Source organism: Triticum aestivum, chromosome 7D (genome assembly GCF_018294505.1).
Source record: "Triticum aestivum cultivar Chinese Spring chromosome 7D, IWGSC CS RefSeq v2.1, whole genome shotgun sequence".
Classification (NCBI taxonomy): Eukaryota; Viridiplantae; Streptophyta; class Magnoliopsida; order Poales; family Poaceae; genus Triticum; species Triticum aestivum.
In genome coordinates this window covers 639717128-639788868 of record NC_057814.1, presented here as the reverse complement: position 1 = coordinate 639788868, position 71741 = coordinate 639717128, and the positions used below count along the sequence as shown (strand labels likewise).

General features: G+C 45.2%; 2 protein-coding genes, 3 non-coding genes and 1 pseudogene across 5 annotated transcripts; 5 read left to right on the top strand and 1 right to left on the bottom strand.

Moving 5' to 3' along the window:
- The first annotated feature begins 7766 nt into the window (after positions 1-7766).
- Positions 7767-7838, top strand: TRNAP-AGG (transfer RNA proline (anticodon AGG)). The gene has a single exon. It is a non-coding gene; the product is annotated as a tRNA-Pro (tRNA).
- Positions 7839-26088: 18250 nt separating this feature from the next.
- TRNAP-AGG (transfer RNA proline (anticodon AGG)) lies at positions 26089-26160 on the top strand. Its single transcript has one exon. It is a non-coding gene; the product is annotated as a tRNA-Pro (tRNA).
- Positions 26161-38564: 12404 nt separating this feature from the next.
- LOC123167592 (uncharacterized) lies at positions 38565-40233 on the bottom strand (annotated as a pseudogene).
- Positions 40234-45425: 5192 nt separating this feature from the next.
- On the top strand, positions 45426-45497 carry TRNAP-AGG (transfer RNA proline (anticodon AGG)). Its single transcript has one exon. It is a non-coding gene; the product is annotated as a tRNA-Pro (tRNA).
- Positions 45498-55044: 9547 nt separating this feature from the next.
- LOC123169123 (cyanohydrin beta-glucosyltransferase-like) lies at positions 55045-56430 on the top strand. The gene has a single exon (XM_044586968.1). It carries the CDS (start codon positions 55056-55058, stop codon positions 56382-56384), a length of 1329 nt encoding a protein of 442 aa, XP_044442903.1. The 5' UTR covers positions 55045-55055; the 3' UTR covers positions 56385-56430.
- Positions 56431-56432: 2 nt separating this feature from the next.
- Positions 56433-58072, top strand: LOC123169124 (uncharacterized). The gene is made up of 3 exons (XM_044586969.1): positions 56433-56723; positions 56850-56999; positions 57299-58072. The coding sequence occupies exons 1-3, from the start codon at positions 56634-56636 to the stop codon at positions 57839-57841; spliced, it is 783 nt and encodes a 260-aa protein (XP_044442904.1). The 5' UTR covers positions 56433-56633; the 3' UTR covers positions 57842-58072.
- The last annotated feature ends 13669 nt before the right edge of the window (positions 58073-71741 follow it).

Here is a 71741-nt window from a genome sequence, read left to right as displayed (position 1 = left end):
TTATCTAGACAGTCCGAGCTCCCCCAAATCCAGCCCATATGTGCGGGAAAATTATGGTTGTTCGGACTATCCTTATCTCCAACACACAATCCCAGCACAAAATCCCTACCGCCAAGCACATATGGTTGCACCTTGAAACATCCATAGTGAAAACGAGCACAAAAACATTTTTTTACTCACTTATGAAGCCTCGAACACCATATTAAAAAAGAAGTGCAGTAAACAAGCGCCTCAGTTGCTCTTAAGTCACCAAAGCAGCGGACCTTGACGCCAATTGAGAAATGGGCCCGCCACCGGAGGGCCTAATGCTGATCAACATGGACGCTGCGATCTTCTCCGGTACTGGAAAGGCTGGATATGGTGCTGTCATGCGTAATCATCTAGGGGTAATGCGTGCTGCTTGTCGAGGCGTTGTTGATCATGTGCAATGTCGTGAAATTGCTGAAGCAGAGGCCATCCGCCAGGCGCTTATGCTTGCTGAAAGCATAGGAGTTCAGTTTTTCCAAGTTGCTTCTGAGTGCCTCTCACTTGTTAACAAGTTGCAACAGCAAGGATTCGATAGGACTTCGACATGTGCCATTGTTCATTATATTAAGATGAGAGCCAAAAAGTCTTTCACCAACCGGTTAACCAAAAAAAGAGACCAGAAAATACATGAAAAGGAAAGAATCCATTCATCTATCAAAAGGTTGCTATGTTTGATTAGTTGTGGTTGACTAAGATGAGATACACAAAACAAGATAAGTTGCCATGCTTTGTGCGCCAAAAAGAACATAGAAAACATATACAAAAGGTTGAATGGCTTTGATAGTAAAACTGCGAGGTATCCGACAACACACACATACACTCACCTTTTTGAAAACACACGCATCTCACTACTGTAGATTCGGAAGCACTAACCCCTCATCATTGATGAGCCACTAACCACGTGTCAATGACGAGTTTTATCACCGACCGGCCTACTCAGGCGCAGGCGCATCAATGATAAAAATTTTGGGGCTCGGTAGAATTCTTGTCACAGGCTGGTCTAAAAATGACCAACGTGTGATATTGTGGTCCAAAGACAAAAATGGACCAACATTTGTCACTGAACGACTGCTTTATTTGACCCGTTTGAGTTCATCTAATAAATTTGAACCTTTGTGTTTCCCGTCCGTGTTGTTGTGTACTTCAATTGTTATATCCATCGTCCACTGTATGTCTCTATTAGAAACCCTCACAGCCGCCAGCTCTAGCACCGCACCCTATAGTTTTCAGTCTTCGTCCAACACATCTTCATCCTATAAGCCTCCATCAAACGTCGACGAGTCCCTCACCAATGACTCCATGACCCTCTTCAACCACAGTGCCCTCGCCCTCGCCCACTTGGCAAGCCAGTGATGGCTCGAAAATTTATGATTATTTAGTTTTCATTTGGTTTTCACCAGATTATATCGCTTTCTGCTTATTTCTAACGCTAATTCTTGGAAAGAGAAGAAAGTGCGTTTTTCATTACTTGACAGGAAATATCATACACGGAAGGAAACCAAGTAAAATTATTGCAAATCAAGCCAAATGAAGCAACTTCCATATTGGAGGATGCTACTTGTGATAGGGGTTGGCACTACAAAATTTGCAATATTTTGTGATGTTTCACTTGTGTCACGTAAAACAGTTTTTCGTCATAGAAAATGTACTGACAACGATTTCCAGCCGTCACCCCCACCGTCACTGAAGCGTCGTCATAAAAAATTAAAATCTTGGCGGTACCACTTCCTCCGTCATGCAAGATGGTATCTTAAGTGACGAACCAAGTGATGGCCCAGAATGTCACCTATGATAGGCTAATTTGTCGCTCTTCCTTTGACGTCGAAGAATGGGCTTGGTTCCCCAACACCGCCGCTCAATTGTGTTCCTTGTTCCGGTGCCAAAGGCAAGCTTGCGCCCAAGTACTATTGGCCATACAAGGTCATTTATAAGATTGACTCTGTCACTTACCGTTTGGAATTGCCACCCCGTGCTCGCATTCATAATGTCTTTCATGTGGGTCTCCTAAAGAAGTACCATGGTCCTCCTCCGGAGACGCCTCCGGGGCTTCCAGCCATTTCCCAAGGACATGCACATCCGACTCCTCACAAGGCGTTGCGAGCCCACCTTGCCAAGGGAATGCATCCGATCCTAATTTGGTGGGAAGGCCAACAGGCCAATCAACATCTTAGGCCTCATGCAAAGATGTCACACCTTTCAAAAGCCAAGTCCTAACTAGATGGCTAGGGATGTATTCAAGTTTAGTTAGTCTAAATAAGTTGGTAAGTTTTAAGATAAGAAGGTTTTTGTCCCGTAGGTCTTTTACATGTAGGCCTGCGACACTACATGTAGCATAATTTCTTTCATATAGCTAGCTTAGATGTCATGAAAATCCGGCCGACAATCCAGAATGCTTGAAAGAAAAGTCTTGAGAGAGGGGAGGGTTGATGATGACATGTGGGCCCCGCTTCCAACTAAATGGTCAACCAAACAGAGTTGACCTTGGGATGTCGTATGGTCGTATGGACCTGACGGGAGGGCCAGGCCTGTCATAATCAGGGTCAATTCCAGGCTAACCGGTAACTAGTGCGAAGTGATAGTTTTCTTTTTGGCAAAAAATTAGACTCTATGGTGCGTTCGTTTGCAAAGTATTTTTGCAGTTTTTCGAAAATACCATGGTTTCTGAAAAAACTTTGGTCTTATATACTTTGAGTTGTTTGGATGAAACAAAAACAGAAGTTTCGTAAACTGTAGTATACCAGAAATTAGGTTTTTTTAAGGTATCTGAAAGAGAGGTGATCTTTAGGACCATGGTTCACCCGAACCTATGGTCCACGCCAAAGGATGTACCCCCCCCCCCCCCCCCCCCCCGCCCACACACACACACGTGGATCTGTGTTTTCGTGTTAAGCCCTAACTCGTCAAAGCCCACGGTTAATCCTGGTGCTCATAAGGACCCCCTAGGCCTGTGTGGGAAGTAGTTTTTTTTCATGGGCTGGCACATGTCTCTAGGTATTGTAGCACTTTTGCACACGTCTCTATGAGCATAATTTGTATATATAAGAAAATAATAATTCACTTGGACTATTGAAAAATATCAGGCCAGAAGAACCTTCACAAACTCGTTTCGCAGACTGTAAAATTTCTGTACAAATTATACAACATATTCATTGATGTTTGTGAGAATCTGTACTGATGTCATGTCGCAAACAATAATTTTCTAACAGTTTTTTTGTTTTGTGTTGCCTGCATGATTAGTAGGACATCAACCTATACAGGAAAAAGACAAAAAAAAGGTTAAACCTGACATATCATGTAGCACAGTATTCAAGAGATAGGAGTTATAGATATACCAGCGACCACAAACAATTATCTTCAAAGCTTGTGACAAGCAGATATGTTTTAAAAATGTCCAGATTGAAATGAGATGCCCTTGATGTGAATCTGTTGTGCGTGATTCCTTGAGCCTACTCAATGCATGTCTTGGGGAGGGAGCTGATGCACAAAACGATGCAATAAACAATGATGAACAGTGTTTGTATACATGCAACAATACTTTTTTACTACCTATGATGTAAGCATCAAGTAGGCTTATTTTAGCAATGTAGGGCTTCTAACCTCGAAAATCCACAGGAGCGCTCGTCCTCGCATGGTCTCGGTATCGCTGGGCGTTGATCAACGTAGGTACAAGTCGCGCATGTGGTATTGTGGTACAGTAGACAGGGGATAATTTAATGATATACGGAATGAGGAGGCGACGGCGTTTGTGCGTGGCATGGTGACGGCCGTCTAAGCAGAAGCGGCGACGTTATGCACTGTTGTAACGTGTACCGGAGGGCCAGACGGGGTTGTACCGTGGGCCGGACGGACTGGAAACTGCTTGAGCCATGCGATGATTTTTGTTTTGCTAGATGACGTGCATCTTTTTTTTCACGGTAAACAAATGAGATAGGGCGATGTACCGAAATCACTAGTTGAGGAGTACTCGTTGTAAAGATCACTCCAACCTTCTTAGGTTGCGACAAGTGGCGCACACTTGTCGCAACCTATGAGTTTTCTCTTTTTTCGTAGATCCGTTTATTCAAAACGTTTTATCTTTTAAACCGTGAGCACAAATCTCGAACTGCTTTCACTGTTGGATTTCTCGCGTCAAGATCTTCAACACTAGATGACAAAAAAAAACCGATAAAAAAACAGGACCGTGAGCATGGGTTTTTTCCCTTACCGAAAGAGGCACGCCCGTGCCTCTCACGAAATCACAACCATGCCTCTATCGGAAGCAAAATCGTGACTCTCGCGGAAAAAAAAAGAGAAACCGCGTTTTTTTTCGTTTCCGAGGAGGAACGGCCGTGACTCTCGCGAAAGCATAACCTGCCTCTCGCGGAAGCAAAACCGTTACTTTCGCGAAAGAAAAAAGAACAAAAAACGCGTTTTTTCGTTTCCGAGAGGCACGGCAGTGACTCTCATGAAAGCACAACCGTGCCTCTCGCGGAAGCAAAACCGTGACTTTCGCGAAAGAAAAAAGAACATAAACGCGTTTTTTTTCCGTTTCCGAGGGGCACGGCCGTGACTCTCATGAAAGCACAACAGTGCCTCTCGCGAAAGGAAAAAAACGGAAAACGCGTTTTTTTCGTTTCCGAGAGGGACGGCCGTGCCTCTCGCGAAAGAAAAAAAACAGAAAATGCGTTTTTTCCGTTTCCGAGAGGCACGGCCATGACTCTCGCGAAAGCACAACCATGCTTCTTGTCAAAGAAAAAAAAACAAAAAACACGTTTTTTTACGTTTCCGAGAGGCACGTGCCTCTCGCGAAAAAAACAGAAAATGTGTTTTTTTTCGTTCGCGAGAGGAACGGCCGTGACTCTCGCGAAAGCACAACCGTGCCTCTCGCGGAAAAAACCGTGACTCTCGCAAAAGGAAAAAAAAACAAAAAACATGTTTTTTTCCATTTCCGAGAGACACGGCCGTGACTCTCGCGAAAGTAAAACCGTGCCTCTCGCAGAAGCAAAACCGTGACTCTTGCGAAAGAAAAAAAATGCATTTTTCCGCAATTTTTTTTCGAATTTCTTTTTGGTCGAAAAGCTAAGAAAGACCGGTGGAAAACCAAAACGTCGAAAACCCCCGAAAAAACGCTAAAAAAGCCAAAAACGCGTGCGGAAAAATAAAAAAAAAATCCGGAGGAAGCGCTCAGAGTGCAACATGTGGCGAATGGCTGAGAGCACGCCAAGTGGCGCTAATCGTTGCGAGGCCCCCGAAGGAGCGCTCGTTAACTAGTTGCTCTCGCGATGTACTAGCTTGTTAGCGTGGATTTTTTTTCATATCTGTGTTCTGTTCTGGTCGATCCCCTTTTTTCTTAACAGCTAGCGGTGTTTTTTTTTGGCTGAGGTAACTATGAGATTGCCCTGGTGCTCACATGGCGTCTTCCTGCTTCATGCCGACTGTTGGGACACGTGGAGGGATTCTTATTTGCACCGGGCCATGGGGTAGTCGGGTTGTCCAGCCCTTGCTACACATCGAATAGTCTCATAGCATTGCTGAAACTAGTGGAAAGGAAGTGACTGGTGGACCAAGGGATGTTTATGGGCGCACATCGAAATATGACAAGCTGGATTTTTCTTCGGAAGAGTTTGTTGAAATTGGTGACGTGCACGCTGTCCACTCGGTGCTTCATTTTTGGTGACATCAACCCGTTTGTCAAGTTGCAGGACAATGGCAATGTCTTCATCAATGGTAGGATGGTGGGATGATTTCATTTGAAGCTTAACCTTTTCCAGCTAAACGAGATTTTTAGTAATGGGAGGAGATATAGGTGGTCAAATGAAAGGACTGTAGCAACACCCGGAGGGAAAATGCCCATGTTTTCTGCACAAGCTCATGGGAGGAGCTTTAACCGACCTGTCAAATCACGAACATGGACTCGTTGGTGTTAGATCCGTGCCCACTTCTGCTGGATCTTAATAATGACATACGTATACGTATTGGCCGGAGGTCCAAGCGTGGTCCATGGCAAAGAACTCGAAAGAGGTGACTGTTTTTTGCCGTATTGGAATGCGAAATTGCAAGTTGCATTCACTGCCCATCCACACGCGTCAACGACTTGTTGGCTCGCGCTACCAGGCCATGTCGCGTAAACTGTTCCCGCCATGCACATATCCCGAAAAGTGTGTCCGAAGATCAATGGCGTGGAGCGTAGGTTCAGGCAAACCATGGTCCCATACAACATTCTCCGTATCTGAAAAAGAGGTACGGACCTCTTTTTTCTAAACAGAAGCGGGGGAGGTCTTTGGAGAGAACGCAGTTGCCCTTCCTGTCTACGTGGAGAGAAGATCAGATGCATGCTTTTATGGACTTGTTGGTGCCCACTTACTTTCCAGCAAGTAGCGCATGCCTCAAGCGAAGATTGATCATGGAGTAGATCGATTCGTCGGTACGCAGCAGGCTAGCTAGCTACCCGATTGATTATAAGCGGTGCACATACACGCACAAAGAGTTTTGCCCCGGCTGGGTTGCACTCGTAAGCAGCAGACAAGGTACACTCAATAAGAATCTAGGTGGTAGATTAGGAATTTGACCAAACAAAAGGTGCTACAGTATGTGAAGTGCACATATAAGTGATAAGTCAGTCTCCTACATATATAGGTGCGGACTCGTTGACCTCCTGCATGGCGGCTGCATGCATCAGGCTTCTGTTAGCTCAGTTAGTTACATCTTATCCAGCCTTGCAATCCGTTAAAACTATAGTATAACAACATCAGCCAAACACCTCGGTAGTTTTGGTAAAACTGAGAAAAACCACACCTACGAAATTTGTGTTACGTGTTTAACGTAATCAGCCAGCTGGTGGATTAGAATTTGAGGATTGGGGAGGAAGGGGCCCACCCCCTTGAAAACCAGGGGGGAGATGAGTTAGTTAGGAAGTTTACGTAGATGTTTTACGTAGGCTTACGTAGATGCAGCATTATCGTTAAAAGAAACTGTAGTATTCCTTGCCCACACATCAAAACACTCTGGTTTTCTATTACCACGGTTTTCTAAAAACCGTGTTGCCAAACTAAGTTAGATTTTTGTAACCTAGTTATTTTTTTTGTAGAATCCTAACTCCAATTGTGATTGTTTTCCGCTATTTACTCCAATGCATTCCAAGAGACATTACATGCATTCCAAGAGACATTACAAGTTAGAGCCTTTTTCCCTTTTTCACAATCCTTGTGCTCCTGTCCAATGATGGTGGAATCGTCTTCTTTGTTAGAGCTTAGTTTCTCCCACGAACACAGAATCAATCTACAGCTTTCTTTTTGCAGCAGCGACGCTTGAGTGAGAGCAACGTGTACACCCCACGTACCCACATATACACATATGTGACTGGGATCGGTCTACCAAGATAGCTAGCTCCCACACAAAATTGCCCTTTTTCAATAGCCTTTTTCCCATCACCTATACATACCTCATCACCGTCTCATCGATACACACTTTCACTTACAACAAGTTGAACATCGGTCTGACAAGAAACGATGGACCGTGTGTCCCCGCAAAAAAAGAAAAAACGATCGACCGTGTGGCAGTATGTAATCTATCTGGCCAGCTGCTGCAGCTCAGAATGGCCAGCTAGCGATATTATTGATGTCTAGTGCCAAAGCATATATAGTTTCTGAATCTAGCTACTATCTACTTCCTCCGTTCCAAACTACAACGCGTATTGTTCTTTTTAAAAGCCAATCTCTACTATGTTTTTATGGTGATTTATAGAAATTATGGACATGAAAGGGCATTTGGTCTAGTGGTATGATTCTCGCTTAGGGTGCGAGAGGTCCCGAGTTCAATTCTCGGAATGCCCCAACCTTTTTTCTCTTTATTTTTTTTACCGTTTTTACACGTATAGCAGAATTTCTTTTTTCTTTCCTTTTTACCGTTTTTACAGGTATAGCAGGATTTCTTTCATTTAGCTAGCGAATTACTAGATATCATCAAAAATCAATCTGTGTCAAGTAGCATCGCATTCAGGGATATATACTACTCCGTATTCTTTTGTCAAGGAGTCCAATGACGGAATCGCCTTCGTCGTTGGACCTTAGTTTACCCGCTGCAATCTCCCACGAAAAAACACAGGCGGCTTGGCTGCATGCCTCCATTGTAAATAGTTCATCATCGTCTCGTCAAGTCACACTTTGACTTCAACCAGGGTTAAACATCGGTCTGATAAATAAATGAACATAGGATCTATCTTCCTAAGCACGTCGCCCATCCATCGGGACTCGATCGTGTGGCAGTAATTAATCGGTCCAGCAATCCAGAATGACCAACAATATTGTTAATGTATCGTGCCAAAGCATATATAGTTTCTGAATTTAGCTAGCTGTTCAAACAGGTGTATGCAGCTACTACTATCAGGCAACCTGGAAAAATAGGGTGAACGCCTTACGAATCACAGCAAAAGTAATTAATGCTTCGGTTCCATGAAAAGAACAACAAATCATCAAGCCGAACCAGTCTGAAATAGTAAACCAGCTTAGGTAAATATTCACGAAGAGCCCAAAAAAAACTTCAGGTCCACTGGTCTTTTCAGTAACCAGGGCATAGCAACCAGCAATCGATATGTATATCCCATTACGAAAAAAACCATCTTATATATTGCCAATGCGGGTCGTTGCCTAGGCACAAACATATATAACAAGTCAGTAACCAACAAGTATTTTTTTTGATGAAAATCGGCCGATACAAAAAGGAAGGGATTACAATAGGAATGTTTAGATTTGCCACAGCAGATGCGTATTTTATGTAACCACTTCGAAAAGTTACTCGCTACTACGGCGCCAGATTAGGAATAGATAAACAAAGAAATGCACTGAACTTGCGGATGGACGACACACTAACTCATTTTAATACTCCACAAAATAGCATGCTCGTCCACCTCACATCAATACCCATGAATATGTGGCAGCCAGACTAACAATAGATCGCCAGATTAGAGAGCAACATGGACAGAGGAAGAAGGGCATCAAATAAGCTTATAGAGGTGCCGACAAGAGGCAAAATAAAGGTGCGAATGGAGCACTTGCAGCAGGGATGTTCGACTTGTGAAAAAAAGGGAACTATCATCTAAAATGTTAAGGGCTCAAAGCAAGTACTTATTATTGGCTTCAGAGTTATAGCAATATCAAATGAGATTAAAGTACCGACAAGGGATCATAATAACACTTCTGTGACACAAACTTATGCACATTGGTAAGTAGACAAGAACGATGCCCACCCCTGACTACTGCTGTTTTTACAGAAATTCATCCGGCAGCAAAAGGAACAGCTGAAACAACATGTACTAAAATGATAATTACAGAAATTCATCCGGCAGCAAATGGAAGGAGCCTACCAAGATGTGGGTCGGATTGGGAAACCCTTGTGACGAGGAGGACCTTAACTTTTTCTATGCTTCCACTACCATCCCTGTTGGTAACGGCGCGAAGACCCCCTTCTGGGACTCCCCTTAGCTCCTTGGGCGCAAGCCTAAAGATATTGCCCCGCTCATCCATGAAGCTTCCATGCGTAAGAATTGGAAAGTGCGGGAGGCCCTCAAGCACAACGCATGGATCCTCAAGATCAATCCATCCACCTCTATCTCTGCTGAGCATGTCACGCAATTCTTCACACTTTGGATGCTCCTTCATGAGGTCCATCTTGACGAACTCTCCGAGGATGACATCCTTTGGAAGCACTCGGTCTTGGGGCATTACTCGGCGGCCTCCGCATATAAGGCACAATTTTTAGTATTGGTTCTCTCCCCCATGGACAAGATGCTTTGGAAAGTTTGGGCTCCCCCAAAAGTAAAGTTCTTTGCTTGGTTGGCTCTCCAAGACAGGATTTGGACCGCGAATAGATTGGCAAAGCGTGGGTGGCCAAACTGTGATCTTTGCCCCCTTTGCAACAGGGAACATGAGAGTGGGAGTCACCTATTCTTCAAATGCCGCTTCTCTAGAAGGCTTTCGTCCTTGGTCATTGACAAGTACCACGTCCCCGATTTCGTCATTTCCACTTGGCCCTTGTTCGACTCGGTCCAATCTTGGTGGGCAAGTACTTGCGACGACGGCTATTTGCATAGACAAGGCAAGGCATCCCTCACCATGCTTGTTTCATGGACAATTTGGAATGAGCGAAACGCGTGAGTTTTCAGGCATAAGTGTGCCCCTCCGACAGTGCTGCTTTCCTCCATCACCACCGAGGCTAACCTCTGGATCATCGCCGGTGCAAAAAAACTAGGGTCTTTGTTATTGCACGAGTAATCCGCATGCCGTGTACTCGGGTCGTTTGTAACTAACTCTATTCTCTCTTATTTAATGGATGAGGCAAAGCTTTTGCCTCTGTTTCAAAAAAATGATAATTACAGAACTCAAGCATTAAGACAGGCATTACATCAAGCAATTATTGAATATATCAAAATGCTATTTTGTTTTGCTGGAAAGTGATTATGTAAAATAATGCTATTACACACAAGCGAGCTAGGAGCCACCACATCACTAGTGCAAATGGACGGATGTAAAAAACGACGAGGCAGTACAAACTATCAAAACAAAAATCAATTCAATTTGGTGTATGCCAAATAAACGACCACACGATCTTCATAAGCACACCGACGAGACGATCAATCATGTGGCAGTAATTCATCCGGCCAACAATAACCCAAAATGACCAGTAGTATTATTAATGACTGATGCCAAAGTGTAGTTTCTGAATCTAGCTGTTCGAACACACGTATACAGTTACTAGTATCAATCTGGAAAAATATTGTGGACGCCTTACCAATCACAGTAAGATCTAGCAATACTTCCAGGAGAAGAAAATGTAGCAATTGTCAAGGAAAATCAATGCACCTTTCCAACCTGAAATAGCAAATTTGCCTAGATAAATATCCACTGAGAGCATCAAGATTCTTCAGGAGAAAATAATCTTATGCCCCTGGCCTTCCCAATCGCCAGGGCATACCTACCAGCATGTATATCCCACCAGAAAAAAAAAACATCCTACATATCGCCCAAGGCTTCACCTTCATCCTGCCTATCACCAATGCCATTGCCTAGCCACGAACATAATTAGTCAGTAACCAATGCATATTTTGACGAAAAGCAATCAATAGAGGAAGGAAGGGATTATACGACAGTTAAGATTCAGAAACTACACTTGGGAAAAGTTACTTGCTTCGGTACCAGATTAGGAGTAGATAAACAAAAATGCACCGAACTCGCAAATACAGGGCATTCATACGTGCTCAGACATTGACCAACTCATTTTGGTACTCCACATTCACCTCACAATAATACGAATGGAAATGTTGTTCATAGACTAAAAATAGATCGATGCAAGCAGTAGCTGTTAATTTAAATAAGCTTATAAAGGTGACAATTGAGTCTATCATCATTTGGCAGTTCCAATTGGTTCAAGCTCAGCTTTCCACCTCAATTAGTTCTCTTCAATTTTGAACTGTTATGTACTCTAGCTGTATTACTATGTACATGTGCATACAGATAGGACCCCAGCACAATGTATGCAGGACAAAAATACGATCCGGAAATTATCTCAAGCACACACATTCCTTGTATGTCAAAGCAAACAAAGTTAGAACGTGCCCTTTCCTAAAAACATAAGTAGCCATAGGTAATTCTGTATTCAGATTGCATAGCCTATAAAATAATTTTATTTCATTTTTTCAGTTTGAGAAAAGTATGTTTTTGGTCTCTCAAATTCCCCAAAAGTATAAACTTGCTCCCTCAAGATCTTTTGGTATACATTTGGTCTTTCAAGTCTCAAAACCGGATAAGCTTGGTCAAAACCAGATTTTAAGCACGTTGACCCCGTTTTACCACATTTGACCAGGTTTGTCCACGTTGACCAGATTTGACAGATGAACAGGAAATTCGAAAAAAATAGCAACAAAATTCTAAAATATCTGAAATTTTGTGGCAACCAAGATGCTTGGGTGCACTAGGTGCGTGAAAATTTGTGTGATGTTTTGACATTCGAGGAGCTCGTGGCAAAAAAAAAAAAAATTTGGGCTCACAAAAAAGCCAAAATTTGTTTTTTTGCTAGTGCTCCTCGGATGTTATTTGAACACAAAAAATTGCATGCACCTCGCGCACCCAAGCATCTTTGTTGTCAAGAAAATTCATATTTTTTAGAATCTGTTCGCTATATTTCAAATTTACTATTCATCAGTCAAACCTAGTCAATGTGGTCAAACCCGGTCAAATCTGGTCAAATCCCAGTCAACGTGCTCAAAATCTGGTTTTGGACCAAAATTATCTGATTTTGAGACTTGAAGGACAAAATGTATACAAAAAAATCTTGAGGGACCAAGTCTATACTTTTTTGGAACTTCAGGGATCAAAAATATACTTTTCTCTTTGAGTTTTGTTAGGGTTTGTGTCCTGCTCAGAGAGGCGAGGCGGCGGCGGCTCACTGAAGATGGAATAAGGTTATCCCCGCCTAATCCCCGTCCCGATGGTATTTTTAGCATCATCGGAGGGCGTGTGGAGGTTTATCTCCGACAGGTCTCGCGGGATTGGTCGGCGTTTGTTTTCGGTGAATCCACGTGGATCATGTCTTCGCTCGTCTGTGTTCGTGTGTCTACAGATTTGATCCTTCCGACCGATGCTTCTCTTCATCGGCGGCGGTTGCTATTCTGGTGTGCTGGTCCTTATGCACTAGTGCAGAACCGGGCTTTAGCGCCGGTTCGTAAGGGCCTTTAGTGCCTGTTCTGCAACCGGCACTAAAGAGTGGAGACTAAAGCCCCCCCCCTTACTACCGGTTTGGCACGAACCGGCACTAAAGTGCCACCACGTGGCACGAGCCAGGCCCGGGTGCTGGTAGACCATTAGTATCGGTTGGTGCTACCAACCGGTACTAAATGTTTGGTGGGGTTTTGGTTTTAATTTTTATTTTTCCATTAATTTTGTATTTTCCATTTAATTCTTTTTTGTTTGCTGGTATTTTACGATACTATATATTGTACACGTTATGCATATATATAAATAGATTTTCTCGTAGAACCGATCATATATATATATATATATATATATATATAATCGAATGTCTCACAACCATCATTAATTATTCACACATACACATGTATATATATACAATTTCTCCTACATGTTGCCTTGGTGCCTTCGGAGCATGATGACAAGTGGTTCATCGGGGCGGTAGCGGGTAATAGTATTCTCCTTTGGGATCTATGACCTGGTCGAGCAAAAATCCCGCTATTTCCTCTTGAAGTGCTCGTACGCGCTCTGTTGGTAGGAGCTGGTCCCGCACCTCTTTGAACTGTTAAGGAGGAGATCAATATGCATGTGTATTAGTTGTGTGACTAGATATCGACAATCATGTAAGATTTGTCAATAGTGTTCTGGCAAACGTACCCAGTCCTGTCTATCAGATCTGCTCCTTTTGGACGCCATCATGCGAATGTTCTCGCAAACGTAGTATGCACACACTTCAGTCCCCGGCGCCTGCTTCAAGGCCTTTACGAGAATAGAATTTAATCAGATAATTATTAATCAAGCATGTTAATTAATTAATGGTATTGAAAAAAGAATCAAAGAGTTGGCAGCTAGCTAGCTAGTACTACTTAATTGCTTACCTTGGGTCGATACCAACATAGCTTTTGTCGCCATTTTCCTGGAGTCACCTTGATGTACTTTGCCCAAGCCCTGCCCGTCGGCAAAGAAAATTAATAAAGGGGTTATTAAAAATAGTTCATATCAGGAAATGAAGAACTAAATAGGCCGAGATATAGTTAATAATGATTGAAATAACCTGTCGACTATCCCCTTCACGATGCTGTAGTCACTATCTTTTTTAAGTAGTGAGTCCAGTACTTCAACTTTTCCTTCGTCAACTTTAATGTCTAACAAGATCCAGTGGAAGCTGCATGCGCATACGTTTGCATGTATAAATTAAGCGGGCATGTACATAACACTAATCAACTATAACCCTAAACCCTATACACTTATTAACATCTAGCTAGTAAGCAAAAACAGAATTTGTAGTACAAGACAGTGTGACTCACTCGAAGTTGTAAGGAAGTAGTATATCTTCATTGCTATTGAGGCGCTTCAAGAACTCTACCATGTTTTTCTCTACATCTTGTCTACACCATTCCAATTTCCATGTGTATTCATTAACGGTATTTGGGTCAATGAACCCAATGCCATAGCGTCCAGCTTTTTTCATTTCATACATCTTCATCCTGCATAATACCACAGAAAAGAATATATAGTGAGGATATATAATTACAGGTAATTAATGATCAATCAATGAGCACTAGAGCTAGCTTGAGACTTAAATTACAGAAAGAAATCACTTACAGACAATAGCAACTGACGATAGATTTGTCGAGTGCATCTTGATTGAATAACTGAAATAGTTCTGAATACTCAACGGACAGAGCTTTCTTATTGAAGTAATGATCTTCCTCGACTTGCACCATGAGGGACTCTCGATTGGAAATCTTGGTAATTTTCATGTACCAATCATGCAATTCATACATTCTCGTTGGGAGGTTCTTGACCTCCTCGGGCTCGACCAAAGGTTGGCCCCGGACATATTTCCGTTTTATTTCCTCCTCTCTAAGCGGAGACATGGGCTCGATATCGAGGAGTTGTCCAACAGTGATGTTGAGCATTTCAGCCTGCATTATATGCTCCTCGGTTATTACCACATCGCCCAGCTCGGGAACGTAAACGGTTTGCCCACAATAATATTGGGCGCGCGTACTCTCATGTGTTGTTGGCACAACAAGCGGGGGGGGGGGGGTCGATTGCGCCGCCTGTTCTCCCAGCTGGGGAACGGTTTTCCCCGCATTTTTTGACAGCTGCTTGTTGGCTCGAGCTCGAGCTCGCTTCTTTCTGTAGTCGTGCTCGATGTGCCTTCCTGATTTGGCGCTCATAGTCTGAGTCAACAGGCTTGGGAGCTGGTGGTCTAGCCATACGAATGAAGTGGTCAATCTTTTCCTCAGGCACTTTCTCCCTCGGCGGCGTTGCCGGTTTCGGTCGAAAATGAGCGTCCACTTCGGCCCGCACTATTGCATCGTTTTGCTCCTCGGTCATGTCGTAAGGCCTCTGAGGAAGAGGAGCGAGGCTGCTTGGACCATATTTATATCGCTTGTCTCCGCCTGTACTTTCTGTACTACCTCGACTCGTACCGCTACGCACCATAGCTGCGGCGTGTCTCTTCTGCGATTGCTTAGGCGGCGGAGACGGCTGACGTGGCTTAGTTGGAGCAGGAGGAGTGGCCTGACGCTGTGCCGGACTTGAAGCAGGAGGTGTGGCCTGACACGGTGTCGGACTTGAAGCAGGAGGTGTGGCCTGACGCTGTGCCGGACTTGAAGCAGGAGGTGTGGCCTGACACGGTGTCAGACTTGAAACAGGAGGAGTGGCCTGACGCTGTGCCGGACTTGAAGCAGGAGTCTGCTCACGCGTTCGTGGACTTGGAGGAGCGGGAGTCTGCTGACACGGTGGCGGACTTCGAGGAGGAGTCGGCAGACGCGGTGTCGGTGGACTTCGAAAGATGATGCAATCCTTTCTCCATAGGATGATACGATGTATGGCCTCTCCCAGTGTGTGCTCGTCGTCACCTCCAGGAATGTCAAGATCTAGCCCCGAATATGGGTCCACCACCTCATCAACCAAGACACGAGCATAGCCCTCTGGAATCGGGGCGCAATGGAAGGTTGCTTCGGGGGTAATTGTAAAAGCAACGGCGTCCGCCACCTTCATGGATATGTTCTTCATTTTGAAGTGTAGCTCACAGTTAGTGTTCTCTATGATGTCATCCACAGGGTATGTATCCAGCAGTGCGTCGCCCGGGGCGGAACCAACGCTGCTTCTCGGCATGGATGGGACGGTGCTATCCAATGCTGGATGATCATCCGCTTGCTGCTGCCGCTGCTGAGACCCCCTTTCCTGGCTAAGTGAGTCGATCTGCTGCTGCTGCTGGAATTTGAGTGCCAAGTCCGCGTGCCTTGCTTCTAGGCCTTGAAGGCGTTCCGCGTCCTGCTTCCTCTGCTCCTCCTCCAGCTTCCTCTTCTTCTCCTCCTCCATCTTCTTTCTTGCACGGGTCCTGTAGTCGTCGTTCCATTCCGAAAAGCCCTCATACCAGGGAATAACGCCCTTGCCTCGTGTTCTTCCCGGGTGTTCAGGATTTCCCAGGGCGCGCGTAAGCTCGTCGTTCTCTCTGTTGGGCGTGAACACCCCCTTTCGAGCATCTTCTATTGCGTCAAGTAACTTTTGTTCTGCTCCTTTTAGACTTGCCTTCTTCGAAACCAGGCCTGTCTTCGGGTCCAACGCCCCCCATGCGCATAGAACCAAGTTCTGCACCTGGGGGGCCAGCTCCTAGTAACCGGAGTGACCCCTGCATCCTCCATCTCTTGCTCAGACTTATCCCACTTAGGCATTGCCACCGCGTAGCCACCTGGACCCAGCCTATGGAACTGCGTCTTTTTTGCGGCATTGGCCTTGTTTTTTCTCGACCGTTCCTTAGATAATTCTGATTCCTTGAATTTCACGAAAGCGGGCCAGTGTTCTCTTTGCTTCTCCAGTGTTCCCTTGAATTCTGGAGTCTTCCTTTCTGCAGCGAGGTAGTTGGCCCATACAGTTTTCTTGTGGGTGTTGAATGCAATTGCCATCTTCTTAAGAGCAGCGTCCTTGACTTTCTGCACATCTGCATCAGTGAAATAATCTGGTAGGGTGAAATGTTCCATCAGAGATTCCCAAAGCTTTTGTTTTGCTCTGTCGTCGACCCAAGTAACATCTGGGCGTTTAGTTTTTGGCTCTTTCCATTCTTGAATGGAGATCGGGAGTTGGTCCTTCACAAGAACTCCGCACTGACGAACGAACTTGTTCGCAATGTTCTTAGGCGTGAGGGGTTCGCCACTAGCTTTGATGGAATCGATGTTGTACTTTACACCCTCCTTCAACTTTTTGCCCGGGCCGCGCTTTGTCCTGCTGTCTGTAGAAGCAGATTTGCTCGATCCGGAGGGCTGAAAGAAGAAAGATCGATTCGTTAATATATCTTCAAATAAAAAAACATGTGATGATCACTAGATGCCTGCTTATATAAATATACCTCGCCGGTAGTCTTTGTTATTTCAAGATCAACATTGTATTCGTCATCATAATCATTGTCTGCGTCATCATAATCATAATCATAGTTCATGACTTCATCAGCTCGGTCGTCGAGATCGAATATCTTATCATCACCCTCCCCGGTATTGTTCAGATATTGGGAGCCGTCATTTGCTTCATTCAGATCATCTGGCCTGCTAGGGCTGCGTATGATCTCGAACAGGGCCTCTTCTCCCTCTCTGCCGGTATTGTCCGCCATGGCTTTTATTTAACTAATACAGAAGAAATATAAAACAATTTAGTATTCAAATTACAATGCATGGATGCAATCAATAAGGAAAAACTGAATCATATAGTACATAATATGCATCGTCTCGAATAATATATAATCTCGAATACATCGTCTCGAATTATATATAATCTCAAATACATCACTGGCTAGGTAGCTAATAAAGATCGAATACTATAGAAGAATCTAGGCCACTTGCGATTCCTGGGGCACGGGCGGTGGACACCCAAAGACAAGGAACCATCACAGGATCATATCTCCGGTCATCTGCCCAAAGAACCTGCCAGGTATTGGAGAACCTGACGTCCATAGCAGCCATGTAGCGATGGACGTGCTCGTCCTCCTCCATGACACGACGACGCACCACCTCCGGCGGGGCCGGCTCCCTCTGCACCAAATGTGGCCCACGCGAACGCCACCAAAGGAGATCAGGGTCGACGACGGGACCCGAGGCCGGGTTCCTCACCAAGCGGCGCGCCCCTCCAGGTAGCACCTCCCAGTGCCAGCCCGGCGGAGCCCAATCTCGGACATAGGTCAGCCGGACGTCGTCACGAACGGGTCGACGGCGAGGATGCGGGCCGGGCATCGTCGAGAACAAATACTATATGCCCGCAAAAAGTAACATTTTTTAAATGATTGGATTGTGATAACTAAAATTCTATATGCAAATTCTAACAATTTGACATTAATCTAATTCATCTAACTAAAACTAATTCTAAAATTTCTAGCATTTCTATATATATAACTAACATTTCTAATATTTCTATAACTAAAAAACAGAAAAACTGCTAACATTTCTATAAATATTTCTATAACTTAAAAACAGAAAAATTTATAACATTTCTGTATAACTAACATTTCTAATATTTCTATAACTAAAAAACAGAAAAATTTCTATAACTAAAAAACTAAAAAACAATGTGTGTGTGTGTGTGTGTGGACATGGCGGCCGGGGCTGGAGCTCACCGGCGAGGCGAGGCGACGGGGGCGGCGACGCGGACGGCGACGGCGCACGGGCGGCGACGACGGGGATGGGGACGGGGCGGTGACGACGGGGACGGGGACGGGCGGGGCGCGGCGACGACGGGGACGGGGACGGGGCGGCGACGGGGACGGCCGGGGCGGCGACGAGGGACGGGGCGGCGACGGGGACGGCCGAGGCGGCGACGACAGGGACGGGGCGGCGACGTGGGCGTCGATGAGGGGTGGCGACGGGGGGCGGCGGGCGACGAGGCAGAGGAGAAGAAGCAGATGAGAAACTGAATTTTTTGAAGTGTTTTCTTATATAGGATGGGCCTTTAGTACCGGTTGGAGCGACCAACCGGTACTAAATGTCAATTTTGGCCAGGCCAAGCGGCGGGAAGCGCCCACCTTTAGTACCGGGTGGTGGCTCCAACCGGTACTAAAGACCCTCCCTTTAATACCAGTTTGAGCCACCACCCGGCACTAAAGGTGGTGCGCTGGCACAGGTGCGGTGCGTCATGTTTAGTCCCACCTCGCTAGCCGAGGGGCGTCCGCACTGGTTTATAAGCCCCAGTGCGGTAGCTCTCTCGAGCTCCTCTCCAAAGCAGGCGTACTGGGCCTAAATGTTATATGCTGTCATGTGGGCCTACTGGGCCTTTGCGGGCCTGCATCCTGGCCCAACAACAGGTTGAGTTTCTAGTCGTATGCAGGCCGCTGTGGCGCAGTAGGCAGGCTTTTTTATTTTCTCATTTTTTTGCTTTATTTATTTTTGTTTTATTTATTTTTGAGTTGTTTTTTGCTGTATTTAGAGTTTCTTTGTGAATATTTTTGCTTTAGGTACAAAAAATTACAAACTTTCTATTAATGCCGGTAGTTTACAAATTTGAATAGTTTACATTTTGAATTATTTGAAATTTGTGTGAATCACTAGTTTGTGAATAACTTAACTTTGAAAATAGATTTTCAGTGATTCTTTTTTCTTATGTTTAATATTAGTGTGTTTTATCATTATATTCAATTTGGTAATGCTTAGGTTATTTAAAAAATGAAATGCCTTTGTAACGGATGAGTTTTCGTCCGAAACCCTGATACTTCGAAAGAGATTGTCCATTTTATACACGAAGTGCATCCAGTTTTTGCGGTAACCCTCTCTACTTTTTTGCACATGCTATGTGGGTGAAATTATGATACCATGCCAACTTTCAACCTTTTCTGAGTTCATTTGAAATGCTTTTCAATTTCAGGGTCATTTAGCTGAAAAAATCAGTAAATGCATGAAAGAATTTGTTTGCACATAAAATTTCTTCGCGTTTCAAATGCCAAAACACATAACTACCCTAACTATTACAGAGATTCCCTCCTGGGTGTGAAACACAGAAGAAAGTGATGATAGTGAAGCCGATCACATCCCAGATCTTTGGGTGTGAAACTTTTTCTTCGCGTATGTCCCTTTGCGCCGTAGCCATGGAAAATCTTCATCATTTAACTGGATGCTCGGGTCAATATTCACTGTGAATGGAGCAATTTCATCAAACTTTTCATAATCTTCTGACATGTCTGTCTTGTCATCCACTCCCACGATGTTTCTCTTCCCAGAAAGAACTATGTGGCGCTTTGGCTCATCGTATGATGCATTCGCTTCCTTATCTTTTCTTTTTCTCGGCTTGGTAGACATATCCTTCACATAGAAAACCTGTGCCACATCATTAGCTAGGACGAATGGTTCGTCTGCATACGCAAGATTGTTGAGATCCACTGTTGTCATTCCATACTGCGGGTCTTCCGTTACCCCATATCGTGTCATATTGACCCATTTGCACCGAAACAAAGGGACCTTCAAACCACGTCCATAGTCAAGTTCCCATATCTCCTCTATGTAACCATAATATGTTTCCTTTCCCGTCTTGGTTGTTGCATCAAAGCGGACACCACTGTTTTGGTTGGTGCTCTTCTTATCTTGGGCGATCGTGTAAAATGTATTACCATTTATCTCGTACCCTTTGAAAGTCATTATATTCGAAGATGGTAACTGGGACAGCGAGTACAGGTCATCTTCAATAGAGGCGTCATGCATGGTACGTGTCTGCAACCAGCCGGCGAAACTCCTGGTTTGTTCACGTGTAATCCAGTCATCAGACCGCTCCGGGTGTTTGGAGCGTAGAAAATTCTTGTGTTCGTCCATATACGGAGCCACCAAGGCGGAATTCTGTATAACTGTGTAGTGTGCTTCAGTGAGAGAATGTCCGTCCATACATATTTTTTGATTCCCTCCTAGCGTGCCTTTTCCATCCAGTCTGCCCTTATGCCGCGATTCAGGAACACCAATCGGCTTAAGGTCAGGAATAAAGTCAATACAAAACTCAATGACCTCCTCATTTTCATGGCCCTTGGAGATGCTTCCTTCTGGCCTAGCACGGTTATGAACATATTTCTTTAAGACTCCCATGAACCTCTCAAAGGGGAACATATTGTGTAGAAATACAGGACCCAAAACGTTAATCTCTTCGCATAGGTGAACTAGGACGTGCGTCATGATGTTGAAGAAGGATGGTGGGAACACCAACTCGAAACTGACAAGACATTGCACCAAATCATTCTCTAACCTTGGTATGATTTCTGGATCGATTACCTTCTGAGAGATTGCATTGAGGAATGCACATAGCTTCACAATGGCTAATCGAACGTTATCCGGTAGAAGCCCCCTCAATGCAACCGGAAGCAGTTGCGTCATAATCACGTGGCAGTCATGAGACTTTAGGTTCTGGAACTTTTTCTCTGCCATGTTTATTATTCCCTTTATATTCGACGAGAAGCCAGACGGTACCTTAATACTGAGCAGGCATTCAAAGAAGATTTCCTTCTCTTCTTTGGTAAGAGCGTAGCTGGCATGACCCTGATGTATGCCGTCTTTTCCATGCATACGTTGCTGGTCCTCCCGTGCCTCAGGTGTATCTTTTGTCTTCCCATACACGCCCAAGAAGCCAAGCAGGGTCACGCAAAGATTCTTCGTCACGTGCATCACGTCGATTGCAGAGCGGACCTCTAGATCTTTCCAATAGGGCAGGTCCCAAAATATAGATTTCTTCTTCCACATGGGTGCGCGTCCGTCAGCGTCATTCGGAACAGGTTGTCCGCCAGGACCCTTTCCAAAGACTACCTTCAAATCCTTGACCATATCATGTACATCAGCACCAGTACGGTGGCGAGGCTTCGTCCGGTGATCCGCCTCACCTTTGAAATGCTTGCCTTTCTTTCTTACGGGATGCCTGCTCGGAAGAAATCGACGATGTCCCAGGTACACATTCTTCCTACAATTGTCCAAATATATACTGTCGGTATCATCCAAACAGTGCGTGCATGCGCGGTATCCCTTGTTTGTCTGTCCTGAAAGGTTACTGAGAGCAGGCCAATCATTGATGGTCACGAACAGCAAGGCCTTTAGGTCAAATTCTTCCCCCATGTGCTCATCCCACGCACGTACACCTGTTCCATTCCACAGCTGTAAGAGTTCTTCAACTAATGGCCTTAGGTACACATCAATGTCGTTGCCGGGTTGCTTAGGGCCTTGGATGAGCACTGGCATCATAATGAACTTCCGCTTCATGCACAACCAAGGAGGAAGGTTATACAAACATAGAGTCACAGGCCAGGTGCTATGGTTGCTGCTCTGCTCCCCAAAAGGATTAATGCCATCTGCGCTTAGACCAAACCATACGTTCCTTGCGTCATCTGCAAACTCCTTCCCGTACTTTCTCTCAATTTTTCTCCACTGCGACCCGTCAGCGGGTACTCTCAACTTTCCGTCTTTCTTACGGTCTTCTCTGTGCCATCGCATCGCCTTGGCATGCTCTTTGTTTTGGAACAAACGTTTCAACCGTGGTATTATAGGAGCATACCACATCACCTTGGCAGGAATCTTCTTCCTGGGGCGCTCGCCCTCGACATCACCAGGGTCATCGCGCCTGATCTTATAGCGCAATGCACCGCATACCGGGCAAGCGTTCAAATCCTCGTACTCACCGCGGTAGAGGATGCAGTCATTAGGGCATGCATGTATCTTCTGCACCTCTAACCCTAGAGGGCAGACAGCCTTCTTTGCTTCGTACGTACTCTCGGGCAATTCGTTGTCCTTTGGAAGCATATTCTTTATCATTACCAGCAACTTTCCAAATCCCTTGTCAGATACACCATTCTCTGCCTTCCATTGCAGCAATTCCAGTGTGGTGCCCAACTTTTTCTTGTCAGCTTCGCAATTCGGGTACAACAATTTCTTGTGATCCTCTAACATGCGCTGCAACTTCTTCTTCTCCAAATCACTTGCGCAGTTTCTCTTTGCATCGGCAATGGCCCGACCTAGATCATCAGCGGGCTCATCTGATGCCTCTTCTTCAGCTTCTTCCCGCATTGCCAGCTCAGCTTCTTCCCCCATTGTTGTATCATCGTATTCAGGGAACCCATGGCCAGGATAGCTGTCGTCGTCCTCTTCTTCTTCATTGTCTTCCATCATAACCCCTCTTTCTCCGTGCTTGGTCCAAACATTATAGTGGGGCATGAAACCGGACTTAAACAGGTGGACGTGAATGGTTCTTGACGTAGAGTAATTGTGATCATTCTTACAGACTAAACATGGACAAGGCATAAAACCATCCGCCCGCTTGTTTGCCTCAGCCGCAAGCAGAAAAGTTTGCACGCCATTAATGAACTCGGGAGAGCATCGGTCATCGTACATCCATTGTCGGCTCATCTTCATTACACAACACCGAATAGACCAAATTAATACAAGTTCATACATAAAGTTCATACAAGACTTAAATGCAACAAACAAATAACTCTCTAACTAAAGAATTTAAATGCAACAACAAATGCGATCAAGATCGCAACTAAGGTAACAATTGATCCAACAGCATAATGATACCAAGCCTCACTATCAATGGCATATTTTCTAATCTTTCTAATCTTCAAGCGCATTTTCTCCATCTTGATCTTGTGATCATCGACGACATCGGCAACATGCAACTCCAATTCCATCTTCTCCCCCTCAATTCTTTTCAATTTTTCTTTCAAATACTCGTTTTCTCTTTCAACTAAATTTAACCTCTCGACAATAGGGTCGGTTGGAATTTCCGGTTCACAAACCTCCTAGACAAAAATATCTATGTCAACTTGATGGGCATAATTTGTCATAAACACGAAATGCAACAACTAGTTTTAAAAGAGAATATACCACATCCGAATCATAACAAGGACGAGGGCCGACGGGGACGGATATCAAAACCATGGCACTATGTATAACAAACAACGTACGGGTAAGATAATTATACGAGTAACTATATATCCAAATCACACAAACATCAATTTGGTAATGTAAAACATTCATGAACAAGAGGCTCACCACAAGGTGGTGCCGGCGACGGAACGGTGCGGGCGATCGACTGTGGTTACGACGGAGATTTAGAAGGCACTAAGTAAACCACACCTACATATGCAAACAAAGTGTTAGTTTTGACCACAAATTACATATAAATCAAATACTAGCACATATATTTTCTACCAAATTCCTAAACTCATAAATTAATCACTATACAAAGCATTGCAAGAGCTAATCTAGCAATGAGAGATGAAAGGACAAAGTTGCTAACTTTTGTGATCATTTGAATGGATGGGGGCCTTCAAATCTTGACAAATTTTGGGCAAAATGTGTGATGAGCTCGAGAGGAAGAGGGATAGAACAGAGAGGAGAGGGGAAAGGGGAAGAACAGAGCGAGCTCGGGTGGACGAAGGGTTTATGTAGGACGACCTTTAGCACCGGTTCGTGCCATGAACCGGTACTAAAGGTGCTGGAGGGGCCCCGGACTGACAACATCCTACCACCACTCACTTTAGTACCGGTCCGTGGCACGAACCGGTGCTAAAGGTCGGCCACGAACCGGTACTAATGAAAGCGGCTGGCTAGCCGTTGGAACCGGCACTAATGCACACATTAGTGCCGGCTCAAAAGCAAACCGGCACTAATGTGCTTGACATTTGACCCTTTTTCTACTAGTGATGGGCCTTAGCTCGATGACTTCCCGACTATCTACTACAACAACGTTTGCCCGGCTCCGATGAGGGAGGGGCGAAGACGGCGCCACACCTTTGGCTTGCTTCAGTGCTAGTAGTTGTCGCTATGTGGTCTATAGACCTAAATATATTTTTTCTTCTGGTGTTCTTTGTACTATCTTGACAGTTGATGAATAGATTAAAAATTGCCCTTGCAAAAATAAAAGACGTTTGATAAATTTAAAAGGGACAGAAAATTAGGGCCAGTTTTTTTGGTGCTTATGAGTGGCTGGCAAAAATAAGTTGCCTCCTGCCCAACTTATTCTCGCAGCCCAGCCTGAAATTTTATTCTATTCTAGAACCCTTGTAGAATAAAATTTTAAGTAAATTCTACTTTTTACTCTCAAGTTCAGCTTTGCTTCAGGTTTTACCCCATTTTGAAAGAATTCTTAACTTATACCCCAATTGATCAAAGTTGTGCCACAATATTATCCCATTGCATTTTATTTCAATTTTGTGCCATATATAGTCAGTTTTTTCTTTAAAGTCCTAGTTTGGTGTCTGGTTTTTTGTGCAAACGAGCCGGACGTCCACGCCCAACCCTCTCTCTCTCCTCACTTCTCCCCTGACATCGGGACATCCAGCCACCCCCTCCAACGCCGGTGGCCGGCAAATGGCGGCTCCCAGCCACAGTGTCCCTACCCGAGCCGAGCCGCTTGGCGTGGTGACAGGATTAGCCGAGGCTGAGTGCTGATGCTGCGCTGGATGGAGCGGCAGGGGTCGCGGCTTGCACTGCCTCCTGGTGGAAGCTGAGGAAGCCATCGAAGCACGTCTGGCCTTGCTCAGCTCAGAGAACATTCTGATGAGAAACAACCAACAAGTTTTGGTCTGTTCAGAGCGAACTATCAATGTCAAATTTCCACGAGGAACAAGAAGCCATTGACTGATGTAATTGTAGATCAGAACAACGTTCTCTGTCGCTGACGTATTGTGCAGTGCCTCCAGCGCCACCTTCGGCGCCTGCTCCATGGCTTTATGAAATGAAAATTTTGCAGCGTCGGCTCATTTTAGAGTTCAGGCAGATAGAACAACCGTGTAGCTCATTCAGGCAGACAGAGACAAGCTAAGCCACGCAGCTCATCGTGCGAGCAGTGGTGTAGCTCATTCATCTCTTCTCCGGCACATATAACTTGGCGTTAGCTCAACTCAGCTTCAGAAGCAGCAAGATGGAATTCAGTTCAGGTGTGCAGATATAGTTCATTGTATCACTATTACATATAAACTAATAAAGTTCTCACTTGTGTGCAAAGAAAAAACTAGGGCATGTCTATGCTATGCAAGGCCGATGGACCGATGCAGTTAGCTCTTTAATCAGATTCGAATTGATCAAACACCTATGGAGGCATATTGGCATTTGGCATTTGGCATGCAGATTCCAATCCCTACTTGATTATCTAAGCAAAAGAGCTGCTCCAGTGTTATAATTAGTAAGTTTTCCACTTGTTTAAGCTCCTGCGTGAGGTATGTAGCTAGCTCGCTCCATCCAAAACAAAAAACAAAAACTTCGTCGTGCCATCCGTGGATCGATCGATCGGTATGCATGTAGCTAGCTCGCTCCGGTGCCCGGGCCGTCGATTGATGGGATCTATGCGATCATATGTGAACTTGAAAGAAATTTGTAACATGAAAGGGCATTTGGTCTAGTGGTATGATTCTCGCTTAGGGTGCGAGAGGTCCCGAGTTCAATTCTCGGAATGCCCCCATTTTTTATTTCTCCTTATTCTTTTTTACCGTTTTTACATATGGTAGCTTTTTTTGTCCTTATTCTTCTTACCATTTGTACGTGTCAGTACAATTTCTTTCATGTAGCTACCAAATTATAGATGTCATGAAAATCAATCTGTGAAAAGTAGCATCGCATTCAAAGATATATACTCTTGTCTTGTCAAGGAGTCCAATGGCGGAATCGCCTTCTTCGTTGGAGCTTAGTTTACCAGCTGCAATCCCCGACGAACCCAGGCAGGCGTCACGGCTGCAGTCTCTCAAGATAGCTAGCTCCCACACACTTTGACTTCCAATAGAGTTAAACATCAGTCTGACAAATAAACAACCACACGATCTTCATAAGCATCCAACGAGACTCGATCATGTGGCGGTAACTACCAAAGCATGTATAGTTATAAACATCAGTCCATCCAACAACGCGGAATGACCAGCAATATTATCAATGTCTAGATTATAGGACAGTATAGATTCAGAAACTACACTTGGGAAAAGTTCTTGCTTCGGTACCAGATTAGGAGCAGATAAGCAAAGAATTGCTCCGAACTGACAAATACAGGGCATTCATATGTGCTCAGAAACTTACTAATTTTACCCATGGAAATTTTCATGTACTAGTCATAAGTTCCCAACTTATACTACATCTATCCTCAGGATGGGAACGGGCCAACCCGGCCCTGGTCTTGGACCTGGCCCTCATGGTCTCAAGGCCAATTTATGAGGCCACGGGTCGACTCATTTTCAAAAAACCAGTGGCCTTGCTGGCCCAATGGGTATCTCGAGTCGGCCCAAATTCTAGTTCTTATCTTGTATCGCAGGTATCAGATTGTATTTTCTCAAAAAAATCAGATATGTCAATTAAAAAAGTAACCGATATGTGCAGCTACGTGCATGCATGATGCAAGGCTGCGCTAACACCGCTGCTGCGCCGCTGTGTCCCGCGGCCAGGCCATCCGCCGCAGATGGGCCGAGTGAAGTCTGATTTAACTTGAAGTTGTGACCGTCAGAATGAACCCTTCTCAATCCCTGAAGTTTGTACCTGTCCTTTCTATCCGTTGTTTTAAACTTTGTGTACTATCCAAACACGGATTTCCTAGGTGGCACCAACAAAACCTGGGATGGTAGGATAAGCCCCACCTGTGGCTTAGCATCGACGGTGGACTACACGGCTGCCAGCAATCTACATGCATGCACGTTACACCACTAGTAGAAAAAGGGGCTTTCGTTCGGGCCTGGCCAGCCCATTAGTCTCGGTTCTGCCACGAACCGGGACCAATGGAGGCGTTTGTCCCAGTTCGTGAGCCCAGGGGGCCGGCCGGGGCGTCGTGGGCATTGGTCCCGGTTCGTCTGGGCCCATTTGTCCCGGCTCTTGGCATGAACCGGGACCAATGGGCCTCGCTCCTGGCCCACAACCATTGGTCCCGGTTCGTGGCAGGAACAGGGACAGAAGGATGGCCTTTAGTCATGGTTCCAGCCACGAACGGGGACAAATGAGTTCCCTATATATACCCCATCGCCGGCGAGCGAAGCACTCTACAGTGCTCTGTTTTTTTGCTGGCCGGCGAGGAAGGGCATTTGGGTGCTCTAGCTCACCTCTTATGCATGTGAGGTGTTCGATGAAATGCCCGAGCCACACTAGTTAAGCTTTCTTCTCTCGAAGCTCGACCTCCGAGCTCCATTTTTTCTGAGATTTGTCTAGGTTTAGCGGTCCGTCACGCCCCGTCCTCGTCTTCACCCCCGTCGATCGCCCGCGCCGATCTCGTCGCCGGCACCACCGTGGTGAGCCTCTTATTCTCATCTTCTTTCTGAAAGAAAAAAATCTTACTTTAGATAGATACTTGTCTAATTTTCTTACTTTTGACACACATAATTATATATAATGCACGCAGATGAACCGGCAATGGATGTGTGGTGACAGACACACCTCTGAGTACATTAAGGGCGTGCATAATTTTCTCGAAGTGGCTGAGGCAAACAAGCAGAATGGTCTTATGTGTTGTCCATGCCTTAATTGTGGGAAGACGAGGTCTTACTCTGACAAGAAAATCCTTCACACCCACCTGCTCTATAAGGGTTTCATGCCACACTATAATGTTTGGACGAAGCACGGAGAAATAGGGGTTATGATGGAAGACAACGAAGAAGAAGAGGACGATGACAACTATGTGCCCCCTGAATACGGTGATGCTGCAACGGGGGAAGCTGAAGATCAAGAGGAAGCTGAAGATCCAGAGGAACCAGACGATGTGCCCGATGATGATCTCCGCCGGGTCATTGTTGATGCAAGGGAAAAGTGCGAAAGTGAAAAGGAGAAGCTGAAGTTCGATCGCATGTTAGAGGATCACAAAAAAGGGTTGTACCCCAATTGCGAAGATGGCAACACAAAGCTCGGTACCGTACTGGAATTGCTGCAGTGGAAGGCAGAGAATGCTGTGCCTGACAAAGGATTTGAGAAGCTACTGAAAATATTGAAGAAGAAGCTTCCAAAGGATAACGAATTGCTCGACAGTACGTACGCAGCAAAGAAGGTCGTATGCCCTCTAGGATTGGAGGTGGAGAAGATACATGCATGCCCTAATGACTGCATCCTCTACCGCGGTGCGTACAAGGATTTGAACGCATGCCCGGTATGCGGTGCATTGCGGTATAAGATCAGACGAGATGACCCTGGTGATGTTGAGGGCGAGCCCCGCAGGAAGAGGGTTCCAGCAAAGGTGATGTGGTATGCTCCTATAATACCACGGTTGAAACGACTGTTCAGAAACCAAGAGCATGCCAAGTTGATGTGATGGCACAGTGAGGACCGTAAGAAAGACGGGAAGTTGAGAGCACCCGCTGACGGGTCGCAGTGGAGAAAAATCGAGAGAAAGTTCTGGGCTGAGTTTGCAAGTGACCCAAGGAACGTATGGTTTGCTTTAAGCGCGGATGGCATTAATCCTTACGGGGAGCAGAGCAGCAATCACAACACCTGGCCCGTGACTCTATGTATGTATAACCTTCCTCCTTGGATGTGCATGAAGCGGAAGTTCATTATGATGCCAATTCTCATCCAAGGCCCTAAGCAACCTGGCAACGGCATTGATGTGTACCTAAGGCCATTAGTTGAAGAACTCTTACAGCTGTGGAATGGAACAGGTATACGTGCGTGGGATGAGCACATGGGGGAAGAATTTGACCAAAAGGCGTTGCTGTTCGTGACTATCAATGATTGGCCCGCTCTCAGTAACCTTTCAGGACAGACAAACAAGGGATACCACGCATGCACGCACTGTTTAGCTGACACCGAAAGTATATACCTGGACAGATGCAGGAAGAATGTGTACCTGGGCCATCGTCGATTTCTTCCGACCAACCATCAATGTCGAAAGAAAGGCAAGCATTTCAAAGGCGAGGCAGATCACCGGAAGAAGCCCGCCATGCGTACCGGTGATCACGTACTTGCTATGGTCTCTAATTTACACGTAATATTTGGAAAGGGTCCCGGCGGACTAGCTGTTCCGAATGACGCTGAGGGACGCGCACCCATGTGGAAGAAGAAATCTATATTTTGGGACCTACCCTACTGGAAAGAGTTAGAGGTACGCTCTTCAATCGACGTGATGCACGTGACGAAGAACCTTTGCGTGAACCTGTTAGGATTCTTGGGCGTGTATGGGAAGACAAAAGATACACCTGAGGCAAGGGAGGACCTGCAACATTTGCACGAAAAAGACGGCATGCCTCCAAAGCAGTACGAAGGTCCTGCCAGCTACGCTCTTACCAAAGAAGAGAAGGAAATCTTTTTTGAATGTCTGCTCAGTATGAAGGTCCCGACTGGCTTCTCATCGAATATAAAGGGAATAATAAATATTTCAGAGAAAAAGTTCCAGAACCTAAAGTCTCATGACTGCCACGTGATTATGACGCAACTGCTTCCGGTTGCATTGAGGGGGCTTCTACCGAAAAACGTCCGATTAGCCATTGTGAAGCTATGTGCATTCCTCAATGCAATCTCTCAGAAGGTGATCGATCCAGAAATCATACCAAGGCTAAGGAGTGATGTGGCGCAATGTCTTCTCAGTTTCGAGCTGGTGTTCCCACCATCCTTCTTCAATATCATGACGCACGTTCTAGTTCATCTAGTCGACGAGATTATCATTCTGGGCCCCGTATTTCTACACAATATGTTCCCCTTTGAGAGGTTCATGGGAGTCCTAAAGAAATATGTCCGTAACCGTGCTAGGCCAGAAGGAAGCATCTCCATGGGCCATCAAACAGAGGATGTCAATGGGTTTTGTGTTGAATTCATTCCTGGCCTTAAGAAGATAGGTCTCCCTAAATCGCGGTATGATGGGAGACTGACTGGAAAAGGCACGCTACGAGCGGACTTAATAATATGCAGGGACGGGCATTCTTGGTCTCAAGCACACTACACAGTTCTACAGAATTCTACCTTGGTGACCCCGTATGTCGATGAACACAAGAACAGTCTGCGCTCCAAACACCTGGAGCAGTGTGACAACTGGATTACATGTGAACACATCATGACTTTCAGCAGTTGGTTGGAAACACGTCTCAGAGGTGACACCACTGTTTGTGATGAGCTGCACTCGTTGTCCAGGGGACCATCTTCGACTGTATTAACTTACAAAGGATATGAGATAAATGGGAATACATTTTACACGATCGCCCAAGATCAAAAGAGCACCAACCAAAACAGCGGTGTCCGCTTTGATGCAGCAACCGAGAGGGGAAAGGACACATATTATGGTTACATAATGGACATATGGAAACTTGACTACGGACATGATTTTAAGGTCCCTTTGTTTAAGTGCAAATGGGTCAATCTGTCAGGAGGCGGGGTACAAGTAGACCCACAGTACGGAATGACAACAGTGGATCTGAACAATCTTGGGTACACTGATGAACCGTTCGTCCTAGCCAATGATGTGGCACAGGTTATCTATGTGAAGGACATGTCTACCAAACCGAGAAAAAGAAAAGATAAGGAAGCGAATACATCATATGATGAGCCAAAGCGCCACATGGTTCTTTCAGGAAAAAGGGACATAGTGGGAGTGGAGGGCAAGACAGACATGTCTAAAGATTATGAAAAGTTTCATGAAATTCCTCCCTTCAAAGTCAAGGCTGACCCAAGCATCCTGATAAACGATGAAGATTATCCATGGTTACGGCGCAATAAGCAAAGCACACAAGCGAAAAAAAGTGAAGACTTTCTCTCCACAACTATTATGATGATACCATGTCAACTTTCAACCTTTTCGTAGTTCATTTGAAATGCCTGTTGTAACAGACGAGTTTCCGTATGAAATCCTGATACTTCGAAACAGATTGTCCGTTTTGTACATGAAGTGCATCTAGTTTTTGCCATAACCCTCTCAACTGTCTTGCACATGCTATGTGGGTGAAATGATGATACCATGCCAATTTTCAACCTTTTCGGAGTTCATTTAAAATGCTTTTCAATTTCCGGGTCTTATAGCTCAAAAAAGCAGTAAATGCATGAAAAATAATAAAATACATAAAACTATAATATTTGTTATGATCAACTAAAAAAACTTATATAAACCTCTAGTATTTTTGAAACTAAAATTAAATAAAATTTATGCAACTTATATTAACAAAGTATTTTTTGTTCAAAACATTAATAGAAAAAAAGAATTTAATAGCAAAAAAATTAACAAAATCTGGTTTTGATTAAAACAGATAAACTTTAATAAAATATATAAGTACAAACCAAATAAAAAAATAAAAAAACTTTAATACATAAAGCAAAAAGAATTATCATAAAGTGAAATAAATAAGTAATTAGAAACAAAATAAAATAAAATAAATAAGTTATTTGTTGTAAGTAGAAACAAAACAAAATAAATAAAGCAAAAAAGAAAACAAAAAAAGGGAAAAATAAAAAATATGCCACCTACTGCGCCACCACTGCCTGAATACGACTAGAAACCAACCAATGTGCCAGGATTCAGGCCAGCAGAAGGCCCAGTAGGCCCATCAGGCATAGCAGTTTCAATTAGACCCGTAAGCCTGCAATGAAGAGGAGCTCGAGAGGGGTGCGGCAGTGGGGCTTATAAACCACTGCGCGCCCCTCTCAACTAGCGAGGTGGGACTAAACTTTCGACGCGGGCGTAGCAGCACAAGGCCTTTGGTCCCGGTTGGTGGGACTAACCGGGACTAAAGGGGTGCATTGGTACCGGTTCGTGGCGCCAACCGGGACCAATGCCACCCCTTTAGTCCCGGTTGGTGCCACCAACCGGGACCAAAGGCCGCCGCTTCCCGCCCTTTGGGCTGTTGAAAAGAGGCCTTTGGTCCCAGTTGGTGGCCACCAACCGGGACTAAAGGGGTCTTTGGTCCCGGTTGCTGCTATGAACCGGTACAAATGCTCCGTCTATATATACAGCACTTGTGAAAATTTTCGTTCAGTTCTTCGATCCCGCCCCGACGACGCCGCCAGGCTGCCTCTCTGCGCCTCGCCGTCGCCGTCGTCGCCCCTGCCTCCGACGCCGTCCCGGGCCGCCCAGACGCCATCGCCGCCCCGCGCCCCCTGCCTCCTCGCCGCCTGTCGCCGCGCCCCTCACCGTCGCCGTCGCCGCCCCCTGCCTCCTCATCGCCCGTCGCCCCGTCGCCGCGCCCCTCAACGTCGCCGTCGTCGCGCCCCTCACCGTCGCCCCTGTGCCCTGCCTCCTCGTCGATCGCCGCCCCGTTGCGCAATGAGAGCTCCATATATGAATTTCCTAATTTAGATGTGTAGTTAATTTAGATGCGTAGTTTAGATGTGTAGTTAATTGAGTTGTTATAATTTGTTCATAAATGAATAATATGCCAAAGTTAGAATTTTTTTCTGTTCATAGATTTTTTTGGTGATATTATTGTTGAATATGCAAATGTTTGTGTGTTCATATATATGCAAAGAATACGTCAATTTTTTTCATAGAATTTTCATGATTTTTTTCTGTTATAATTTTGTTCATTGAATTTTTATTTTGTCCATAGAATTTTTATGATTTTTTCTGTTGTAATTTTGTTCATACAATAAGAAGAGAAAGTGTTTAATATAATCAGTTAGAAAAATAATAGAACTAGTTAAACTAGTTTATTTTTAATTAGTAAGTACTACTTTATTCTATTTATAATAAGTGCTTAGTAGTTGAACTAGTTGATTTAACAAAACTAGTTTATTTTACTATAGAAGTAGTTTATTTTTAGCAAGGAAATTAATAGAACTAGTTTATTTTTTTTAGTTAAATCAATTATTCCCGCATCGACGCTGAAGATGCCTATCCCGCATCCTCGTCGTCGACTCGGCGGAGGAGGCCGGCTTGATCAGAGGGGCCATGTCCGGGACTGGGCTCCGCCGGGCTGGTTTTGGGAGGTGCTACCTTCCAGGGGGCGAAGGTTGGTGAGGAGCCAGCCCGTCGTTGACCCGATCCTTGTTTGGTGGCGGTCGCGTGGGCCAGTGACGGTGCCGAGGCTTCCGGACACCGCGGAGGTGGTACGTCACCGTGTCAGCGAGGAGGACGAGCACGTCCGTCGCTACATGGTTGCGTTGGAGGGCAGGTTCGACAATACCTGGCAGGTTCTTCAAGGATCTCACTGGAGCGATCCTGTGATGGTTCCTTCTCTTTGGGTGTCCACCGCCCGCGCCGATACCCGTCGGGCGCTACGGTTCTAGCTGTACTGGCGATGTTATATGTATGATAGTATTCGAGGTGTATTAGTGATAATATTCGACGATGTACGGACGCATGGAGGTGATGTAGTTTTGCTTATAATTGAATGCATCCTAATTTGAATACTACTTTAGTTTGCGATTTGATTTTGCTTATTGAATGCTCAAATTGGAAAACTACTCCTACTTTGAATGCTAAAATTGGAGAGCACTATGCAAGGCGTATGCATATGATTAGTTGATAGCTTATAGGGTTTTTGTTTTCGCAGAAATCTAGGAGCCCCCGGCCCCTCCATCATCCCCGCCGTCGTCCCCTTCACCGACCCCCTCCGACCTCGAGGTGAGACCAGCCAAATCCTCTTTTAGAAAGATAATTAAACAATATTTCGGGTTGACTTTAAGTCTGTCGAGTCTCCACCATATATGAGAGGACGAAGAATCCCGACTGTTGTCGTGGGGGTAGCTTCTCCTTCGTTCCCGTGTGCTAGAAAATTTGGTGTAATGCACTCGGGAACGAAAGGAGGAGCTACCATCATCGACGGTCGCAAATGTCAGAGAGGAATCGGTGAGGGGGAGTTCCACCATATATATATGAGAGGACGAAGAATCCCGACTATTGTCGTGGGGGTCGCTTCTCCTTCGTTCCCGTGTGCTAGACATTTTGGTGTAATGCACTCAGGGACAAATGGAGGAGCGACCATCATCAACGGTCGAATGTATACACCACGTGAGCTGAGAGTTTTCAAGAAAAGACTCGACAAACCGATAGTCAACCATGAATAATAATGACCTATTTTAGTTTTTGTAGTACATATATTTAATTGTACAAGTTTAATCTTTGAATTATGAACGTAGGAAATGTCGTCATCGGACGACGAAAGTCTCCTGGGGGAGTGCGGCTGGTGCCACGACGATCGACGTTTGTGCGACAGGCCTCACCTGGACGATGATCGGCGCTTCAGCATTAAGCTCGAGGAGATCTTCGATGTTGAAACGGTATGCAACGGCGACAAGTGTTTTTTTTCGTAATTAAGCATGACATCAACTATTTCAACTTGTAATTTTCATCTTTTACAATTCGAGTATAGCTTATCCCATGCCATGCAAGACGCTATGTCTTGGAGAGGATGGATTTTGAAGACCATGAAAATTTTGAAACGAAGAAAATTCACCTAAGGACCCATCATGATGTGGGTTTTGAAGTAAATCTGTATAATGCTGAGAGGGTAACCCATTTTGGTTGCAAAAATTGGGAAGCATTTTGCAAGATGTATGGTTTTGATGAGGGTATGCTTGTCACCATGGATCTTGGTGATCCTGACATCGACCAAGACAATATGGACATTTGGGTCCTTGTTGATACGCCTCCAGTTCTACCGCTATGTGAGTTTCTCAAACATAGTTAATTATTAACTAATTTATATTGTTTATTTCAAAATAGTTGACAGCTTATTTCCATTGATAGCTTATTTTGATTGTTCAAACAATGTGCGGAACATGGTAGACAAAACCCACTACACCGATGGCTCCGAGTTAACTTATCAGGAGAAAAATCATCTGATCGGATTTTGTACTGATCTTGAGAATTACAATATCTACAATCAAACTCCTCAACATTATGGTCAATACGTGCCACTAGTGCACGTGTTGAACTACGGTAACTACCATGGAGATACCCTGGTAAGATTGTTTACTATTACGACATCCGTGCATCTTTTGCATACTTCTAAAACTAGTACATCATTGCTAACTATGAAGTTATTACTATGTTTTTCAACAGAGAATCCCAGAGGATTGTGTGCCTCATTTGATGTATCAGAATGGCAGCCTTCGTGTTTTGAACATATATCCAGGTCATCCTACGAATCTCAACTGTCCATACCGGATTTCTAAAAGAAGTGGAGACATGCTAATCAGAGAATGGAAAAAATGTATGGACAGTCGTAAGGAGGTTCTTGGAAGCAAAAGGAAGCGCCGCGCAAGAATTGGAGACAGGATGATCTCCATTCTCCATAATGGAGAGTCAGGGCCTATATTGTTTTATGCTATTTTACCTTAAATAGGGTATTTAGGTCCTGCATAATACTGATGATCATGTGCTAAGAACAATTAAGTAGGGTTGGTTAGATGACTATCAGGATGATGATCGTATGACTTGTTATTATTAACGAGTAGAAGTTGTATGATGATGATTAGTAGGACTTGTTATTATGATGATGCATGATGCGAGCATGAAGAGTTATTATATATCTGTGGGTGAAATGAACATGGATTGGATTGAAGTGAAGCCAACATGCATGTGGTGCATGTCGAAAGTCGTACAATCCAAACTTGATCAAGTTAGGATTAGTATTACTTTCGACATGCATCACATGTTGCCTCACTTCAATCTAAGTCATGTTTAGAAATAGCAGTATAGCAGTAGCACGAAGATAAAAGAGGACACATCTCTCTATTAGCTACCTATAACAATCTAAATTAACCCCCAAAACCCCAAAACCACCTCCTTTAAAAAAACAGCCCCTAAAATGCTGACGCGTGGAAGCTTATTGGTCCCGGTTGGTAGCACCAACCGGGACCAAAGGCCACTAGTAGAAAAAGGGCCTTTAGTCCCGGTTCATAAGGGCCTTTAGTCCCGGTTCTGGAACCGGGACTAAAGGGTCGTTACTAAAGCCTCCCCCTTTAGTCCCTGTTCTTACACGAACCGGGACTAAAGGCCGTCCACGTGGCCGGAGCCTGGAGCTCCACCTTTAGTCCCGGTTGGTAGTACCAACCGGGAAATTTTATGATTTTTTTTTCAAATTTTTTTGATTTTTTTATTTTCAAATTTTTGAATTATTTTAACCTTTAATCTCTAATCACCCCTCATCACTGCTAAATTTAACCTCTAATCTCTAATCACCCCTCATCATTCCAAATCATCTAACTTCCCGGACGATCACCCATCCTCTCACTACTCCAGCCTGAGCACGCTTACTTCCGGGTTCTATTCTCCCTCGTTTCCAAGTCTGCACTTGTTGTTTTCCTGACAATAGTAAGATGTCAATCCTATTAACCCTCCGAAATTTAGCTTGAGCATGAAGTCACACATTTGACTGTTTGAGTTTGAAACTATTTTTCTAAAAAACAATAATTATTTAGTAACACTAATATTTCTTGAATAAGTAGTTTGACCATAGTTTGACCACAGTTTGACCAGATTTGACCAAAATTCAAAAAAAAACTGAAATAATTATTTAGTAACACTAATATTTCTTGAATAATTAGTTAGACCATTGTTTGACCACACTTTGACCACAGTTTGACCAGATTTGACCAAAATTCAAAAAAACAGAAATAATTATTTAGTAACACTAATATTCTTGAATAATTATTTAGTAACACTAATACTTCTTGAATAAGTAGTTTGACCATAGCTTGACCAGATTTAACAAAAATTCAAAAAAAAAGAAATTTGAGCATAACTTTTTTTCCTTTTAGAATTTGAGGATTCTAAAAATTTTCAAATAGGCCGTAGGCCATCAAAATCGGATGCGGATTTTCGTGCTGAACATTTTGATATATTATACGTTTTTTTCTGACATCGTATGCAAAAGTTATAGCCGTTTTACATCTTCCCTACAATTTTTGCAAAACATGTCTAAATTTAAGTTTTTAAATTTTCCTAACTAGTAGATGTAGTAACATAACTACATCTCGAAGGATTTTAATTTTTGAAGTTTTTATCATTTTCTTTTGCTTTTTACAAAACCGAAAAGGCGATCCACGGGAGGGGGGGGGTAGAGTTTGAAAATGAGCCCTTTAGTCCCGGTTTGAGACACGAACCGGAACTAAAGGGCATGGCACCCTTTAGTCCCGGTTCGTGTCTCAAACCGGGACTAAAGGTCTAATCTTTAGTCCCGGTTTGAGACACGAACCGGGACTAAAGGGCATCGCACCCTTTAGTCCCGGTTCGTGTCTCAAACCGGGACTAAAGGGCTTAGGTGAACCGGGACTAATGCCTTAGTCGCACGAACCGGGACCAATGCTCACATTAGTCCCGATTCGTGACTGAACCGGGACTAATGTTAATATTGCCCTGTGACCAAAGCCCTGTTTTCTACTAGTGGGCCCTCCTGCCTGGGCTTGCTGGAGCGGCCACGTGGAGGCCGATCTGTCCCGGTTGGTATAAGAACCGGGACTAAAGGCCTAGGGCATTAGTAACGGCCCTTTAGTCCCGGTTCCACAACCGGGACAGATGGGCTTTATGAACCGGGACAAATGGCCCTTTTTCTACTAGTGCACATTCAAAGGAATTAGCTAGCTACACCCGCGGGCACTAACGAACTAACGACTCCACTGCAACAAAACACATGCCCCAGTAACTAGCAGCCAACTCACGCCTCAGAGGTGGGTCGACCCTGCTGACCCATTGGGTCAGTCGGTGCCGGCTCCACTGACCCAAGTATGATTCAAGGCCGATCCACACAGCCCATTGGCCTCGATTTTTTGGGCCGGGTCAGCGACCCGGCGGGCCGACCCGGCCCATTCCCATCCTGAATCTATCCACATACAAATACCAACTTAGCTGCAGAACCCATGCCTCCAAGGGGGATGAATAATTATCAAGATGGAGGTGATGATGGTGGCAGGCTGGCGGCAAGCAAAGCAAAGTCGAGGCTACAGAGGAGCAGAAGGCACGCATGGAGGCTAACCGGCTCAAGGCGCTTGAGAGGGCGGCAGCAGCCGAGGGTCGCGCATCCTAGTCACAGCCTGATAAGGAAACTGCCACCTAGGCGCTTGGAGGATCCTGAACCACCTAGGCACAAGTCTAGAAAATTTAGAACAGCTGGCAAATTTGTGGGCAAGGTAGAGAAACCTGAAGTTTGATAGAGGACCACATCTTTGTGAGAAACCATCAAATAACTACCTCTTGTAGCTAGTTTGACAAGGTAGCAGTATGGGAGGTATGGGAGCCCAATAACCCAATAGAAAATTGGCAATAATTAGGCTTACCAGTTGTTCAGATAGTTGGTTCTGATAACAGCGGTGGGAAGCTAAAGTATGGGAGGGCACGTCTGGGATTGAAGGTATTCTCCATCTTTGTGCAGACTTTGGTAATTTCATAAGTCTTGACCTCCATTGAGTAACAATCCACATTCCCGATATGAATACCTTCGGGAGCGCCTCGGAAGAACAAGAATCCCTCAGCTGCACCGATTGTGCAAATGGAATGATACTGCCCAGGAAGCTGTATGATCTTCTCTAGCTTCCACTGATGTGAATTATTCTTCAGAGAGGTATGGTAGAGGGCAAAGGATCCGTGTTTGACTTACAAGGGAAAACATCTCAAGGGCGCCTTCCCAGCCCATCACAACAGCCATTGGGTGTCGATGGGCAAAGCACTCGTCAGGCAGATCGCTGAGCTCCACATTGTAGCCGGTGAGAAGGTCGACAGTGGAAAACCTCAAAGTGCGGGTGTCCAGCACCATCAAATGGTCACTCCAGCCATAAGGCTTTGTCCAGTAGAAGCAGCAGCGCACGCAGTCAAAACAGGACATGCGTTCCAACGAAGGTGAAATGGGAGGCTCGACCATAGACCATTGCATAGTTGTGGACGGGAGCACAAAGAGGACAAGCTTCGTCATGTATCTTGCTATGCATATCACCTTGAAGGGCTCTTCCTCGCCGTCGTACCTGGTGTTGGGAGCAAGTACGGGCTCGAATCCATGGAGGCGATCCTGCGGCTGGGCGGCGAGGTCCTCGGGTATGGTTGGAAGCAACACGTATCTGCTGGACAGCGGGTCACAGACGGCGAGGTGGAAGTCGGCAGCGTTGCACCGCTCCCGTTTGGTCCACGTCTCACAGCGTTCTTCGTCACCGAGCTCACTGGAGTCCATGAGGATGCTTACCTGACGGCGGGCACAGTCTTCGCGGTAGCTCCACATGTGGACGGAACGGGGGTAGAAGGATCTCCAATCGAGGAGGACGCGGCCGTCGCGGACGTCGCGGGGGCGCCAGCGGGGGCCTTCCCCGCCGTCTTCTTGGACGCCGGGCCGCACGTAGGAGGCAGAAGAAACGACTGCCGGGACGAAGGAGAAATCCGCGGCGCAGGGGGCGAGGGCGCCGGCGAGCGGGGCGGAGGGGTGCGGCGCCTGGGCGGGGTGGAATCCGCCCGCGTCCATGAAGCCGAGGAGGGGAGGGCGATGCAGCGTGCGGAAGCGGCGGCGGAAGGCGCGGCCTTTGATGACCCGGCGGAAGGAGCTGCAGGAGGCGGAGGCGCGGGCGAGCGCGTCCGGTGTGGGCAGGCGGATGAAGATCTCCTCCAGGAGCTCGTCGGGAATGGTCGGCGGCGGCGGCGAGGCCATGGCGGCGGGGCTGGGAGAAGGGGATCGAGGGTTGGGGATAGCGGGAGCGAACAGTGTGTATTGGAGAGTGAGCTCTACGAAGCCACATCTAGATCTAGAACAGGGACACCTCGTACGGCTTGAAAAACATTTGAAAAACAAGTTGTGGTTTAAAACTCCATAAATCTGTCCGTAACATTTCACTGGTGGATAGATAAAAGGGGAAAAAACATCTAGACAAGCTCCCTGCATACAACACAAATTAAACACATCAATCACCCGCAAAAAAAATGCACATCAATATTTTTGGCCTGGCTGGTTCGAGAAGGAGTAGTCCGGTGTCGGCGCGGCGGTTGTGGAGCGGCACCAGACGAAGATATCGGCCATACTTGGCGAGAGAAGGAGTATTCGATGAGGAGGTGGTGCATGGTTCAGGTTCCTAATCATAGAGCACACATAGTGGTGCGAGTGGTAGGCCGTGGCGAGCGAGACTATCGGCGGTCCAACATCGTTCTTGTAGGGCTAGCCAGAAGAACGACTTAATGCTCAACGATGCCCACAGCTTCCATCTCAACTTCCAGGCGGGCACGATGGTTGATCCATGGAACATGGCGACGTAACATGAGCTGGCGGGGTAGGCGCCACTAGCCGTCCATCGCCAACGAAGCCGGTCCGGTTGATCGAAGAGGACGACGTGACGCAACCGACGATACATGGCGACGTATTGGACAAGGGGACAATGCCAAGGGCATCATGTAAGTCTTGCACCCATGCGCGCTCCGCCAAGCCATCATGGATTAATGGGGGCGGGGGATTCATCTCGACAAGCTCCCTATATACATCACAAATTAACACAAACAAGCAGACTTGATGCCGCCAAACTCGCGATCCGCTGAGCGGGCTTTGGGGGTGCTCAGGGGCTTGTCACCGTGCACTTGCTTTCTTGGGCACGCGAGCTCTCGTTGCGGCCAGCCACCCCAGAGATTGGGGAGGGGGATGCATCAGGAGAGGCCCATGCTAATGGCAGTACCCACTATTTGGCTGGTGCACAACAGGGATTGTGCAAACACGCACCCTCGCTTCCCCGGCGCGCTAATTTGTGCCGCCCCACTTGCAAGCCTGCCCCCCCCCCCCCCCCCCCTCCCTCATGTTCTTTGTTTTTTTTTTGTTCTTCTCTTTTCTATTTTCGTTTTATTCTTTGTTAAAATAATTTGGGATTACAAAAAGGTTCTAAACTTTTATAAAATTGTGAATTCTGAAGAAAATGTTCAAGATATCTTAAATGTTAATGGATTCAAAAAATTCATGATTTCCAAAAAAAGTTAACATATTCCAAAATTGGTTGAGACAATAAAAAATGTTTATGAATTTGGAAAAATGTTTATGAACTAGGAAAAATGTCCGCGTACTCAAACAATGTTCATGATTTCATAAAAAATGCCCAGGAAAAAATTCCTGTATTCAAAAAATGGTCATCATCTTTTAAAAATATTAGAGAAATTCAGAAAAATATTTGCCGATTTAAAAAGATGTTAACAGTTTCAAAAAATGCTCGTCACTTTTTAGAAAATGTTCACAATATTGAAAGAATGATCAGGGATGTTTGAAAAAGAAATTCCGAAATTTCAGAAAATCTTCACAGATTTGAAAAGTATTCATGAACTCAAAAAACCAAAAAATGTTCTGAAATTTCATAAATTCTTCCCAAATTAAAAAAAATGATCGCCGGTTCAAAACTGTTCTGGAAGCCCAGAATTTGCGAGTTGGTGCAATTCTTACCAAATCTGATGTTGAAAGGGATCATAGTGCATCTATCCACATAAGAAAACTTCCGTGACACAAACTTATGCACATGGCCCACCCTTGAGTTTTGCTGTTCTTACAGAATTCATGCGGCAGCAAAAGAAACAACTTAAACAACATTTATTAAATATTAATCACAACTCAGGCATTATGGCAATCATTTCGTCAAGCAATTATTGAATACATCAAACGGCCATTTGTTATGCTGGAAGGTGAAGATCACATAAAGGCATGCTATTACCTGCAGCATAGAAACTTGGGAATGCATTATAGATCAGGATATCCCTGGCACTGCCACTGTTGCAGAGTCTCTTGAACGTCGTTGACTGGAGATGGGCCATGAAGATGCCACAAGATGTCCTTACAAGCGTCACATTGTTTTCCTCGTCGAACCCCACTAGAGCTAGCAGCTTCCTCTTGCCTGCTGCTCCTAGTGGCAGGAGCTTGTCCAGTTCAACGGTCCTCCCAAGAGCCCATGTCGCATCATCCCGACGACCACCGGCGTTCCATTCCATAGTTGGGCGTGGAAGCCCGACACGACGATTAAGCCAAGGCCACCATCTTCAGTCGGCATAACCGCGAAAACGGTATCGTTGTGGGCGTATGCATCCAGGTGGAGAAGAAGCCGAGGACAGGAGGCCTCCGGTGGTGGGCGCGGAAGCGGCGGAGGAACGCGGGTTGGAGGACCAGGCAGCGCCAGCGCTTGTAGACGAGCGAGGCGCGCGGGAGGGCGGAGCAGGATCTCCCCGAGGAGGTCGTCGTCGTCCATCGGGGGCGCCGGCGAGCGGCGGAGGCGGCTCATCGTCATCGCGCTCGCGCGAGGGTGATGAATAGTCGCGGTCGCGCGGCCCATCAGTTGGCCCACGAATGCATGCCCATTTGAGCCCTGAAACGGAGATGGCGCCAACCCACCCCGTCGTTCCCGCCAAACTAACCTATCTTCCGGGACCGCCCACCTCGAGCTCCCATGTCGGCGCCGGCGCCGGCGCCGACGGGCTGCTCCAAGTGCGGCTGCCCGGGCCACTGGTCGCGCGACTGTAAGTGGACATGATATACGATCGAGCTCTTTTGTCAAAATCAAATACTATTTTGATAAAATGGAAGGAAAAATATGCGTCCCTGGATTTATTCAGTTCTAATAAATTTGCTGCATATGTGGCATCAAAATTCTAAATATGAGCAAAGATTAGGACCTGCTATTGCTCACTGTACGCATGTGCTTACACCTTACGCCGGCCAATTTTGGGCTTTCGGCCTCCTAATGTTGAGCTTGTGTCTCGCTGTCAGGTGGAGTACCTCGATCCCTTATTTACTCCTTCGAGCAGTTTGTGCGCAAGGTTAGAAAGTTGGGAATGTGCTCCATGGCAGGGACATCATAAGTATACCTTCACAGCTAGGTGTATATTTTGTTTTCCATTCCTTCCACCATGTCAATCCACCTGCTTGTTCTTTCTGGAACTTCTTCACTGACATTGTGCTTCCTTGTTTCAGAGATGCAAACTCTGCACTGAAGGATATGGTAGCAAGAGAGGGAGACCCTACACAGCTGCATGAACCACCAGTGGAAGAAGCCATGCCAGAGACCGACGGGGAACCTGGTCTGATTTGTTTATGGTGCAGATTTTTTTTATTTTTTTTAGAAAAGGAGGATGACCCCAGCCTCTGCATCTGGGCGATGCATATGGTCACTTTATTAATTATTCTCATAAGACCTCACAAAGTAATACAACAATAAGACTAAAACCGTCGTCTAAGCAACTATATTCAGTTGATGAAGGGGCGCAGATAGCCTGGGCCTAATACCAAACAGATATCGCAGACAAACCTAACATCTAAGACCTGAGGTCCCATCCAGGACGCCTGCCAGGCATGGGTCTCACCGGTCCGGCGTGCACTCAGAGGCCGCCGCCGCCAACTGCCACCGCTCCATCTTCAGAACTGTACTGATGCATCAACCTTGCTCGGTCCAGCTATCGTCGACGCCACCACGGCGCCCAACGGCACCTCCTCCCTGCGCGCAAACAGCTGAGCACGTCGCGGTCGCCACTGATACACCTCAGCACCATGCTGCCAAGTACCACCAGCCGACACAGCTTGAAGTCTTTGAAAGATCTGTCGTGCGTAGCACCTGCCGACCAGGCATGACAAAGCGTAGCACCTGTCGGTCAGGCATGACTTGACATCTCCACCGAAGCTCCGTGCAAGATGAAGCCGCTCGACCTCCAGCCTCTCTGAACGGGACGGGAGCACCCCAGGAAGACACGGCGAAGAGTTGAGCACCACAATCACCACGAGAGCCGGACCAGCCGACCGCCATGGCGAAGCGACACCACTAAAGAGAGAACCGCCGCCATCAGGAACGCCAAGAACGCGCTGCAGCTGTCCCACCTCCCCGCGGACCCAAAGCGGCGCCTTCAAGAAGGTGACGGGGCCGGGCACCGCCGCCGCCCAACCAAAGTTGTGGGTTTTCACCCGGGTGCAGGGGGAGGACGAGGGGGAGGGAGCTGGATCTCGAAGCCGCCTTCAAGAAGGAAACAACGCCTGGAGCGCCGCCGGCGTCGTGCCGCCGCAGCCGACCAAGAAATTACTCCGATTCAGAGCTCCCAACCCCACATCCGCGCAGTCCGCCACCGGATTCGGGCGGACTGACGAGGAGGAAGCAGCAGCACGGGGGCGCCGTCTTCAGATCTGGCGAAGGAGAGCAGCAGGGGATCCCTCCACGCGGCGCTCGCGTCCACCGCCAACTCGCCGCCCGTGCGGCCGAGTAGACGCGGCCCTCAACTCCGGCGAGCGCCGCCCGCTGCCAGGCCGACGCCGCCCTCACCAGCAGAGGCCGCCGCCTCAAACCGTAGGCCCGAGCCCGAGCGGCGTCGTGGCCGAGGGCCTCGCCGCCACCCTCATCGGCGGCCGCGCGGGGGACCCGGCGCCCGTCTCTGGCGACGGCGAGGACAGGCATCGAGAAGGGGAGGAGGCGGACGGGGTTGGTCGCCCCCGAGTCGCCCTCGAGAGGGCGACGCGAGGGAACGGGTCGCTCGGTCGTGTAGTGTTCGTAAATATGCAACCCTTTAGATTTATAGTTTAGAAATTTTCTGGATCCCTACCTATATATCAGCCATTTTAATAAAGTATTGCTCGTTCATTAGCTGTTGCATTGCCGATGGAGACACAGAGGAAGAACCAATCCTTCTTTTTTTTTGCGAGATAGGAAGAACCAATCCTTGGGACAGAACCTCCGTCGACGGACAATCAGGACATGGAGTTGGTGCAAGAAGATATATATAGATCCTCCAATGGTGGGAAGTAAGGACATGAATCCCATGCAAGAAGACTTCCTAAACGGAATCTACAAAGATACAGCTGACGTAAGTTCTTACTAGCTGGTGTAAGCATAGTAATTATGATATAATTATAGACTTTCTGAAAAGTTAAACATCCAAGGGCATTTGGTCTAGTGGTATGATTCTTGCTTAGGGTGCGAGAGGTCCCGAGTTCAATTCTCGGAATGCCCCAACCTTTTTTCTCTTTATTTTATCACTTTTACGTACAGTAGTATGCCTTATCATAGTTACCAATCACAGTAAGAGCTACTCCCTCCGTCCCATAATATAGGATGTTTCCTGACACTAGTGTAGTATCAAAAAACGTTTTACATTATTGAAAGGAGGGAGTAGTAAATACTTGCATGAGAAGAAATGAATAACAATCATCAAGGAAAATCACTGCAGTTTGGCAATCTGAAATAGTGAACCGGCATAAATTAATATCCAAGGATAGCATCAAGGCTCTTCAGGAGAAAATAATCTTATTCCACTGGTCTTTTCAGTCACCAGGGCATAGCAACCGACAACGTAAGTACTCTCTCCGTTCCTAAATGTAAGTCTTTATAGAGATTTCAATATGGACTACATACGGATGTATGTAGACGTAGTTTAGAGTTTAGATTCACTCATTTTGCTCCGTATGTAGTTCATATTGGAATCTCTAAAAAAACTTATATTTAGGAACAGAGGGAGTACATCCCATCAGGAAAAGACCATCTTATATATCGTCCAATGCTTCGCCTTCACCATGCCCACCACCAATGCCGTTGCCTGTGCACCAACATATATAACTAGTCAGTAGCCAATTAATATTCCGACGAAAAGCAATCGATACAAGAAGGAAGGGATTTACCATAGGACAGTTTAGATGAACCACAGCAGGGTGTGTATTTACTTATTTGTTGACTTGGAAAAAGTTACTCATTAATCATTTGGGGGACTGTATTTTAATGCCAGTGATCACCGGAAAAAACAATGGTCCCTCTGCAACATATCGACATTTAAGCGAACATGAAGATTTCATATACTACAACAACACACCTGGAACCGGAAGAAGAAAAAAAGATTTATCATGCTCATTACCATGCCTCTCTTGTTCGGAAAGGAATGAATGCTACAACATTATGATTTTGGCGAATGTGTGCCTTGTGCTGTTTCATAAATTTCAATAGATTTTTGTGGTGTAGCATGCATGTCTAGACAGCTACTTGTATATCTTGGGACTAATTCCTCTAAACCCTCTGTGCACATTAGATTTCGGACTTTTGCAGGTTGGTATGAATGTTTCGCCGAAAAGAAGTTTTCTGGAAACCTGAAGTTTCCCGGAATTTATGTGCATACTGATAGAGGACATGATGCTCTCCTGTTACAGAAACCTGAAGCTGGCAGAGGGCTCACTTTTTTGAGTGCCAGTCATCATTTGCACACGCTCAGTGCGCAATAAACTCAATCATGACAACTCATCCAGAATTTGGCAGGAGTTGGAGATGAACTCACCACAAGCATCTTAATAAAAGAAATTAACTAACTCATCCACTCCACTCATGCAAATAAAAGCTAAGTTCCCTCGGTTACTGATAACTATCTAGACTAATTAAGGACATAGACTGAAAGAGATTACGTCTTCCAACACAAACATCAGTACATGATATAAACTGGAGTCTTAAACGTCAGTGTTGGTCAAACTCAACTTGCAGACGGCATATCCTGCTTCCATACACATACTGCGCTTAATACAGACATATCAAAGTACATCACCACAGTCTTCAACACCCACCATCCAACTCCAGGTGTATATAGCTCAAGCAAGACCAAAACGACTAGCAAGCGAGCTCGGATCTGCAGACATTTGTTTAGTCAGAAAAATGCAGTTGATGCAATGGGAAACTTCCTTATATCCCAATTTCTTAGGAAGGATGCATGTGCTAAACTGCGGAGTACAACATAGCTTAAGAACAAAGGCGCACAAGCTGCTCGTTTGTAAATCGGCAGACCATATACACAAAATCCCAGAGCCAGCTTATTGCAGTTTGGAAGCAATATACACAAAAATGGGCAGACCATAACAGGTGAATCCGATCTGTTCGTGGAAACACAGCATGGTAAATACGGAGTGCTCACAAATAGAAGACCCCGGGCTTCAAACACCGACTTACAGGTTATGCAACATTCTTCTTTTGAACATCTTTGTTCAACTGAATGAATGATGTTTAGTAAGTGCTAAGTATGACTAATGATGTACTCCCTCCGTCCCAAATTACTTGTTGCTAAAATGGATGTATCTATGTCCCAAATTATTTGAGCAACAAGTAATTTGGGACGGAGGGAGTACTACATAAAGATGCAAGGGCGAAGGCCATTTTGTAAAATATGGAGAAATAAAACTAGCTTTCCAAACTAGTGTGTAATCTTTCTTTTCAGTCAACATTCTCAATCACACACATGGGAGTTAAACATGCATGCAGAATCAAACCTTGAATTGACTATCTGTCCTAGCTAGTTTGAGAAGGCAGTCAAGCCCTATAGAACAATAATTAACTTTCTAGATAACCATGGGAGTAGAAATGTGAAGCAAGTGCGCAGTTGATGCAATGGGAATCTTTCCTATCTGCTAAATTGCAGAGTACAATATAGTTTAAGAATGAAGGCGCAAAGCTGGTTATTTGTGCTTCCCAAGAACCCTAGAGTCATCTTATTCCAGTGAAGCAAGATAAACAGAAGTACCAGACCATAACATGTGAACTCTATGCTCTTGAAAACAGAACACGGTAAATAAAGAGTACTCAAACATCAGCTTACAGGTTGTGCAACATTCCTATTTTGAACATCCTCGTTCAGTTCAATGAATGATGTGTAAAAACTAAGTATGACCAAAGAAGTACCATATGAAGATGCAAGCACAAAAGTCATTTTCTCTCCTTAGATATGAAGCAAAAGATAATAGCTTACTAGTTGAGATCAGATAGTTGGTTCCGATAACAGCGGTGGGAAGCTAAAGTATGGGAGGGTACATGTTCGGTTGAAGTACTTCTCCGTCTTTGTACAGAGTTTGGTAATTCCATATGTCTTAACCTCCATTGAGTAGCAATCCACGTTGACATCCTCAACAAGATTACCTTTTAGAGTGCCTCGGAAGAACAAGAATCCCTCAGCTGCACCCACTGTGGAAATGGAATAGTTATGATACTGCCGAGGCAGCTGTATGACCTTCTCAAGCTTCCATTCCTGCGAATTGTTCTGCAGAGAGGTATGACAGAGGGCAAAGGATCTGAGTTGACAGACAAGAGAAAACATCTCAAGGGTTCCTTCTTGGCCCAAAACAACAGCATTTGGGCGACGCTGATGTCCAAAGCTCTGGTCAGACACATCTCTGAGCTCTACATGGTAGCCACTGAGAAGATTGACAGTGGAAAACCTCATGGTGCGCGTGCAAAAAATAGTGCATATGATCATTGTTTTAGTCCCAGTACAAACCTTTTTTTTTAAGAAAACGTAAATTTGAAAAAGAATCCGCATTACGTTTAAAAGTTCTTCGATTTTGAAAAACAATTCACGGATTTTCAAAGAATATTCATAGAAATAAAAAATATTTCATCAATTTCGAGAAAAAATCATGAATTTGAAAAAGTTCAATAGATTTTGAAAACAAATCATGGATTTGAAAATTGTTAATTGATTTTGATAAAAAAAGTTCACGATATTTTGAAAATGGCTCACGGATTTTTAAAAACTTCATCGATTTCCATAAAAAAAATTCACGGGTTAGAAAAAAGTTCACCGGATATTGAAACAGGTTCACATATTTGAAAAAGTTAATCAATTTTAATAAAAATGTTCAAAAATTTCAAAATGATCATTGATTTTTAAAAAAGGTTCATGGATTTTCAGAAAAATGTTCATTAAATTTGGAAAAATGTTCATCAAGTTTCAAAATAGTTCATCAATAGTGCAAAAAAAGTTCAGTGAATTTGCAAAAAAAAAGTTCATCGGTTTTGGAAAAAAAGTTCACAAACTTGAAAAAAAAGTTCACCAATTTTGAAAAAAGTTCATGAATTTGGGAAAAAAATTCAAGAAATTTTGAAACAAATCTCATGAATTTGGAAAAGGATTGACGTATTTTAAAAAAGTTCATCTATTTGGGGCACGAAAAAGAATGAAAAAACCATATAACAACCAACATACCAGGAAAACAGTTTGGGGCACGGACATGTAAAAGCAATGAAAGTATGAAAAGGTATTTAATGAGGAGCGCGCCGGTTCGAATCATGTTGTGCCCATACTTTCTTGCAGGTTTTAGCAGAAAAAATATGGTAGAATGGGCCGGCCTACAGTGTAGCAAACCAATAATATAGCGAGTATTTTTCTAAAATATTGTGCTCATTTCTAAAAATAACAAATATTTCTGCAAAAGGGCACAATAATATAGCGAGTATTTTATGATATTTTTTAACAAAATAGAAAAGGCAATTTTATCAATCCAAAAGCTTAAACTTGTTCAAAATTTAAACAACAATCTAAAACCTGAAAAAATATTAATTTTCTGTATTGTTAGAAAATTCAAACATTTTTTCAATTTTATGAAAATGCAGTCAAACTTTGAAATACTAAACAATTTGGAAAACATGATCATTTTTGAAAAAAAAATAAGCAAACGCAAATATTCAAAAACAACTTGATTATTTTTTCCAAATTGAAAATTATATGAAAACACAAATTGTTTTTTCAAAAACATCATGTTTTTTTTAAATTACAAATATTTTTCGAAGGACAAAAAAAATTATAAGGAATGAAATAGTGGCGTAATTATTACCCTTAAAGAAAAATAAAATAAAATAAAATCTAAAAATATCAGAATTATGAAGTTTTATAAGGAAGAATGAATTAGTGGCATTGATATTATCCTTAAAGAGTAAATAAAATGAAGTAAAAATGAAAATAAAATACAAAAATAAAGTATTATAAGGAAGAAAGAATTAGTGGCATTGTTATTGCCCTTAAAGAAGAAAGAAGATGAAAAAGAGATTAAATAAAATAATAAAGAAATATGTATGCCCGTTGCGATGCATGGGCAATTAGATAGTAATCATATAATAGTGCAGTTTTTACGGAAAAGAGATTTTCGTAAAAAGGGATGAATTAGTGGCTTTTGTATTACCATTATAGAAGAAACAAAATGAAATAAAACTATAACAAAATCTAAATACTGAAGTTTTATAAGGAAGAATGAATAGTGACTTTGGTATTAGGACATCTCCAACGTTGACCCGCAAATCAGACACCGCATCCGTCCGCAAACCCCCGAAGGGGGCAGGGAGGGGGCAGTGCAAAGCTATCTGTATACATTTCAAACCAGATCTAAGTAACCGGACAAAAAATGGCACCAGACCTAAACCCAGCCTGTGACGGCGCCCGTCATCCAAGTCCTTGTCGTTCTAGTCTCGCAACCATGTCCTCCATTTTCGTCTTCACGAGTAATGGTGATAAGGCCCGCGAAGTGAAGGTGCGGTTGCCAATGAGGAAGAGTAGAACATGGACGGGCGGGCACTGTCCGACTGCCACATGCGCGCCCGATAGTTCAGTGGCTACACGTAGGATAGACATCTGGCAGCGTTCTCGTATTCGATCGCCTACGCCGTCGGTGCCGCGATGTAGAGCGCCCGCTGCTCGGCCACGAAGTTGGATTTTGCCTCAGCCATGGCCACCGCGGCATCCTTGCTCGCGCGCTTGCCGTAGATTTGGCCCTCCTGCAGTCGGTGCTGCCTGAGGAGGAACATGTTGTACCGATGCTCAAGCCAAGGCTGCTCCTCCGCCATGGCGGTGATAAAATTGTGCTTGCGTCTACTCCACGATCATGCCAGCATGCATCGACATGGGCTCTAGTGGTGAGTCGTCGTTGGAGCACGTCTCCATCGTGGGGTCATCGTCAGAGACCTCAACGGAGCTGGCCGGCATGCCGACCTCGATCCACCTGGGCCGGCGGCTCTGCCAAGCGGCAACTAGGGTTAGCACCGCATGCTTTTGCTTTGTCGAGAGGGTCTCCCATAGAACGTTCCCGCTCACGGTCATGGCGGATGTGGTGCACAGGAGGAAGATGTGCATCAGATGAGTTTGTTCCTCGACTGGCGAGCCTCGTTAAGGGAGGAAGATGGACGGACATGCGGTGAACAAGCGTGTTAGAAATCCATCCCATCTAGTCCAGTAAACGTCTCTCCGGCATTGAACAGGTGCAAACACATGAGACACGGCGTGGGTAGCACCCTAGGCTAGCGACCCGCTTCAATGCTGGCGCCACTGAGAGTTCACGTTTGCTCTGGTTCGCCATCAATGCGGCTCGGCATGAATGCGGGCATGTGGCCTCGGGTGGGAAATGGTGCGAGCATGGGAGAGGGGTTTCAGTGTGGGCTTTCAGCGGTCTAAATGCCCGCAACCCCCCCCCCCCCCCACCCGGTTTTTTTTCAGGTCTGTGGGAAAAAGGACATCCAGGCCAGTCGGCAGCCGATACAGGATCGCGTTGGATGAAAAAATACGTCTAGACAACATGATCCAGATGCAGGCGTGCGGTTTGAGGGCAGCGTTGGAGATGCCCTTATCATTTAAGAAGAAAGAAAAATGCAATAAGAACTAATAAAATAAAAATTATGAGGTTTTGTAAGGAAGAATGAATTATTCAAATTGGTATTACCATTAAAGAAGAAAGGAAATATTAGAAAACTAAAACAAAATCAAAATAATGCAGTTTTCCTAAGAAGAATTAATTAGTGGCTTTAAGAAGAAATAAAATGAAATTAAAAACTAAATAAAATCAAAATTATTAAGCTTTTTAATAAAGAATGAACTAGTGAAATTTGGTACTATTCTTTCAAAATAAAAATAAATGAACCATAATATAAACAAATAATGAAAAAATTTGCACACAGTTCACTTAAAAATTGTGTTTTTCTATAACATGCAAGAATAATCATATAGTAGTGAAAATTTGCAAAGGAGAAGTTTCCAAGGAAGAATGAATTAGTGGCATTGGTATTACCCTTAAGTAAGAAAGGAAATAAGATTTAAACTTAAACAAAATTAAAAAATAAAGTTTTGTAAGAAATAATGAATTAGTGGCATTGGTAGGACCGTTTAAAAGGAAAAAATGAAAAAATATATTAAAACAAACAATGACACAATTTGCACTCTTTCGAATGTGCAAGAACAAACATATAATAGTGAAAATTTCGTAAACAAGTTTCCTAAAGAGGAGAAATAGTTGCATTGGTATTTAACTTAAATATGAAATAAAATAAAATAATAACTCAAACAAAATCAATACAATTAAGTTTTATAAGGAACAATGAATTAGCGGCATTCGTATTACCTTTTAAGATGAAACAAAATGAAAACCAAATGTAAAAAACTAGTCGCCCTGGGCTCCCAAATCCGAGGGGCCCCCACCTTGGATATGGGCGACGACCCATATTCCAACAGCCAGACGACCAGAGGCGCCATTGGAGCAGTAAATAGAAGCTTTTCTTCCCCATGAAGAAGACGCCGAACCGTTTCGAGCGATGGAGCTGGAGAACTGGGCCTTGGCCTATGTTATTCTAGTAGTTTTGTTCTCCTTTAACGAATAAACATGCCTTCGTCCAGTATTTTCTAGCATTGCATATCGTCAAGTAGATGTGAGCCACACCAAGCCATTTTTTAGCCGGGCTTCAGCAGGAAACTACACATTGCTCAAAAGAAAAGCAGGAACCTACATTTTTTACCCCTCTGAAAAAAAGGAAACTATATTTTTTCTGCTACCAAACAAGATGAAATCGGCGAGGAGAATTGCTTAGGATCGCGTGGCGAGAGCCTTCTTCTACATCCTCTTGAAGCTGTAGTGTAGGGAGTTTCTTATGTTGTAGCTTATGAACTGGGCGTGGTCTTTTGCTGCCCTGTGGCGGTTGTAATAAGTAGGGATGTTGTAGTTAACTTTAAACTACAAGCCGTGTCCTTTGAACCGTCGTAGTCTGAACCACTGTGGCCTCGGCTTTTTTAATAAAAAGTTGAGGCGGGGGGAAACCCCTCTCGTTTAAAAAAAAACAAGATGAAATTATGTTAGAAAAAAAACAAGATTAAATTAGTTTGTCAATAAAAAGAAGAAGATGAAATTAGAGATCAATTCTTGCAGAAAAGGCAGGTCAAAAAAATATTACCGAAAAGCAACATCAAAAACAAAAATGTAGACAAGCATCGCTGCCACGGGATCAACTGTAGCAAACAATACCTTGATCTGAAAAACATATATACCATAAAAAGGAAATAAATTAAGCCTGGTGGTATGGGCACCGCAGTGATAGAAAAACATGGACGATGCAAAAATACGAATTTATGTATTTCTAACAAGGTCGATTCCATTCTATAATTAACAACTGGTTATTCTATCAGCTTTATATTTTATGTGGTATGTTTGTCCATGTCCTATTATCATCTTAATATGTCTCTATAGCTGATTGTAGTTGTTACATTTCTATGTCGCCATAAAAAAAAACCTTGTCCTCCACAAGCGTGTGTGATTACAGTTTGCCTCACTAGATGCTAAACAATATTTTGGTTTCTCTAGCTGTTTACAACAAACGCTCGATCTTTTATGCGCACTGGCCAGAGATGCGCTATCACTAACCTCCCACGCGGCCACATCGATAGGAGATCACACCGTGCCCATGGGCAAGTGCAACGACATAACTTATTTTCAACTTCAACAACACAACTTTCAAGAAAGTGTAATGCTAGACTGGCCCCAAAAAAATAAAAACATAAAAGAACAAAGGGAGAGAGGGGAGGGTTGGGTTGCACAGTTATAGTTTCAACCCGTTAAAGAATTGACTGACCCAATATGTGGTCAGTCGAAAATACCCAGCCCAAAACAACTCACATAATAGAACATGAAAAAAAAACACAGATCTTTAGGCAGAAATCAGCGGCCAAAAAAATTGACTAACTCAAAATCATTTTTAGGTGACTTACATATAGCTATAGTGATGCAAGAAATACCTATGCCAAAAATACCCATGAAAAAAAAAGAAAACCCGACTAAAAGATTATTCCCACTATCCTAAAATAAGTGTCACGAAAAAATTGAGGTCCAATAGAAAAATTGATTTGCCCCAAACAAGGACAATTCAAAAATCCAGGCTAAGAAAAAAAAAACTACCCCAGAGTAGGGCAAGTCAAAAATCTAGCCTAAGAAAAAATTGACTTACTTGGGACAAGTCAAAAATCAGCCTCAAAAGCCATGAAACAACATGAAAAAAAAACAGAAATCTTTACAAAAAAAAATCAAGGGTAAAAAAATTGACTTACCCAATTTTAAAAATCAGGCTACTTATTCCGAAAATGGTACGCCCTCCGTCTCAAAATAAGTGTATTTTGATTTAGTACAACTTTAGGAGTAATTGATCGTACTCCCTCGGTTCCTAAATACTATATGTCTTTCTAGAGATTTCAATAAGAGTACATACGGATTTATATAGACGTATTTTAGAGTGTGGATTCACTCATTTTACTCCGTGCCTAGTGATTCTAGTCTAAAAAGACCTATATTTAGGAACGGATGAGGTGGTATCAATATTCGTCGCAAAATTAAAAGCTATGGCAACAAAAATGATGCCCACGACATTTGCGCGAGCCACAATGAATGCTACTCCTAGTTGGTTGTACTACAAATAGCAGCTCGCTGTCCTAGAGTTCCACTTTCATTCCACTCCACAAAGCGCAGGCAGGATGGACGGCGAGGGGTCTCGACGGTGGCATGTGGTGATGGTGCCGTTCCCGGCGCAGGGGCACGTCGCCCCGCTGATGCAGCTGGCGCGTCTCCTCTACGCCCGCGGCGCCCACCTCACCTTCGTCCACACCCAGTTCAACTACCGCCGCCTCCTCCGCGCCAAGGGCGAGGCCGCCGTCCGCCCGCCGTCCACCGCCGCGGCCCGCTTCCGCGTCGAGGTCATCGAGGACGGCATGTCCCTCTCCATGCCGCAGCACGAAGTGGCGGCCCTCGCCGACGCCGTGGGCCGCAACTGCCCCGGCCCCTTCCGCGACCTGCTGAGGAAGCTCGCCGCCTGGGAGCCCCCCGTCACCTGCGTCGTGGCCGACACGGCCATGGCGTTCGCGGCAACCGCGGCCAGGGAGGCCGGCGTGGCGGACGCGCTCTTCTTCACGGCGTCTGCGTGCGGCCTAGTCGGGTACTCGCAGTTCAAAGAGCTGCTCAGGCGAGGGCTCATCCCTCTCGAAGATGGGAGCTGCTTGACCAACGGATACTTGGACACGCCGCTGGACTGGGTGCCGGGGATGCAGCAGCACATGCGGCTGAGGGACATGCCAACCTTCTGCCGCACCACGGACGCCGACGACACCCTGGTGAACGAGATCATCGGGCAGATGAAGAGCGCCGTCGGCTCCAAGGCCATCATCCTCAACACCTTCTACGAGCTCGAGAAGGACGTGGTGGACGCGCTCGCCGCCATCTTCCCGCCGCCCGTATACACCGTCGGGCCACTGGCCCAGGTCATCGCCTCCTCCGCCGCCGCCGCGGACGACGGCCTAGACGCCATGGACATCAGCATCTGGCAGGAGGACGCGCGGTGCCTGGCATGGCTTGACGGCAAGCCGGACAAGTCGGTGGTCTACGTCAACTTTGGCAGCGTTGCCGTCATGACGGCCGAGCAGACGCGGGAGTTCGCGCTGGGCCTGGCGACGTGCGGCTTCCCGTTCCTTTGGGTGAAGCGACCCGACATCGTGGACGGCGACGACGTGGCGGCGCTCCCGGAGGCGTTCCGCGACGAGCTGGAGCGCGGCGGGGGCCTCGTCGTGCCGTGGTGCCCGCAGCCGGCGGTGCTGAAGCACGCGGCGGCGGGCCTGTTCGTGACGCACTGTGGATGGAACTCGCTTCTGGAGGCGGTTGTGGCCGGCCTGCCGGTTCTCGCCTGGCCGAGTATTCGACAAAAAACTATCACATCAGGGTATTCGTCCCACAGAACTATCATTTTCAAAAAAGTGACTAATAACTATCGAAAATTTCAAATTTTGTGGCAAAAAACTACCAAGTCGTGTTGATCGTCCATTTAGCCGTTTTAACCGCTTAACTGACAGGGATGGCCTATATGGCAGGCCGACGGCGGCCCTAACGGCTAACGGACGCCTGCTCGCGGCCGTTAGTGGCCCGGCTCGGTCGGAACCAGCCAGGGGCTAGGTCAAAACGACCAACCGGCCGGCCGACCGAGCGAACCATCAGTCACTCACTCCTCTCCCCGAGCTCTCTTCTTCCTCTATTTCCTCCGGCGACTGCGACGCGGCGGCGCGAGGATGCCTTCCTGGCCCAACAGCAACGAGACATCCGACGCCGACGATGACGAGTACATGGATGAGTACAGCAGCATGCAAATGGAGTATTTTGTAAGTGAGCTCACTCTGTTCTCTACTATGCTAGGGTTAGGGTTAGGGTTTGAGCTCACTCTGCTCTTCCATGTAGTTCTTATGTGTGAGGTGTTGTGGCTGATATATATGGGGTTGGTACTGCAGCAAACTCCTGACACGGTGATAGATCCAAGTTTCAGTGGGCTTGTGGTTGAATCTGACCGTAAGTGCATCCTGCACAGGCAGAGACCAGGCAGGTTTGTGGCATTTGAAGGGACTGACACTGGAAGGAGATTCATTGGATGTGCTACTACGGTAAGAGCAACTATTGTTAGTGGTTTTCATGTGTAGATTAATTTGGTGGTACATAGTGCAAACAACATTGATATTCTTGTTGTTTCAGTATCTGTTTACTGAAAACTGAAGTACAAAGCTGGTGTGGTGTTCATGTGTTAGCTAAATCTATGATAGGAACTGAATCTAGGCAACATCTAAAATTGGTCTAACTGAATTTCTTTGTTATTGCATTCAGACAAACATTGATATGTATGTATGAATTCTGTAACTGAATTTTACTGGATTTAGTTATCATTAATATTTCACTACATTTTCAGGATGGTGTGAACTGTGGTGTTCTGGAGTGGGTAGATGCCCCTTGGCCAGTAATTCTGCAGAGGTGTTTAACCAAGCTGTGGGATATGTATCATGAGGAGAACCTTGGTAGAGTCCAAGACAAAGAAGCTCATGAGATAGAGGTTGAGAAACTGAAGAAGGAGCTGGATTCTCTTGCCAATCAGTACAGTCAGCTTGTGGATGATGTATCCAAGCTGTTTGATTACCAGGATGGGCAGAAATCCCATGACATGGATTACACAAGCCATGAACTTAAGGAGAAGAAGCATCAGCTTGAGGAGCAGGCAAAGATTGAGGTTCAAATGGAGAAGCTTAAGCTGAAGAAAGAACAGAGGTGCATCCTGCAGAGTCAAGCTGATATCATTCAAAACACCAGGAAGGCCATGAAGGAGATACAAGTGGAGAGAGACCTCCTTAAAGAAGAGAAGAAGAAGCTGGAGCATGTCATTTCTGAGCTACTGAAGGTTGGTCATGGGTCCAAGGAAAAGCTGGACAAGATCAAACAAGTTGTCATGGAGGAGTGATTTTTTAGGCATGGTTGGTAAGTAAATATGAGGCCTCTATATATAACTGGCCTAGCAATGAAGGAGTCTGATGCAAATATGCATCTCATCTGATGCAAATATGCATCTCAGTACTAATATTAGCTAATGAACTGCCTAAGCCTAAGAACTGCCTATGGTTTCAGATCATTTTGGTTGTGGTGTGGGGTGCTGTTATGGCCCTGATCTGTAATGCTCTAAGATGATGTTATCTTTAATGCCCTGATGCTAAGTTAAGAACCTTATTATCTAAGCCTGCTGCAGTTTCTATCTGTCTTTTTTATCCTACCTGCAATATGGTCCTGAGAAGTTTGTTGTAACATTTCACAAATTGCACAAACTTGGTAACACTGAACAAAGGTAGGTAGTTCACATAGGAGGCACCATAGGTAGCATTACATAGATAGCACAATACTTGCTAAAACTGAAGATTACTGACACTGACGAAACTGACATAGGTAGTTCAATTGACGAAACTGACATAGGTAGTTCAACTACTGACGAAACTGAATCTGAAACTTATAGTTTCAGATTCACTTAGTTGTCTGTCCTGCTAAGCGTCCGGATCGTCGTACCTCTTGCTTCAGTTGGGTGGGATTTGGCTGCACCTCCACCTCCTCTTCCTCTTCGTCGATGATGATGATGGGAGGAGGACGGCGGCGAGCCTGCACAGCTGGCTGTGCGACGATCTGTAGGTCGTCGTCGTCTTCGTGCACCTCTGCTGCGTTTGCATTTGATGTAGCTTGTGCTGGAGCGACATAGCGGTGGTCTGCCCACCGCTGCCTCTGCCCAGCATCGCCGGAGTCGGCCTCCTTCATTGCCCATAGGAGAATGTCGATGGGCATGACCACCTTACCTGGGTTTCCATAGCGCTGCTCCATGCGCTGCTTCTCCTCGCTAGTCGCCTTCTTCCTCACTTCCTCTGCTGCATCTACCAGCCCAATAGGGCTGGTGTACCTCATGGCGACCTTCATGTAGTCGAGGAAGAGTTCTTAGTCGCCGCGTGCTGAACCAAGAAGCATGGCAACCCATCCCTTGCCAGTTGGGAATGGGTTTTGCCATGGGTCTGGGGAAGGGGAAGAGGAAGAACCAGCCATGGTTGGAGCTAGGGAGAGGAGGAGTAGTTGTGGGTGCGGCAGAAGTGAGGTGGGGGAGTTAAGTGGGGGGAGGTGTTGTGTGGCAGTGGAGTAGTAATAGTGAGGAGATTTTACTAGTCTTTACAGGTGGTAGATGTGCTGTATTTAATGTTCACAGTTTCAGTGTGTTGAAACTTGTGATAATTTGCTGCCATTTCTCATCGGGAAAGTGAAAGTTAGGTTGGAATGTAACCAAATTTAAACCAAATTTAGAAACATTCAGCAGTGCTTAGATAGCATGATCCTTAACCAAATTCAGACATAGACAGAGACGAAACATTCAGTACCACGCATGAAAACGCATAAAACATAGATAGTTCGAGCTGATTTAAGCAAACATAGTACCAATACACACGACGAAGATGACGAGAATTTTCTGCTGCATCTCCATTGTTGCATGCTCTCTCACTCTGCAGACGACGAAGATGACGCCACTCTGAACATTCAGAAGTAACAACAATAAGTGCACACAAATGCAGTATAAAGGAAGAAATAAGTTCAGAGACATACATAAACAGAAAACACAGAGCATGCAGAGAACATGCAGAGAACTAATCCTCTCTTCCTTCGAACGCAGCCAACATCCTAGTCCACCGAGTCCTTGTTACTTGGAATCGATGGAAGCTTGCCCTGTCTCTTGCCCACCAGATGACAAGGTCATCCGTGATGTGCGTTCCTTCTGGGAACGCCTCATTGAACTGCTTGAGATCGTTGGCGTTGCGTTCTGCCATAAACCTGGCAGCCAGCCTCCGCCGTCGCTCTAGCGCGTGCGCTCTGCGATTGGCCCTCGCAGCAGCCCTATCAACCTCCTCATGGTCATCCACTAGCTCTCCTAATGCTGGATCCATCTCTGGCTGAACTAGGGTCCGCGTGCTTCCGCGGCGGCTAGGTTTAGGGTTAGGGGAAAGAGGTTGTAGGATCGCTGCGTCTTTTGTAGACAGAATGGCAGGCTTGGGAGGGGGGCAGAGAGATCCAATAACCGAGCCCAGTGCCAAGCCCAAAATAATAAAGCATAACAGGGCAGCAGGCCCATCTTAGACAAGTTCAGTTTCAGACAAGTTCAGACAAGTGCAGAAACTAAGTTCAGAACATTGTCCACCTGCTAATCTGTAACTTCTCTCTGGTCTGCTGCCTATCATCTGCTTGGTCCTAATCCCTTCAAACATTGTCCTTATAGGCTTAGCCCTAACATCCAGTATCATCTTGTTGAACACTTCACTCAGGTTGTTCACCACTAGATCTGTTTTGCATGTATGATCCATAGCAAACCTAGCCCAAGCAGAAGCATCAATCTTTTTAGCCATTTCCAAGCATCCTCACACTGTGCTTTCAAATCTGCCATCCCTAATTCATGACCATGTTTTGTGTAAGAGTAGCTAGCCTGGTCCACACATTTCTTTAGTTCCTGCCCCCTAAATCCAGCTGCTTGGAAATTTGCATATATGTGCCTAAGACAGTACCTTTGAGGTGAATCAGGGAATACCTCATTTATTGCCTTAAGCAAGCCCTGTGCATTAACCAATTAGTAATGCACATGATCAAACTTAAATAATTCCAGTAGGTACTAAAACCACATTGATCAAACATATTTGTGCATAAGACACTAACCTTTTGCCTGTCAGATATGATGGTGTATGTTCCAAACTTGTTGCCACTACCAATGCAACATCTCAACTGAGTTAAAAACCAAGTCCAACTCTCTCCATCTTCCTTGTCAACCACACCAAAAGCTATGGGGTAGATGTTGTTGTTGCCATCCCTTCCTGTGGCTGCAAGTATTTGTTGTCCAGTGGTTAACTTGATGAAGCATCCATCAAGACCTGGATTAAGTGACAAATTAGCTACAGCATAGAACTAAACCTAATTAATAACAGTTAAATCTTCAAAAATTACCTATAAATGGTCTGCAACCATTAAGGAAACCTTCCTTTGAAGCTGCTAAACAGTAGAAAAGATACTTGAATCTAGGAGTAGGTGCTGGGTTTTCTGGATCTTCAAATGTTGTCACTATACACCTGCTCCCAGGGTTTGTATCAAGAACAGCTTGAAGATAATCTCTTAACCTCAAATACTGCTACTTGTGATCACCTTGCACCACATCAACAACCTTCCTCCTTGCCCTATATGCCACACTCCTTGACACATCCACTGAAAACTTGGTCTTTGTATTTTTAATTAATGCATCCACAGGAGATCTAATGTCTTCTCTCAATGCTTCCTGTACTGATCTGGACAACCACTTTGTAGTAACCTTTGTGGACTCTGCACATGCTCCACAAGTGTGCACAATATCACACTTCTTGATGCAGAAAGTTTTCTCATGAGCTATTTTAGAGGCAGTGATATAAAAATCACATCTTGTGCTCTCTCTGAGCACCAAACAATAATCCTATCTGGGGCATTTCTATGGTATTGAAAGTTCCTCAATGTCCTAATGTGAAAATCCCTAAGTGCATCTCTGTACTCATAAACACTGGTGAAGCACAATCCCTTACAAAACTGTTCTTCTGGGTTTGGTAGTTTGGGATTGAACCATACCCTTTCCTTCAACTTCATATTCCTTCTCTTCCTACCACTTGGTAGTTTATAGGATCCTTCAGGCTCATCTTCTTCATCACTAATGCCATAATCACCAGGAAAACATTTTTCATCAGCTTCAGGCAACCAATCTGGTTTTTCCATTTTCTCAGCCTCATTGTGTGATCTAATTGTTGGACCAGGATTTCTCACTGGCTTTAGTTTCTGTTCCATTGGTCTATCTTCATCATCAGATGAAGAAATTGCTTGCAGTTCCACACTGTTGCCATCTGAATCAGACAGAAATTCTGATGCATCAGTGTCACCTTCAAAATGATTGAGGTCAGCTTCTCTCTGAAGAATACTTTTCTTAAGCTCTTCCTTTCTGTCCATGCTTATATCCATCAACTTAATGCAACTTTGTTGGGTGTTAACAAAATAATAATATCCGTTTTCATCTGCATTACACAGCTCATTTGCTCTCACAACTCTTATGTTCACACTCTTTTCATTTAGAGAGTGGAGCAACATCTGCTGCACATCATCTTCAGAAGATATTTTCTCTAAGCCTTCTATCGCTTTATGAGCATCACTAACATAGTACATATAATCATCAGAGCAGCAACCCTCACTCCTAATAAGAGATATCAGAGTCCCAAATGATATGTCTGACTGGTACATGTTTCTAACAACAGAATCTCTGCCTTCTAAATGGAACCAAATTCCCCATTTTGGGTCATGAATACTGGACAAAAATGGAATGAATTATTATAAAGAATGCACACTGCTAAAGTTTCTAACAATTTGCAATTACTCTGTTATCATACATTAGGGGAAATTGACCTAAAATACATCCTGTCAATAAAACTGAAAAAGAAGAAGATATGTTGTACCTGCTGCCTCCCGCACGAGGAAGCTTGCGCCGGCCACGAGGTGCACTTCTTGTCGTCGTCGGTGCTGGAGCCGCCGCCAACTCCTGGGATGGCTCGTCGGTGGTCGAGCCGCCGCCGCCGCCAACTCCAGATTCAGGCTGTTGCGCCGCAAAGCTACAGCTGCTAGAGCTGCCTAGCCACGTATCGACCTTCGAAAGGTCGACGCGGCCCCCAACTACGTCAGGAGGTTGGCCGCCGAACAAATCGCCGTCGGGGTTTGGATCCACCGCCGCCATTACCACCGCCGCCTAGGGATACAGAGGAGAGAGCTCGGGGAGAGAGATGGTTCGCTCGGTCGGCCGGCCGGTCGGTCGTTTTGACCTAGCCCCTGGCTGGTTCTGACCGAGCCGGGCCACTAACGGCCGCGAGCGGGCGTCCGTTAGCCGTTAGGGCCGCCGTCGGCCTGCCATGTGGGCCATCCCTGTCAGTTAAGTGGTTAAAACGGCTAAATAGACGATCAACACGACTTGATAGTTTTTTGCCACAAAATTTGAAATTTTCGGTAGTTATTAATCACTTTTTTAAAAATGGTATTTCTATGGGACGGATACCCTTAATGTGGTAGTTTCTTGTCTAATAATCCGCCTGGCCGGTGTTCGCCGAGCAAACGACCAACTGCAGGCAGGTGCTTGAGTGCTGGCGGAACGGCATGGCTCTTCCCGAGGAGGTGGAGAGCGGCGCGGTGTCGGGGCTGGTGAAGGAGATGATTGCCGGGGAGCTGGGGAAGGAGAAACGGGCCAGAGCGGCGGAGTGGAGAGCTGCGGCCGCCATGGAAGGCGGCTCGTCGTTGCGCAGCGTGGACCGACTGGTCAACGACGTGCTGCTGCACGGGAAGAAGTGAGACTGCATGCCGAGACGTCTTCACTTATTTTATTTTTGTTTTGAACTTGGCATTCCTCCCTTATGTTATTATATACTGTAGATATTAGCATAGCAATGAATAAAACGCACCAGTGTGTAGTACTTCCGGACGACAATGGAGGTTTCCTGGCCGGAGCCTGTCATTTTCCCCCCAAATGTTGTTGATCCTGAAGCTGCGGAGATCACGGCGTGCAAACGAGCACTGTTAGTTGCTGCCGAAATCAATGTTCAGAAGGTGCAAGTTGAGCTGGACAGCCAGTCCCTTGTGCAAACAATCAACCAGGCAGGAACTCTCTCTTTTTTTTTTTTTTTTTTTTTTGCGGGTGAATCAGGATCTCTCTTGGTGCAAACAGCCAGTCCCTTGGAAGGTGAGATGTCGCTTGCAACGTGGGCAAGGGGAAGGTGAGATATCCTATCCACGCATACATGCCCAACGCATGATCCACGCGGTGAGATATCCTATCCTGGAGTGGTGCGTGCCTGCGTGGTGTGTGTCGCGTCATCCGTTGGTTGCTGACTCTTTTTTTCTTTTGGTTTTTGCGGGGTGTTTTTCTTAACATAGCACAGATGCAGACACTCATACATACGCAGATACACGTCCTTATAAACGCACGTATGCATACCCTATTCCTATGAGCAGTACTGTCTATGAGGACACGAGCACCTTCGAGAGACTTATCCGGCATATCTTCTTGAGACTGACAAAGTTGAACCCTTTTTTCCAGGTGAAACGAGTATATATTAATGAATGGAAGTGGTTAGACTCGTCCTCACAAATCTTACAAAACTCGTTTGGTCCAGCGCCAAACTAGATACCAGTACGTTGGGCTGAGCGTCCCATTTGAGCCATAAAATGTGTAGCCTCATTGCATTGTTTCCCAGCATGCACAAAACTGTGTCGTCGAGCCCCATGTACAAGGTTTGGCAACTCCACCACCAAGCCCGCCACGGGTGACCGATTTCTGACAGCAACATTCAACTGATCCACTGCCTTCTTGCAGTCCATCTCAATGATCGGTTCCTTCTCTGTATGTGCAATCGCCAGGTCCACACCTACAAGGCATGCCGCTAGCTCAGCCTCAAGTGGCGAGGAACACTACTCAAGGAATTGACACGAGGAGAAAATGATTGCTCCAGTGTCATCTCGAAGCACCATCCTTGCTCCTCCCATCGACTCTCCATGAACAAAAACAAAGGAACCGTCGACGTTAAGTTTTGCGCACCCAGCCGATGGCATCATCCACCGCATATCATATGCTTCTTTGTAGCTTTGCCCTGTAGTCAACTTGAACCCTGGAAGGCTTGAGATAAATTCAAAAAAATCTAGGAATTGAACCCTGATGGACCGGGGATACCACTGTATCTAGGATTTCACTTTTGCGGTGTAAATTAGGTAGCCACTATTGCTATATGTAAGATGGCACAAGATCTAACAATGGTGGCGGAAAATTAGGACAGAGGACATAGTGGCTTTGGGATCACCGCAGAATCTATGGGTTGCCGAGGTCTGCCTTTGCCGAGCGTGCCGAAAACAACACTAGGGAAAAACTGACACTCAACACACTTTGGTGTGTTACACCTTGCAATTGGCAAACAAAAACATATGGGATTTTTTTTGCCAAAAATTGCATTCTCAAAAGAAATAAAAGACTCAAATACCTATTGAACGTTAAATTTTTAGGCATGGCAAATTATGTTCATTGATAATGGCAAGTTTAGTTGGAGAGCATGACAAAACCGCCTCAGTTTGTTTTTTGTCAGAAAATTGCCATGCTTCAAACAAATTCTGCCCTCATCGCGCCAAGCCATGAAAAACATCAGATTTACCGTGGCTAAAAATCTGACATCATTTTTTTAGTGTTTCCCCAAAGAAACTATTTTAGCAAAATTTGGGTGTTGAAACCGGAAACTCCTTGCACGCCAAAAATGGACAAACGGCAACCTCCAAGCGCGGGCAAGGGTGGGTGAGATATCGCGTGCGTGGTGTGTCCCCTCGGGAAAAATATCCAGTGCTACGGTGCCTCCCATGATACCATGCTCCAATGCCTCATGGTGCGTTGGATCTGTGTGTAGGGATAGGATCAACTCACTTATTTTTTACATACACCCCCTTGGTATATTTGTGTCTTGCCCCCCATCAGGCCTTGCAAAATAACAACTGATCTCAACGTTTCAACAACAGATTCCGTACTAAAAGAAGATTCTGTACTGATTCTCAGAAGAAAAAAAAGATTATGTACTGAACTGGGCATTCTGGTGGGTTCGGTTTGCTCCTTGCCAACATCCTAAAGGGCCAGATTAAGCAAATTTACACTAGGTTATTAGGAGGACACTGCAAGTTCATGTACAGAATTTGTTTTCTGCAACACATTCATTCACTGGAATGCAAAGAAGAGATTTGAGTGCTGACATGCTAATCCCTTTTCCAGAAGAGAAAAATATGTTTTTCGTCCAAGTTTCCAAAAAGTGACGTGGTCCCACAAATTTATTTGGTATATATTTGGTCCCTCAAGTCTCAAAACCGGGTAAGTTTAGTCATAAACCAAATTTCGAGCACGTTGACCGAGTTTGAGCGCCACCAAACCGCATAATGAATAGTAAATTCGAAAAAAAATCAATCTGATATGCTTACATGCGCAAGGTGTGACCGTTGTCTTTCGACACTCGAGGAGCTCGTGGCAAAAAAAACACAAATTTTCGCTCGGAAAAAAATAACCAAAATTTGTTTTTTTGCTAGAGCCCGTCCGCTGTCATTTCATGACAAAAGTTTGGTCGCGCCTTGTGCATGTAAGCATATTGGGCGCTACAAAATTCCAGATTTTTTAAATTTGTTTTGGAATTTTTTGAATTTACTATTCATCACGCATTTTTTTTTTCACGAGCTCCTCGAGTGTCGAAAGACCACGAAAATGGTCGCACCTTGCGCATGTAAGCATACTGGACCCCAAAAAATTTCAGATTTTTTTGAAGTTCTTTTTTTTCAATTTACTATTCATCAGGCGGTTTTGTGGCAGTCAAACCCGGTCAACGTGCTCAAAATCTGGTTTAGGTTTAAACTTATCCGTTTGTGAGACTTGAGGGACCAAATGTATACAAAAAATCTTGAGAGACCAAGTTTATACTTTTTGAGAACTTTTTATTAGGGAAACCGCGTATCATTATTGAACAATATACTTGGTACAAATACAAACATACGCGGAAACTACAGAAGAGATCAAGAAAAGACCATAGCCCTGGAAACTATGCAAAAGGAACCCCAATAAAAGGATTAAATACAAAAGGTTCATTTAAGGTCCCTGCAAACAACCGATTTTGTAGCCGCCGCCAACTCCCAGCGTCGCCGTGACTCACGTCGGAAATTGAGGCAAGCCTCCAACAACCCCAAATCCAGGTCACCACCATCTCCAATGAGGCTTTGCGAGCCGATGAACAGGCCCGATGCTTGCAACGAGGCACTTGTCGCTGTGGCATGTCGGCCGGGGATTGTCCCCATGATGGACCAGATCCGGCTCCGCCGATTCCCACCACCAGAGAAGGGGAAGAACACCAGAACCGCCACACACGGACCAACGGTCTTGCTCCAGAACCACCAGCTCTTCCCCACTGACTTCGTTGTTTGCTAAAAGAGCAACAATCAGCCACAAGGAAATAAACAAAGCTCACCGCCCCGATTGGGTGGCAAGCAAACGAGACCACTGGCCCATCGACATCGCCTTGGAGAGCATTGCCGTGGTGAAGAAAGGACCGGAGACAATTTATTCGAGGCGGCGTCGTCCTCACCGCTTCGGCGCCACTAGACGAAAACCTAGCCCTACCTAATTGAACAAACCAGGAGAGGAAAGAGAGCCCCCCCCCTCCATTCACCGCCAGAGCAGCGGACGGAGAGGGGTGGAAACTGCAGCCTTGCCGGTGTTCACCAAGGATAAGCAACTGTCGCCGTTTCTCCTGGGAGAAGAAAGCGAAAACCAAGTTCTCGTTTACTTTTTAGGAACTTGAGGGACTAAAAACATACTTTTCTCTTTCCAAAATAAGGTGCTCAATAATTGTAAACAAAAGAGAATGTATTCACATCTGTTTGCCTTTTCCAGAATAAGGAGCTCAATAATTATAAACAAAGAAAAATGTATTCTCATCTGTTTGCATTGCTCACTGTCCTGAAGACTTTAGCAAGACAATGCTAATACAACAATCATGAGCACTATCTGATCACAAGGCAAGTACGCGGAATATATTCATATCATCAAAAGATTACTGGAAACAAAAGCACTTCACAAAATAAAGGTACTCCACCTGTTGATATCTTTGTCTTGTAATCCACAAATTCACAAGAGTACAAGATGGTGGGCGGCGGCGTTGGGGCATGCTCGATGTGTTCGGCGGCGGCGGGGAACAGTCCTTCCCTCTTTTTTTTTTGACGGGGCGGTGAAGAAAAGAGAAACAGTAGCAGCGAAGAGTCGCACAGGATGGAACAGGTACTCCCTCCGTTCCATAATGTAGTGTCTATAGATTTTCTCAAAAGTCAAACATTACAAAGTTTGACCATATTTATAGAGAAAAATAGGTACATCTAAAATACCAAATGCACAGCATTGGATACATCATGAGTTATATTTTCGGAATGTACATGTTTGCTATTCTAGATGTATATAGTTTTCTCTATAAACTTGGTCAAAGTTTAAAAAGTTTGACTTTCAGAAAATTTTATAGGCACTACATTATGGAATGGAGGGAGTATGTACTTGTCCGTGAATTGCTGAATGACCAAGGGTATCGCTGTACATTTTTGAGAAGGACGTGAGCCTGCTTCATCCTGTTCCTACAGTCTAGATCGGACGCACGAACGTGATCTGGAGCATGGGAGCATTTTCTGGGCTGTATCACTAGATATCCTCCCGTGTCCCCTCCTTTGACACCACACATGCCCAAGCCCAACGCATGATCGATCTTGACGTGATGAGATATCCTCGATCCCGTCTAATCTGCCACGATGGACACTGACCGGAGGAGTGTACTCCACTTATTTAAGCTGCTGCATGAGGCGCACACATAAGCTCATGTCACGTGAGCTCACGTGATGGCCAGATCGATCGGCGAGAGATTGAGTAATCTCAGATTCAGATTGTCGTGCACACATGCATTCGTATCTGAACGTCTAGTTTGATATGCTACAGCGGCAGCATGGCGTTTACTCTTAGACTAGCCACAATGGGAGTAACTTCGGTAATAACATCGAGTCCAACTCAGCAGTTTTGCTTATGTGGCAATGAGTTAATGAGGAGAGATGTAGTACTAGTAACTTAGCTAGTTACTGTAACATCACATGTCTCAATGCAATATGAGTCTATAATGTAATAAATGAAGCTTTGCATGTTACCACACTTATGTTAGTACCCACTATTGAGGTAGTAACATAGTCTAGGGAAGTGTGTATGTTACTACTCTATGTTACTACCCATTGTGACTAGTCTTAGGGAAAAATGGATACAAATACAAAGAACACACACCGGCCTCTTCATAATTATGATACACACAATCAATACCAACGCACGCACATACAAAATATACTAACATAAGATCAAAGCATGCGTAGGCGAGAGGAAAAAAGAAAACCAAAACGATCAGATGCGATAGCAGCAGAGCAAAGTGGATTCGATACGCGTAGCTACCATGTGTTAACCTAATAGAAAGAGAGATGTATATCTGTAAAGTGCAAATGTACGAAAAGAAAAAGGATAAAAAAGAGTATTCATTCGATCACACTGCGACTAGAACCCAGAATATCCCGCTCCGGAGGCGAGCGCCTTATCCATTAGGCCATGCGACCAATTTGTTCAATACGGCACATTTGTCCTTCAGAATAATGAAATGGTAACCGCGTGAGCCAACTCCATGCTGTCTTCTGGATGGATTCGAGAAAGAGGACTCAAGCGAGACGTGCCATTATATATTTTGTATTTAGAAAAAAAGTACCATTTTTATTCGTAAGACACATTAATTTTCAATAAGATGTCACATGATTTATAATTGATGCAGGAGGTGTGCGTGTGTTCATAGAGATAAATAGGTGTATGCGTGTTTATAAAGATAAGTATGTATGTGTGCATGTGAGTATTTGTGATTGTACTGTACTAAACAAAAAACATATCAGCTGAAAACTGTCTGCGGCCATGAGAAAAACAGCGGTTTGTCCTCCTATTGCTACCACACCGATTTCCTGCCGCTTCATCCGATGGCACACGTATGTTGTACTTTTGCTGAAGTTTGGAACGACGTATGTTGCGCTCTTCGCTTTCGGGTGTCTTTAGAGCATCTATAGCGGGACATTACAAATCCGGCCCCTCAAATGCTTGTGGACGCGTTTGGGCGCGTCCGCGGGCACTGACCGGACACGTTTTAAATTAAATTAGTCACTTTACATTCGTCTCTCTCGTATTTCATCCCTTAAATTCATACAAAGCGTGCAAAAATAATCCTACGTACTATCCTAGTTACTCTTCGTCATCGGAAATGTCCACGATGACGGTGCCGGGCGCCGGCTGGACGGGCGTGTGGGAGGGCTCCGGCTCATCCTCCTCCTGCTCGACATCATCCATGTAGGCAAACATCTTCGCCTCCTCTGCGGCTTCTTGCGCCTCCATCTCCTGCCGGCAACGGCGTCTTGGCACCGCAGCCGACTCCGACCGAAGGGAATCGAGGATGGCTTGCTGCTCCGCTTGCAGATCCCCGTCGGCGGCGTCCCCCCACATCCTCTTCCTCTAGCTCCTCCTCCTCCTCCCCCTCCTCCTCGAACTCCTCCTTCGGATCCACTGCATCCGGAGGTAGCCCTGCGGCGATCAGGGCTTCGCGCCTAGGCCGGATTTTCTCAAGGACCTCGAGCCGGCGCTCCGGCATCAGAAAGGGCTCACTCCTCACCCAGCGGCGTGGGGGAATGGCTACTAGGCAGACGGGTGGAGTGGAAAGTGGCGGCGGTGGCGGACAGGAGGAGGGAAATATGAATGGATGGTAGGGTTTCGGTGCCGCCGGTCGACTTAAATAGCCGGGCAATGCACTACGCGGCCCGCCGGAGCTGCGCCACGTGGTGCCACCGGTCCGACAGAGGAGACGAGCGTCGGACCGCCGGGTTTGAGGGTGTTTCCGGCAGGGACCCCTTCGTCAGTCCATCGTGGCGGGCGTGCTCAGGCGCGACCGGGCGCCCCCATATCCGCCTCATATTTGGCCTGGATATGGGGTGCCGGTCAGCCGGGCGTTTGAGGGTTGTTTGAGAGGCCCGTCTAGGTCAAAAAAAATCGTGACCGGGCTGTGACTGGGCGGTCTATCCGGGCGTATAACGCGGGTTTGAGAGGTCCGGTTATAGATGCTCTTACAACGGCAAAGAATCGAGGTCTCTTTTTACTGTCCACTGCCCAACTGATGGGCACGAATGATGCATATCTTGGTAAGTGCCTCGTAATTAGTTAACCCCATTGCCTTGGTATTTTTGCACTGTTTTTTTTTTCAAACCTATAACTGGATGAAGTGGCTTCAAATGTTCGAGCCAACACTACAGCAAAATGGTTCAACTACACTGAACACCGTGGTAGCGAGAGAGTCATCATTATCTAAACAATGAGACCGTGAAGATTCATGTAGAGCAGAGCCTTTTAATTACTTTGTTAGCCAACTATTATAATGCTTGTTTTGACTCCCTCTTTTCTTTCACGTGTAGGGCGGTGCACCATTTGTGGGTGTGGCATAAGTAAGATTGTACGTCCACCTCAATGTGTATCAAGTGGCGGGGATGGCACCCCCTCTAAAAATGCAAAATAGCTTGTACTATGTATTTAACACATCGAAATAGGCTTTCGCCCCGCTTTATATATAAAGCAACCACCGCACACAAACAAGGTTCAATAACAAGTAGCAACACAAGCCGAAGCAAAACAAAAGGAAGTCTCACGAAAATAAAACGAAAGGAGGTGGTTCTGCTGAGGGACAGCTCAACCAGCCCGAGAGAAAACACAAAAGGCTGACTATGTACTATATATTTAACATTACTTATCTAGCAGAACTATTTGGCGGAACTATAATCATTCTTAAACCAAAATATACTATTTGTAATGTAGTATCACAAATTTTGAATTGATATATCAAAATTATGATAAATGTAAACTGCGGCACCCTCAGTCCTAAGATCCTAGGTCCGCCCTAAGTGCCATCAGTGATTTGAACTTGCTGTCCTTGGAAGCAAAGATCTCGCGAGCACTCAGCAACCCATCCTTGTATTTGATTTCCCTTCGAGCATGCCAAGGAGTTCTTCTCATATCACATTCTCCGGACCAAACTCACAGTTGATGCTTCCCTTCATCGCTTTTAGGCAATCCAGACCACCCTCAAGGAGATTAGCATTGAGATAAGTACTATCTTTATCATCTTGTTCGTCCTCTTTCTCAACATATC

Bases quoted from the DNA above. Each gene is read 5' to 3' on its own strand.
- LOC123169124 (XM_044586969.1), top strand. From the start codon at position 56,634: ATGCCTTCCTGGCCCAACAGCAACGAGACATCCGACGCCGACGATGAC. The intron at 56,724-56,849 runs GTAAGTGAGCTC...TTGGTACTGCAG, and splicing joins GCATGCAAATGGAGTATTTT to CAAACTCCTGACACGGTGAT. The intron at 57,000-57,298 runs GTAAGAGCAACT...CTACATTTTCAG, and splicing joins TCATTGGATGTGCTACTACG to GATGGTGTGAACTGTGGTGT.
- LOC123169123 (XM_044586968.1), top strand. From the start codon at position 55,056: ATGGACGGCGAGGGGTCTCGACGGTGGCATGTGGTGATGGTGCCGTTC.